General features: G+C 51.3%; 2 protein-coding genes across 8 annotated transcripts; both read right to left on the bottom strand.

The window, feature by feature from the left end:
* Positions 1 to 49,672: 49,672 nt before the first annotated feature.
* LOC103645875 (Protein EPIDERMAL PATTERNING FACTOR 2) lies at positions 49,673 to 51,489 on the bottom strand. 3 transcript variants are annotated; one of them, XM_008670582.2, is made up of 3 exons: positions 50,588 to 51,489; positions 50,377 to 50,462; positions 49,673 to 50,267 (listed from the first exon to the last, which is right to left on the bottom strand). In XM_008670582.2, the coding sequence occupies exons 1-3, from the start codon at positions 50,676 to 50,678 to the stop codon at positions 50,037 to 50,039; spliced, it is 408 nt and encodes a 135-aa protein (XP_008668804.1). In that variant the 5' UTR covers positions 50,679 to 51,489; the 3' UTR covers positions 49,673 to 50,036. The 3 variants fall into 3 exon arrangements, with proteins under 3 accessions (XP_008668804.1, XP_008668805.1, XP_020404841.1); XM_008670583.2 differs by having other exon boundaries at positions 49,673 to 50,261; XM_020549252.1 differs by having other exon boundaries at positions 49,673 to 50,462.
* Positions 51,490 to 63,848: 12,359 nt separating this feature from the next.
* Positions 63,849 to 69,557, bottom strand: LOC100502433 (uncharacterized). Of its 5 annotated transcripts, none has more exons than XM_008670352.3 (10): positions 69,401 to 69,557; positions 68,598 to 68,721; positions 66,148 to 66,349; positions 65,964 to 66,047; positions 65,674 to 65,733; positions 65,472 to 65,552; positions 65,335 to 65,398; positions 64,944 to 65,218; positions 64,578 to 64,814; positions 63,849 to 64,436 (listed from the first exon to the last, which is right to left on the bottom strand). In XM_008670352.3, the coding sequence occupies exons 2-10, from the start codon at positions 68,651 to 68,653 to the stop codon at positions 64,278 to 64,280; spliced, it is 1,218 nt and encodes a 405-aa protein (XP_008668574.1). In that variant the 5' UTR covers positions 68,654 to 68,721; positions 69,401 to 69,557; the 3' UTR covers positions 63,849 to 64,277. The 5 variants fall into 5 exon arrangements, with proteins under 5 accessions (XP_008668574.1, XP_035820884.1, XP_035820885.1 ...); XM_035964991.1 differs by having other exon boundaries at positions 68,598 to 68,823; positions 69,401 to 69,556; XM_035964992.1 differs by having other exon boundaries at positions 65,973 to 66,047; positions 68,598 to 68,823; positions 69,401 to 69,555.
* Between the last annotated feature and the right edge of the window lie 1,138 nt (positions 69,558 to 70,695).

The following is a 70,695-nucleotide window of genomic DNA, read 5'->3' as shown; positions in this document are numbered from 1 at the left end:
TGATCAAAGATTCAAAAACTCCCCCTTTTTCCATAATCAAACATTCTCCCCACAAGAGACCAATTTTTGACAATAAGAGACAATAAGAGTATTTTGACAAAACAAGAGCTCTAACTCTACTATTTTCAGAATTCTCAAGTGGTAGCTGATCCATTTGCTTTAGCCTTATTTTCTCTCCCTTTGGCATCAAACACCAAAACGGCATCATTTTGGGCCTTTTAACCTCATTGCCTCACCAAAATTGACAATTAAGAGCAAAAGGCAATAAGAGCATGGAGATGAACTTGGAGTAAGTTACCCTTTCATCGGAGTGCAGTGGAAGTCTTTCATGGTCCAAGTCCACCTTTCCCTTTCAATACACCTTTGAGACTAAAACAAGTGAACTCAAGCACACAGTTAGTCTCAAAGTGTCAAGTTGTAGCATGCCTCCCCCTAAATAAGTGCATCACTTGCAAATGGACTTGTGAGGTCCGGAGATAATGTGTACAACTTGAGCACCATAAATAAGCAACAATATGCATAAAAGAACATGATCAAAGGCATAAACACATGTATGCTATAGATCAATCCAAGTTACGCGAATCTAAGACATTTAGCTCACTACGCAACCTGCAAAAGGTTGACTCATCTAGAGGCTTGGTAAAGATATCGGCTAGCTGGTTCTCGGTGCTAACATAAAACACTTCGATATCTCCCTTTTGCTGGTGGTCTCTCAAAAAGTGATGCCGGATGTCTATGTGCTTAGTGCGACTGTGTTCAACAGGATTATCCGCCATGCGGATTGCACTCTCGTTATCACATAGGAGTGGGACTTTGCTCAGATTGTAGCCAAAGTCCCTGAGGGTTTGCCTCATCCAAAGTAGTTGCGCGCAACACTGTCCTGCGGCAACATACTCGGCCTCAGCGGTGGATATGGCAACAGAAGTTTGTTTCTTAGAACTCCAAGACAACAGGGACCTTCCTAAGAATTGGCACGTCCCTGATGTACTCTTCCTATCAACCTTGCACCCAGCATAATCGGAGTCTGTGTATCCAATTAAGTCAAAGCTTGACCCCTTTGGATACCAGATCCCGAAGCAAGGCGTAGCAACTAAATATCTAAGAATTCTCTTAACAGCCACAAGGTGACACTCCCTTGGATCGGATTGAAATCTAGCACACATGCATACGCTTAGCATAATATCCGGTCTACTAGCACATAAGTAAAGCAAGGAACCTATCATAGACCGGTATGCCTTTTGATCAATAGACTTACCTCCTTTGTTGAGGTCGACATGTCTGTCGGTTCCCATTGGAGTCTTTGCGGGCTTGGCGTCCTTCATCCCAAACCGCTTGATCAAGTCTTGCATGTACTTCGTTTGGGAGATGAAGGTGTCGTCCTTGAGTTGCTTCACTTGGAACCCAAGGAAGTAGTTCAACTCGCCCATCATCGACATCTCAAATTTCTGAGTCATCATCCTGCTAAACTCTTCACAAGACTTTTGGTTAGTAGAACCAAATATTATGTCATCGACATAAATTTGGCATACAAATAAGTCACCATCATATGTCTTAGTGAAAAGAGTTGGATCAACTTTCCCAACTTTGAAAGCATTAGCAATTAGAAAGTCTCTAAGGCATTCATACCATGCTCTTGGGGCTTGCTTAAGTCCATAGAGAGCCTTAGAGAGCTTACACACGTGGTCGGGGTACCATTCGTCCTCAAAGCCAGGGGGTTGCTCAACGTACACCTCCTCCTTGATCGGCCCGTTGAGGAAAGCGCTCTTCACATCCATTTGGAACAGCCTGAAAGAATGGTGAGCGACATAGGCTAACAAAATGCGAATGGACTCTAGCCTAGCCACAGGAGAAAAAGTCTCCTCAAAGTCCAAACCTGCGACTTGGGCATAACCTTTTGCCACAAGTCGTGCCTTGTTCCTTGTCACCACCCCGTGCTCGTCTTGTTTGTTGCGGAACACCCACTTGGTTCCCACAACGTTTTGCTTGGGATGAGGCACCAGTGTCCAAACTTCATTTCGCTTGAAGTTGTTGAGCTCCTCCTGCATGGCCAACACCCAGTCCGGATCTAGCAAGGCCTCTTCTACCCTGAAAGGCTCAATAGAAGAGACAAAAGAGTAATGCTCACAAAAATTAACTAATCTAGAGCGAGCAGTTACTCCCTTGCTTATATCACCCAATATTTGGTCGACGGGATGATTCCTTCGAATCGTCGCTCGAACTTGGGTTGGAGGGGCTTGAGGTGCTTCTTCCTCCATAACATGATCATCTTGTGCTCCCCCTTGATCACACGCCTCTTCTTGATGAACCTGTTCATCGTCTTGAGTTGGGGGTGCACCATTGTTGAGGAAGAAGGTTGATCTTGCTCTTGGTGTTCCTGTGGTCGCACATCTCCAATCGCCATGGTGCGAATTGCGTTCGTTGGAACATCATATTCATCTACATCATTAGGATCAACTTGCTCTCTTGGAGAGCCATTAGTCTCATCAAATACAACATCGCTAGAGACTTCAACCAAACCCGATGATTTGTTGAAGACTCTATACGCCTTTGTATTTGAGTCATAACCTAACAAAAACCCTTCTACAACTTTGGGAGCAAATTTGGAACTCCTAACTTTCTTCACTAGAATGTAGAATTTACTCCCAAATACACGAAAGTATGAAACGTTGGGTTTGTTACCGGTTAGAAGCTCATACGAAGTCTTCTTGAGGAGGCGACGAAGGTAGACCGGTTTATGGCGTGGCAAGCCGTGTTCACGGCTTCCGACCAAAACCGCTCGGGCGTCTTGAACTCTCCAAGCATCATCATCGCCATGTCTATGAGTGTCCTGTTCTTCCTCTCTACCACACCGTTTTGTTGTGGTGTGTAGGGAGCGGAGAACTCGTGCTTGATTCCTTCCTCCTCAAGGTACTCATCCACTTGAAGGTTCTTGAACTTGGACCCGTTGTCGCTCCTTACCTTCTTTACCTTGAGCTCAAATTCATTTTGAGCTCTCCTTAGGAAGCGCTTGAGGGTCCCTTGGGTTTCAGATTTATCCTGCAAAAAGAATACCCAAGTGAAGCGGGAAAAATCATCAACAATTACTAAACCATACTTACTTTCCCCGATGCTAAGGTAGGCGACGGGTCCGAAGAGGTCCATATGCAGCAGCTCCAGGGGTCTTGATGTGGTCATCACATTCGTGTTGTGATGAGCACTTCCCACTTGTTTACCTGCTTGACAAGCTGCACAAGGTCTATCTTTTTTGAAAGTTACATTTGTTAGACCTAACACATGTTCTCCCTTTAGAAGTTTGTGAAGGTTCTTCATCCCCACATGTGCTAGACGGTGATGCCACAGCCAGCCCATGCTAGTCTTAGCAATTAAGCATGCATCTAGACCGGCCTCCTCTTTTTGTAAAATCAACTAAATAGAGTTTGCCGTCTAGTACACCCTTAAAAGCTAATGAACCATCACTCCTTCTAAAGACAGACACATCTACATTTGTGAATAAGCAATTGTATCCCATATTACATAATTGACTAACCGATAGAAGATTATAACCTAGCGACTCTACTAAAAATACATTGGAGATAGAGTGCTCATTTGAGATGGCTATCTTGCCTAAGCCTTTAACCTTGCCTTGATTCCCGTCACCGAATATGATTGAATCTTGGGAATCTTTGTTCTTGACGTAGGAGGTGAACATCTTCTTCTCCCCCATCATGTGGTTTGTGCATCCGCTGTCGATAATCCAGCTTGATCCCCCGGATGCATAAACCTGTAAGGCAAATTAGGCTTGGGTTTTAGGTACCCAACTCTTGTTGGGTCCTACAAGGTTAGTTACAATAGTCTTAGGGACCCAAATGCAAGTCTTGTCTCCTTTGCATTTGGCCCCCACCTTTTTAGCAATTACTTTTTCATTTCTACATGAAAGAACAAACTTAGTATTGCAAGCATGAAAGACAGTGGTAAGTCTATTATACATTTTCCTAGGCATATGATTAACAACAATTCTCCTAGGCATATGATGAGTGACATTCTTCCTAGGCATATCTCTACCATGCACAAATGAAGAACTTGAAGCAATCATGGCATTTGAGTCATACGCATTACAACTCCTATCATGATGAACATTTCTAGAAAATTTCCTATCATGGTACATGAAAGCATGGTTCTTTTGACTATTACTAGTCATAGGAGCCTTCCCTTTTTCCTTGTTGAAAATGGGAGCCTTATGTCTTGTTAAGTTATTAGCTTCCCTTCGAAAGCCAAGCCCATCCTTAATAGAGGGGTGTCTACCAATAGTGTAGGCATCCCTTGCAAATTTTAGTTTGCCAAATTCATTCTTGCTAGTCTTAAGTTGGGCATTAAGACTAGCCACTTCATCATTTATTTTGGAAATGGAAATTAAGTGTTCACTACAAGCATCAACATTAAAATCCTTACACCTATTGCAAATCACAACATGTTCTACACAAGAGCTTGATTTATTAGATATTTCTAACTTAGTATTTAAATCATTATTAATACTCTTTAAGCTCGAAATAGATTCATGGCATGTAGATAATTCACATGAAAGCATTTCATTTCTTTTAACTTCTAAAGCAAGAGAATTTTGTGCACTAACAAATTTATCATGCTCTTCATATAAAAGATCCTCTTGCTTCTCTAACAATCTATTTTTCTCATTCAAAGCATCAATCAATTCATTGATCTTATCAATTTTAGTCCTATCTAAGCCTTTGAATAAGCTAGCGTAGTCTACTTCATCATCACTAGACTCATTATCACTTGAAGAAGCATACGTAATAGTACTTCTAGTACTTACCTTCTTTTCCTTTGCCATGAGGCAGGTGTGATGCTCGTTGGGGAAAAGAGCCGACTTGTTGAAGGCTGAGGCGACGAGTCCTTCGTTGTCGGAGTCGGACGAGGAGCAATCCGAATCCCACTCCTTTCCAAGGTGTGCCTCGCCCTTCGCCTTTTTATAGGTCTTCTTCTTTTCCCACTTTCCGCTCTTTCCTTGTTCCTGGTCACTATCATTATCGGGACAGTTAGCAATAAAGTGACCAATCTTACCACACTTGAAGCAGGAGCGCTTTCCCTTTGTCTTGCTCTTGTTGGGATGCTCCTTGCGACCTTTGAGCGTCGTCTTGAAGCGCTTGATGATAAGGGCCATTTCATCCTCATTTAGCCTGGCTGCCTCGACTTGCGCCACCTTGCTAGGTAGCGCCTCCCTGCTACTTGTTGCTTTGAGAGCAACGGTTTGAGGCTCGTGGATTGGGCCATTCAATGCCTCATCAACGTATCTTGCCTCCTTGATCATCATTCGCCCGCTTACAAACTTTCCGAGTATTTCCTCGGGCGTCATCTTGGTGTACCTAGGATTCTCACGAATAGAGTTAACAAGATGAGGATCAAGGATAGTGAAGGACCTTAGCATAAGCCGGACGACGTCGTGGTCCGTCCATCTCGTGCTTCCGTAGCTCCTTATTTTGTTGACCAGGGTTTTGAGCCTGTTGTACGTTTGGGTTGGCTCCTCCCCCTGATCATTGCGAACCTTCTTAGTTCGCCTTCCACCAACTCCATCTTGGTGAGCATAGTGACGTCGTTCCCCTCATGCGAGATCTTGAGGGTGTCCCAAATCTGCTTGGTGTTATCCAAGCCGCTCACCTTATGATATTCATCCCTGCACAATGATGCTAAAAGAACAGTAGTAGCTTGTGCATTTTTATGGATTTGTTCATTGATAAACATGGAGTTATCCGAACTATCAAATTGAATTCCATTTTCTACTATCTCCCATATACTTGGATGAAGAGAGAACAAGTGGCTACACATTTTGTGACTCCAAAATCTGTAGTCCTCTCCATCAAAGTGTGGAGGTTTACCAAGTGGAATGGAAAGCAAATGAGTATTGGAATTTTGCGGAATACGAGAATAATCAAAAGAAAAGTTTGAGTTAACCGTTTTCTTTTTCTCCTCGTATTCGTCGTCCTTTTGAGAAGAGGAAGATTCGTCGCTGTCGTAGTAGACAATCTTCTTGATGCGCCTCTTCTTCTTTCCATCCTTCTTCTTTTGACTTGAGCCGGAGTCATTGGCTTTGGCGTCCCTCGGCTCGTTGAAGATGGACTTCTCATTGTCGTTGATCACCATCACCTTTCCCTTAGGATCCATCCCTTCGGGCGATTAGTCCCTTTCTTGAAGAGAACGACTTTGATACCAATTGAGAGCACCTAGAGGGGGGGGGTGAATAGGTGATCCTGTAAAAACTTGAAACTTAAAGCCACAAAACTTGATTAAGAGTTAGTAGTCTAAATAGCAAGCTCTTGTGAACACAAGTATCACAGAAAAGCAATCACAAAAGACACGCGAGTTATCCCGTGGTTCGACAAGTACAACACTTGTCTACCTCCACGTTGTGGCGTCCCGATGGACGAGGGTTGCACTCAACCCCTTTCAACCGGTCCAAAGACCCACTTGAATACCACAGTGTTTCTCTTGGTTTCACTATATCCCGTTCGCGAGGAATCTCCACAACTTGGAGCCTCTCGCCCTTACAATTTGATGATCACAAAGAAGCACAGAAGTAAGGGTGAGAAAGCAACACACACAAGACGCAAAGCAAGACCACAAACACGCACACTAGCCAACAACTTGAGCTCTAAGTTCACACACGGAGTTCTCAACTCAAAAGGAGCTCAACTTGCTATCACAACGAATCAAATGCGCTAGAATGAAGTCTTGGTGCTTAAAGATGATCAAAGAATGCTTGGTGTACTCCTCCATGCGCCTAGGGGTCCCTTTTATAGCCCCAAGGCAGCTAGGAGCCGTTGAGAGCAATCCAGGAAGGCAATCCTTGCCTTCTGTCGGGTGGCGCACCGGACAGTCCGGTGTGCCACCGGACATGCACTGTTCACTGTCCGGTGCAGATTGCTTTCCTAATTTGGCGCAGCCGACCGTTGAAGATTTGGAGCCGTTGGCGCACCAGACACTGTCCGGTGCGCACCGGACAGTCCGGTGCTCCCATCAGACCGTTGGCCCGGCCACGCGTCACGCGCGGATTGCGCGGCTGACCGTTGGCTCACCGGACAGTCTGGTGATTTTTAGCCGTACGCCGCCGTTGAGTTCCCGAGAGCGGCCAGTTCACCGAGACTGGTCCTGCACCACCGAACATTGTCCGGTGCACCCAGACCGAAGCTGTCTTTGGCTGAACACAACCAACTATTTTCCAAATTGTTTTCTCCTGTTTCTAGCACTTAGACACAATACATTAGTCTTCAAAACAATGTGCTAGTCTAGGAACATACCTTGCACCTTGATTTGCACTTCTTTAGTCTTTGACACAATTTAACAATTAAACCATTTGTGTTGGCACTTAATCACCAAAATACATAGAAATGGCCCAAGGGCACATTTCCCTTTCATCACCTCACTAACGGGTGGCCCCTGGCATCCGAAGGTCCTTCCCTCATGCACTCTCTCTAATAGATGGGCCCTAGGGGCCCGAGGATCTTTTCCCCGATAGTACTCTTTCTTGAACAACCTTTGGTCTTCTAGTAAGTGAGGTCAGTCATCCTCTATAAATTTTAGTTTCATATTATTGTACAATTTATTAATCCTTTTGTAATAGGTAAACATATCATATATGTTCCATGTTCATAGTTATGCACTTGTTTGTAGATAAACAAATGAGAGTAATCATATGCATTTTGATAGTTCTGGAATCATAATCGCTTGTTTATTTGAGCTCTACTAGGCTACCACACTTCCCATCAATGCATATTCAATTTCATTTCCAGTTACGTTGCAAACTCTTTTAACTCTGGATATGGCATTAATCAAGTATGTCATTTGTCTTGTACTTCATCATTCGCAGAACCAGTCGTCACATCCCTTCGTCCTCATTTGAAGCTATGTATCCATTATAGGCAAACGATGCCACTAATTATGGTTCTCAGTATGGAACTGGTGCAGTGCATCCTATGACTTGCAAAGGGCATCATAAGTACTGCCAATTTGTCAGACCTTTCACCAAAGTGTACACATGCTTTGGCAATGACTGTATGAATGTTGTGGTGAATCAGATGTTGAATAGATAGGGCACAAATAGATGAGTTGCAAACCTTGGGCATTTTAGGTGGAAAACTCGAGACATCGAGATGACATGACACTCTACCTAGGTCCCATGACATTCAGATGGTAAATCTGTATGCATTTTATATTTAATTAGCATATGATGCATCTATTTTAGAAAACATTATGTAGTTTTCTACCTTTTAATACCTCTTTTCTCACCTCGAGTCCTCTACATTGATCGCAACCTCCTTGATGACCACTGGGATGGGCTATAGCACGTGCACCACGATCTTGGGTGTAGGCAAGGCCACGACGTCTACGACAACTACGAGTATGTTGTTCGACAAAACGCCCACCTCATCAACAACTTTATAATCATCATTAGAAATCGTAGCAACGTACGACCACCTAACTAATGCATGTTTTAATGATATCTTTGGAGTTTACATTTAATATGTCTAGTAGGATTATAGAGAATCGATAGTGGCGCTTGAACTCAAACATGGTGGAGATGCTCTCATGCGTGAAGGATTAGGAGCTACCTATAAAGGGGTGGGTGTAGTATCTAGGACACCGGCTAGAGAGGGGAGTGAATAGACGATTTTGACTAAAATCAAAGACACTAGAGAAATATAATCAATACAACAAGAGATATAAATTTGCTAACTACAACAAGTAAGCAACTTATATGAGATAACAATGCAATGCTAGAAACAAATACTAATTCACTAATCACAAGCAATTTCAAGGAAAACAAGTACTAGGGGAATAGCGAGACACCGAATTTTTTCCCGTGGTATCGGTGATTTGCCGATCACCTCTAATCCACATTGAGGTGGACTCCAACTTCACACTTGCTCCTCTATCAAGTCATGACTTGATCTTTGAGCCAATGGATAAGGAATCGCTCAATACCTCGGTTCCACTAGTGTCGCCTTTGATGCTCCGACGAGGTAGTCGTGAACCCCTCACAATCACCACAGCGGCTCCTTCACCAGCTTCATGGAGAGCTCGACGGGGACCCCACCACCGTCTAGGAGGCCGCAACCTCCAAGAGTAACAAGTCGAAGATGCTTGCCCAGTGTGTCACCTAGTGCCTCAAGATCACCAAATGGTGCAAATGCACTAGAACCCCTCAATCACTCACAAGGATGCAATCTCAAGCAATGTGTGTGAGTGAGTGAGTAGGAAGATCACAAATGTGCTAGGAATGGCGAAGAGAGCTCACACACACGAGCACCACTTCTATGTATAGCCCTCCACACAAAGCTAGTCGTTATGAGCAAGTAGCACATCTTCTGCGCACACGCAGACGGTATGTGCCCTCTGGTCAGACGGTTCGTCGTACCAATAATTGAAAGGAAAATGGGCCCTTGGGCCATTTCTAGTATGTTTTGGTGATTAGATGCCCAACACATAAGAGTTATGACTTCATTGAGCTAAGGCTTAAAGAGATGCAAATGCAAAAACAAGGTATGATTCTAGCCTTGGTAAGTTGATTTTGGTACTAACATTATTCTACTAAGTGCTAGGAATTTTCTCAAAGTGAGAGAAACTGAATTAGAGAATGTTTAGCTAAGTTCAGCCAAACCTGTACCGGCCTATGGTGCACCGGACAGTGTCCGGTGCTCAGTCTGGCGTGCTCTACGAACTGGCCGCTCTCAGGGAAAACTCAAGGCGCTGCGGCTATATTTCACCGGACTTTCCGGTGTGCACCGGACTGTCCGGTCTACCAGCCATGCGCCCAGGCAACGATCGATCGCGCGATCAGCGGGTGACACGTGGCTCACCCAACGGTCAAGAGGCGACATCGGGCTGTCCGGTGTGCCACCGGAATGTCTGGTGTGCCACGTTGCTGGCAACGGTCGGCTTTGCCAAAAAAGAAGGAAATCACGCACTGTTCACTGTCCGGTGATGCACCGGACTGTCCGGTGCGTACACAAACAGAAGGTAGCCATGACCTTTCAAATGGAGCTCAAACGGCTCCTTGCTACCTTGGGGCTATAAAAGGGACCCCTAGTCGCATGGAGCACTACACTAAGCGTCCATTGAACATCCTACGACGCCTAAACTCTGCAAGCACGCATTCGATTCATTGCGTTTGAGATTTGAGCACTTCTGTGAGCTTTGACTCCTCTGCGTTGTTTTGTGTGCTCGGTTTTTTACTTGTGTGCATGTTGTTGTTGCGACTCTAGTTCTTGTGTGTGTTTCTATTCCCTTCCTTACTCTTGTGGTTCTTGTGATCAATCTTGTAAGGGTGAGAGACTCCAACTTGTGGAGATTCCTCACAAAGCGAACACTTGAGACAAGGCCGAACAGTCGGTGGTACAAATGCCAAAAACCACACGGTCCTCACCCCATTCCATTTTGGCACCTGCGGACGGTCCGCTCCCTCTGACCAAACAGTCTGCACAAGCATACAGGGACTTGTGCAAATCGGGAGCATCTTTGGTTAGGACTGCGGATGGTCCGGCACCAAGGCCCGAACGACCCACAATCAATTACTAATTACTTCGGACGACACCGAAGACACTACATTTGGACCTCTCTAAGTAGGTTACGGATGATCCAGCCACATGGTCCGGACGGTCCGCGACATAGTCAATTTGCCCACTTTTCAAACACACTTTTGAAAAGATTTTAAACCTCAAAATGAGAAGTGATGTTAGTCCTCATGCAAATGCAACATCTAGATGCTCTATGAGGTACTAAGTTTTACAAAGATAATTATCATCGACCCCCTTTTAATAGTGCGACTATCTAGCCTACTAATCCGGTCAATTTCATCTCTAAACTCCCGATGACCTGCAAAAACAAGACCTATGTTATACTTTTGCCTTCATCGGATCCACAACCAATGTTTTAAGTCTCCAAGACTTTCGATAAAGATCTTTTCCCTGTGGTTCAACCTGCATTCATATTTCTCCCAGAATTGTCAGTCCACATATGGTTGTTACTAATTACCAAAACATCACTTAGGGGCCTAGATGATTCACACCAGCCCAGACTTTAGAGAATGGGTATTCAAAATTTTACTAGAGATTAATTTTATGGCCTATAGGCTATCCCAATGGCGTTTATGCCTATATAATTGATTATAGTATCACATAGAAGTCGTCTCATAGCATATAAGATATATAGCATATAATTGAACATACATATTAAAAACTAGTAAACTAAATCATAACCCACGCAACCAAGAAAAGGTCATAAGATAATATTGTTCAACTATCTACATATCAAAGTATTAATTGTGTGACATAATCAATTAGCTAGTAGCAATATCTTTAATACATAAAGAACATTATATATCATAAGAAAGCTTACATATTAGAAGACAACATTTTGATCCTTCAAGGTGTGAAATTGAGTGACAATGTCCTCATTCTTGACTTGCCAGAAAAATTGCCTTTCAATAAAAGTAACCAAGCATTCATTTAAAAATTGTCCTATCTTTCTTCTTAGTTTGTTTTTACGAAGTTCATTGAAGGAAAGATTCTTTCAACATCAGCAGTTGCTATAAGGAGAACTAACACCAATTTGATAAGTTTGTAAACAATGTCATATCAAAGAATCTTATCTGTTTTGACAAGCATCATGTACAACTTTGCTTCTTATTTTTTTTGAAGTTTTCATATCTTCTCACATCTTCAGATTTTTTAAGTTTTTTATCTGTTCTCACAGCTAGCACAACTCTTTCTCTCTTCATTTGTTGATCTGCAAATAAATCAATATACACTCAATTTAATATCCCATCTAGGTCCGCACTAGCGCAGTACCACAACAGCGCCAGAGAAAGAACTCGCATGGCCATAGGGCATGGTCACACAAGGCCACAGTAGCCAGCAAGTGTCGACCTGCATGTAGGCACGCACACGCATAGACCATTGTGGCTCAGTCTCCGCTCAGGCATTCACAACACTTTGCCACTCCGCCTCCGCGCACCGGCGCTCTGGCTCAGCTGCTCTGACACTCCATCCTAGCTCCTCGCTCCCATAGTCCCCACTCCCCCGGCCGGCGCCGCAACCCACCACCACGTGACCACGATTTGCGAAGGGAAGGTGTAGCCACGAGGCACATGCCACGGAACTGACGGAAGGCAGCCGCGTTCGCTCGTGAATCGTCCAATGGGCCTGATGGGCGGGGCATCAGGGAAATGAAGAAGCGTGTGTGCCGCTACGCCCTGAAAAGCGAAGTTATTTTTTTTGTTTTTTAACAATATTTTAGTGTATATACATAGCATATTAGTGTGTGTATATATATATATATATCTATATCTATACTACTATATTAAGTACACAGTGTGGGCACCCGGCGCGGCCATGCCCCCGCCTCGCCTCCTCCTTCGAATTGTCACTGCCATATGGCCCCAACACTCTACCCGCATCGGGGCGTGAAACTCGGCCATGCCCCCGCCTCACACCCCCCTTAGAGTTGTCATTGTCGTATGGGGCCCGCCAGGCCATGCCCCTGCCTCGCGTCCCATCCGAGCTCCACCGACCCACCCACGGATGAAGAGACTCGGCCATGCCCCTGCCTCGCCTCCCACTCCATGCTCCACCGACCTAGCCGCGACTACGGAGACCCTCGATCGCGTGCCCCTGCCTGCTCCGTCTTTGTCTCCGTATGCCACTCATCGCGCCCTTGCCCAGCCGCGTGGTCCCCGCCCTGCTGCACCATCCTCCTCGGCCTCGGTGCCACAAACGTCATATGTGTGTCGCTTCCCTCATCCCCGATCACCATCCTCGCGGCGTCCGCGACGCCGCCAGATCCGGACACGAGCGAGCGAGCGTGGGTCCGAGGAAGTGTAATGCCCAAAATTGGTATAAGAGAAGATAATAGAATAAATAAATAAATATACTTCTATGCTAGAATTTTGAGGATTTCTTGATCTTCTTTCCTTTGTGCATATTCAACTAAAGGAATTAAAGTAGTCAAATGGCAAATAAATAAATACTTGAATGTGCATTTCATGACGTGGTTCTTGTATTTTTGCACTTTGCATTCAAATTCACGGGACAAGTAATTTTGAAAAATTTAAATTGAAAATGGAAACAGAAAAGAAAAGAGAAGAAAGGGAAAATGATACATACTATAAAAGAAAATATTTAAATACATCTCATCATGTTAGTGCTTTTATTTGTGCATTTAACCTATGTGAGAAACTCATACACAAATTTGAATTCAAATATTAGATTTTGAAAACAAGAAATAAATCCGAATAAATAAATAAATAACTAAAGAGAAAGGTATAAGCAGTACTTGGGCCGAAACCTGTAAGCTCCGGCCCAGCTTCAGACCTCGCACGCTGGCAGGTGGGGCCGCTGGGCAGCCTCTCTGCCTCAGCCACCTGGGCTGATTTATTTTTCCCCTCCTCTTCGGTCGCGCGGGCCTAAACATGTGCTCAGCACACTTTCTCTTCCTGCCGTGCGGCCTAGGAACACCCCACTCGCTGCCATGTGGGCCCCGCTTGGCAGAAGCTTCTCCCCTGGTTCTTCACAATAGACTGGGACGCGCAATGGCAGCCGGGTTGTTTAGATCTCAGGGCGATGTGTGTGGTCGCGGGGCGGACGAATCTCAAAAGAATGTCGTTCACACCGTGGCTTCTTCCCCACGAATATAAGTATCTGGTCCGGCCGCTATGAGTCCTTGCCCTCTCTGTACTCTCTTCGTCTCTCTCGCCGTTTATCCGCCTCCCATCCTTGCTACCTCCTCCGTGCTCTGCTCACCAATTCCTCCAGGATTCGGATTTTGGATTGGGAGTCTGGCGCCAGAACCAATGCGGCTACGCGCTGGAGCCATGGTCGGATCGTTTGGGTCACACGCCAACGCCATGGCGGCTAGCGGAAGGCTCTAGAAGCTGGCGTTGCTTCCACCGTAAAGCCCGTTCCCGGTGGCAGCGTCGTACGCCGAACTCGACCCAATCACGCGGCCGCGGGTGATGCCCCACCGGCACGATCATCAGCGCATGTCGTCCGTGATCTCCCTCGTCAATGAACTGTCGTCGCGAGCCTGAGATTCCGGCACGGGCGCACGGCTGGCCCGACCACTGCGGACGTCCGTCATCGCGGTCGATCCCCGTCTGAACCTCCTGCTTGGCCTCCGTGACTGGTTCGGGTGAAGGTGGGCGCTGCGGATGACGTTCGGTGGAAGCTTTAGGCGCAGATCTCGTTGGGCCCACGACGTCGTGGTAGCACCAATTACTCGTCGGGAGCTATGTGGCAGGGAGATCCGCTGCGAGAGTTCCACGGGCCGTGGTCAGCTCTCATCGTCGTTTGGCACTTCCGGTAAGTCGCCTTCTAGAAGTTCGCAACTGTGCCTACATCGTGTACCACTGGTTAGGCTCAGGTATAGGGCATCGTGTACCACTGGTTAGAACTCCGCTGCCGCAACGCGGTGTTGCCGTCGTTCCTGTTGGTCGTCGCAACAGGGAAGATGGGCTGGTGTCGTTGATCTACGGGGTAACGATCGGATTAGAACATAGGACCGTGGTCGTTTGATCAGAGATCTAAGGGTGCTGGTTAGATAAGGGTATGGGCCGATGTGGACCGTTGATCGCAGATCGTGTGGCTCGTATAGCTTACTGGTCCTTTAACCACGATAAACTAATCTGAACCGTCCACGTTTGATCTGGCGGCTCAAATCGCGCAATACCCCTTCGTCGCGTCAGATTTGCAAAGAAAACCCTCTGTATTCACAGTATTAACCCGCAGTCCGCACATGGTATATCCTGAGTCTTGGAAACAATTGCGACTTAGTCCCTGAACTCTCTGGGAATTGGCGCGCAGTCCAGAGGACAGTGAAAACTAGGAAATTAATTGTGGAAATTGATTTTTAATACAAAAATAATTACAGAAACTTGTAAAATTTTATATAAAATTCATTTTAACTCTATTTTACCCAATTCCAGTTCCTGTAATTTTGTAATAATATTGTTCACAATGTTCTCTGGTTTGACATGAAAACTGTAATAAAATTAAACTCTTAATTAATCTTGTATCGAATACATAAAACCTTTGGAAATTTATAACGTCCCCATTTTAACTCCGAATTGACCCGTTCTAGTTGCATTAGCTTTGTAATAAAATTATCTACACGTTGGTAACCTTAGTTTATCGTGAGACATGTTGTAATTTGTTTATCCTATGTTAATTGGATTAATCTATGTATATTGGATTAACTTCTTTAATATTAATATAGTATTATGATCTTATGGTTATAATTTGACTAGATGATCTTATAATGACTTAAATTAAAGTTGAGATAATTATTTATAGAATAACCTCTCATAAGAGTTATACTAACCAATTGATAATATAGTTTAATATTTTAATCATATAGATCTTCTATAAAATCATAACTCCTTAATCGTAACTCCGATCTTAGTAATTCTCGAACCCACGATCTCGTAGCAACGCGTAGATCATTATTATGCAGTTTGTTCTTATGTTTGGTGTGATGTTAATTTTGTATATACCATGTTTGTTTGTATTGCTACGACTAGCAGTGAGGTCACGAGAATCTGAGGATCATCCTGGTACCTGGAATTTCAAGTCCCAGGCAAGTTGTGCCCTTGACCATATTTCACCCAATAATGTTCTTTATTATCATTTATCAATGCATAGGTTTAATTTTGATGGGACCCAATAGGTCACCCTAGGCTGGTTATCATTTTTACCTTATTTATCCTTGAATCATTTGGGTAGTTATGTTATTGCTTTACATGGTTTTGGGTTAATATTTTATTACATCCATGTTCCAATTATTCTGTTATGTCATTTATGTTCATATCAAGATAATTAATTTAAATTGGAACATGAAGCTTAACTTGAGAAACACGTGCCACCACAAGGGTCGAATGGAACGCCCTTGGCTGACAAATTAGGAAAGCTAATGGAAGACTACCTTACCCGAAAGGGGCAAGGGCAGTAGGGGAGTAGGCATGCATGGAGGTTCTCGGGTTGATTTTGCTACGATGGCGGTGAAAGCATTTAGGCCCCTGGTTGGTTTTAGTGATTAATGACAACGTAATGTTATATGTGACTAACGTGTGTTTTGCAGGGACAAATGGTAAGTTAGGTCGCATTACAGGTAGAAGTACTACAACGGTGAAAACAATCCCGGAGATAAGAACTCGAAGCGACGGCTAAAACGACGAAACAAAAGGTGAAGGACTACGGAGTCCGAGTGTCAAGGAGATGTGGACACTCGTGATTTAGTTAGGTCTTTTATTCTCTTTTAGTCGTACTATAAAGAGGGGTTGTCGATAAGTAGTTTGACCAAGAGAGTTCTAGTGTAGTGTTGGTGCACAATCACACTCACATACAGTGCTAGGTGTCACTCTAGAACTTACTCACAAGTTAGACCGAAAACCGATTTGAAAATCAGCTGAAAAACAAGAGATAGGGTTTCTGGCCTTGGGGCACCGGACTGTCCGGTGTGCACCGGACTGTCTGGTGCTCCCTCTGCCAGGTGGACCAGGCTGGCCCAGGGGAAGGCTTCCCCCGAGTAGAAAACCTTGAGAGCGCCTATTTCAGAAGTGAATTATAGTGGCGCACCGGACAGTGCACCGGACACTGCACCGGACTGTCCGGTGTGCACCGGACAGTGACTGTACACTGTCCGGTGTGCCATCAGTCCAACAGCTACCTATCAGAACTAGCCGTTGGAAACGACCGTTGGCGCACCGGTGGCGCACCGTTGGCGCACCGGTGGCGCACCGGACTGTCCGGTGCGCCCGTGCGCAATAAAGTGTTGGTAACGGCTAGTTGGTGGGTGAGGGCTATTTATACCCCCTCCACCCACCATATTCAATATCTTGTAGCCCATATTAATTCCAGCACATTGCTAGAGCATTGCAAGCACCAAAAACCTAGTGAGGAGATTAGAGAATCTTAATCCCGCATTTGTTCCTCATTAGCGCTAGCGAGAGCCACCTAGAGCACACACCACTTGCATTAGGCTTCTGTTGGTCAAGCGAAAGTCTACAGCTTGTTACTCTTGGTGATCGGCATCACCTAGACGGCTTGGTGGCGTTGGGAGCTCGATGATCACCGTGAAGATCTTGTTGGTGACCTGACTCAAGTTTGTAAGCGGTCTCGAGGGATCCACCGCGCCGGAGTGACAAAGGATCATCTCGTAGTGAGCACTTGGTTCTTGCGAGGACCAAGGGGGAGTGATACCCTTGCGCGAGTGCTCCAACGAGGACTAGTGGAGAGTGCCGACTCTTCGATACCTCGAGAAAAATTGGAGGAGTCTTCTAAACCTTGCTTTACATTCCACACTTAATTCAAGCACTTTACATTGTGTATTTTGTTTAGCAAATATTTGAAGTATTATCTTAGCACTATTGTATTTCTAGTATTATTATCTTAGTGCTAGTTGTTGGGGTGAAGTTGGGCTCTTGTTTAAGTTCTTGCTTAGGTTTTAATTAGTGTTGATTTTTAGAAAAGCCCAATTCACCCCCTCTTGGGCATCGTGATCCTTTCAGGCGGTCAGACGAGGGATTCTTGCAATTGCTCTTCCCAGAAACTGTAGCGGGTTTTCGGAAGCTAGTGAAACTTTGTAAAGGCCTCATAGTGTTACCCTGCCTCGCTTCCTTGGTAGAGGTGTATGTGATTCATGACCCCTTGGCAGATGGGTAACATGACTTGTGGGTACACAGTACAACCTCTACAGAGTGTAAATCTGATATACTAGCCGAGCTCACGGTCATGAGCAGCTCAGGACTCTCGCATGATTAAATTATGGAACTAAATTCAATTTGTCATCTGCATTGCATGGGATTTATTATTAATTTTGTTCTATTATTCTTATTATGGTTTAGTATCTACTTACATTTAGTAATTGCTAATAAAATTTGACCAACTTAATAAAAGCAATGCTCAGCTTTAACCCTATTGTTGATCAGCCTTACACATCACATGAACCCCCACCTTTGGTGAGTTCATGCACATTATTCCCCACAGCTTGTTGAGTGATGAACATGTGTGAGCTCACCCTTGCTGTCTCACACCCCCACAGGAGAAGAACATGTGGTTCAAGAGGAGCCACACAACGAGGAGTTTGACTTGATCTAGGTGGCGTCTCCCAGTCGACTTTATGGCGCCAAGGATGGAATTTAGATCGTTTTATATTTATCTTTTTATTTTGTAAGACTTCCGCTAGGTAATAAGTACTCTGATTATATTGTGACATTTATCTATATACACTCTGTTATTATATGTGTTGTCTTCTTTGGCGCATATATGATGTGACAGAACCTCCCAAGTCATTAGGCCCACCTACAGTTGTCCTTGTCCAACGGACCTTGGACAACCCTATAGATGCACATAATCACTCTACAAGTTCGGTATCTGTATCCTTTTCCTCACCCAAGAGCGTTTCACCCGTCACGCAGATATTACAACACAACGGAGGAACGAATAAGCGGAAGCGAATTACAATAACTTAATTTACATTCCTCAAAATATAGAAAGAGTGTTATAGTTATTACAAAACCAGGGTATATGAGTGCATAAGTATTATTATTACAAACTTGGGAGGCAAAAACCTCTCCCACATAAAAGTATAATGTTTTTCAAGTGGGAAGCCAACATCCTCCCGCAGCTTCACTGTTGAGGTTCTTCTTTGGGCACCACCTTAGAGCAAAAACAACAAAAGTCTGTTGTTTCCTCACCTACAACGACATGGGTTCGAAAACCCTGAGTACGGAGTGTACTTTCGCAAGTCTTACCCATCAAAAGAAAAGACTCTCAAGGATATGCTGGCTTAAGGGAGTCAAGGTAAGGCTTAACCAAGAATCAAGACTCTATTTGCAAAAATGCTTACTAATAGTGGATCCTTAAAAATCCAGTTTATTAGCAAGTTAAGTCATTACCTGTCACTAGAGTTCTTTCTACCCTAGTTCAAGCACTTGGCCTATACTAGCCATCCTTTAATCAACCCCTTTCCGTTCACTGGAATGCTACGTGTAGGGCAGTGACCAAGTCTTCATGTCCGAGAAGTAATGGCGATTCGAATCGATTAATACCCAGCTGGGGATCTCCAATCACACGACATATGTAGCACTTAACCCTTGCATATGTCAACTCGCCACTGGGGTTCTTAAGACCAGACTGGGTTCACGCCAACCGAGAGCACAGATAAACCACCGTCCAGCCTCTTGCCACGGAGGGTACACACTACTCTTGCCATCTCTCCACTCCCATTGCGTGTTGGCCTTTCTGGTATTAGTCTTCCCGAGGCAAAGCTTACCCATGATGAGGCATGTGACCAGTTAAAAGGTACTCGATCAACAAACCTACATCGACACGGTCCTTAATCAACTCAGACGGAGACACTACACCGAGACTCTCTTCTCGTGCAAGTGAAAGGGAAATGTGCCCTCGGGCCATTTCTATAATGTTTTGGTGATTAAGTGTCCAACACATAATAAGTGAGTTGCTATGTGCCAAACAAGCGAGAAGTGCAAATCAAAGAAAAAGGTATGTTTCTAGACTTAGTACATTGTTTTGAGTACTAACATATTTTGTCTAAGTGCTAGAAACAGGGAGAAAAGAATTGGAAAAAGACTTGGCTCTGAGCAGCCAACTCCAGCTCGGCTTGGCACACCGGACTGTCCGGTGCGCCAGGCTGGTCCGCGTGAAAAGGCCGCTCTCGGGACTCGACGGCGGCGTACGGCTATAATTCACTGGACCGTCCGGTGGTGCACCGGACTGTCTGGTGAGTCATCCGCAGCGAACTCGTCGCCCTCGAGAAAAGCAAAGGGGCGACGTGGCTATAATTCACCGGACTGTCCGGTGAGCCAACGGTCGCCAGCACCAACGGTCGGCCGCGCAATCTTCGCGCGACACGTGGTCGCGCCAACGGTCGGCAGGGGGCACCGGACTGTCCGGTGCGCTAACGGACCCGAAGCTGCAATGGTCGACTGTTCTCCGTATGGAAAGAAATCGTGCACCGAACATGAACAATAGCTATCCGGTGGTGCACCGGACTATCCGGTGCACCACACGACAGAAGGCAAGGATGGCCTTCCAAGTTTGTCTTCAACGGCTTCTAGCTGCCTTGGGACTATAAAAGGGACCCCTAGGCGCATGGAGGAGTTACCCAAGCATTCACTAAGCATCCTAAGACTCTAAGACTCCAACTTCACACATTCGATTCTTTGTGATAGTGATTTGAGCTCCATTTGAGTTGTGAACTCCGTGCGTTGTGTTTCGAGCTCAAGTCGTGACTTGTGTGCATGGTTGTGCTACGTATTTGAGTCTTGTGTGTGTTGCTCTTCCCAACCTTACTCTTGTGCGTTCTTTGTGATCAATATTGTAAGGGCGAGAGGCTCCAACTTGTGGAAATTCCTCGCAAACGGGAAGAAGACTATAAGTAAGAAAGCTGTGGTATTCAAGTTGATCATTGGATCACTTGAAAGGGGTTGAGTGCAACCCTCGTCCATTGGGACGCCACAACGTGGAAGTAGGGAAGTGTTACTTGGCCGAACCACAGGATAAAAATCACGTGTCTCTTGTGATTGCTTTCTCTGTGATTGTTTTGTCCACAAGAACTCGTCTCTCAACCACTTAGCCGTACTATAACACTTTAAATTAAGTTTTTGTGGCTATTAGTGTTTGATTTTACAGGATCACCTATTCACCCCCCTCTAGGTGCTCTCAGCAAGTCACCCGCCCGTTCTCAGCTTTATCATTTCAAACCCAAAGTTTGGTACCTGGCAGAGGTACATCTTTTCCGATGTTGAACCCATCACGACCATGATGGATCCACCATCAAGTTTTATTTTTGAAAACATCCCAATCCACTTGAAGCATCATCTTTTGTTTTAAAACAAAACGTTTGATTATCTAAAGCAGTACTAAGCATCAGAAAACCTTTTCAATAAAACAGGTAATCAAGGAATGGTAAACAGTCCCAAGGAAGGAAATGCAGCAATTGGTTTAGCACACAACTCCTATCACCTAATGCATCATATAAGGTGATAAAGATTTAAAAACAACGAGGAGGTGGCAAATGCACCGGGGCTTGCCTTGTTTTGTAGGAGAGTCGGGCTCTGTTCCACATATGTCAAAGTAAAAACAGTTCCCGACAGGTGGATTTTCTGTTGATGGAGTAGTCTCCTCTTCTTCAATAGTCACTTTTTCTTCGTTTTCTATATATAACCATATATAACCATGAATGCTCATGTAATGCTTATGAAAATGCAATAATAGAAAAGATACACCAAGTTGTATCTTGAATACAACTTTTCTTCACTGTGCATGAGGGAAATTATGGTTTTCTAGGTCAATACCTTAGTAGGGTTAGACAATTTTACCCTAAGGAGCTCCATCTCTTCATCACCGACTGTCTCTTGAGCCTCATGATCCCCACCAAGGAGGTCCTCCGCGTAGTCACCGGTGACGAGGGTGTTGCAGCGACTGTGGCAGTTCAAGGCGGCGTGACCTACTTCGGCTCATCCTCTCAAGTCATCTAGCGGTCTAGCTGCTGTGCGTCCCTGTCTTGGCAAGGCAATCCCCCTCACCCCTGGCAAGGTAATTCCCCCTTCGACCCTCAATTCTTTTTGGATCTAAAAGGCACAGCAGGTCCTTGGTATTCCATAGGTGACCCGTGAGTTCCATATTGCACTACAATGGTGACTCAATAGTCAATAGGTGACTCGTGAGTTCCAGATTACAGATGGCCATATCATGTCGTGATTCAATTGTTCTTTGTTGTATTACTTTAGTGAGTATAGTTTAGTTGTGCATCAGCCAACAACTAGAGTATGAGTTTATCTTGATTCTTGATGTCGGTAACGACATATTTGTGATTTTGTATCAATTCTTGGTTTTGGATGCTGAAGTTATTTATTTGGTAAAATAGATTATATGAACTAATAGCCATTGTTTGTAACTCAAAATTTCTTTAGCACATATGCTCTAAAATAATTTGAACTGTTGATATTTGTCCAGCTGATAATTGCAGTCCAATATTTATTTCATATTGTCGGGGACCATAATTAGGGGTACCCCCAAGACTCCTAATCTCAGCTGGTAACCCCCATCAGCACAAAGCTGCAAAGGCCTGATGGGTGCGATTAAGTCAAGGCTCAGTCCACTCAAGGGACACGATCTCGCCTCGCCCGAGCCCAGCCTCGGGCAAGGGCAGCCGACCCTGGAGGATTCACGTCTCGCCCGAGGGCCCCCTCAAGCAACGGACACACCTTTGGCTCGCCCGAGGCCCAGTCTTCGCAGAGAAGCAACCTTGGCCAGATCGCCACGCCAATCGACCATATCGCAGGAGCATTTAATGCAAGGATGGCCTGACATCTTATCCTGACGCGCGCTCTTCAGTCGACAGAGCCGAAGTGACCGCAGTCACTTCGCCGCTCCACTGATCGACCTGACAAGAAAACAGCGCCGCCTGCGTCACTCCGACTGCTGTGCCACTCGACAGAGTGAGGCTGACAACAGCCAAGTCCAGCCTTGGCCGCCATAGGAAGCTCTGCCTCGCCCGACCCCAGGGCTCGGCCCCAGCCTCGGCCTCGGAAGACGACGAACTCAGCCTCGCCCGACCCCAGGGCTCGGACTCAGCCTCGGCTCTGGAAGACGACGAACTCTGCCTCGCCCGAGCCCAGGGCTCGGACTCAGCCTTGGCCTCAGACGACGGTCTCCGCCTCGCCCGACCCAGGGCTCGGACTCGACCTCGACCTCGGAAGACAGACTCGACCTCGACCTCGGAGGAGCCTCCGCCTCGCCCGACCTAGGGCTCGGACCGACCACATTGCAGGAGGGGCCATCATTACCCTACCCCTAGCTCGCTCAGGCTACGGGGGACAAGACCGGCGTCACATCTGGCTCGCCCCGGTAAACAAATAATGATGGCGCCCCGCGTGCTCCATGACGACGGCGACTCTCAACCCCTTACGGAAGCAAGGAGACGTCAGCAAGGACTCAATAGCCCCGACAGCTGTCCTTCCGCAAGGCTCCAGCGCTCCTCCGATGGCCACGACATCACATGAACAGGGTGCCAAAACCTCTCTGACTGCCACGACGGCATGTACTTAGGGCTCTAGCTCCTCTCTGCTAGACACGTTAGCACGCTGCTACATCTCCCATTGTACACCTGGGCCCTCTCCTTACGCCTATAAAAGAAAGGTCCAGGGCTCTCGTACGGGAGGGTTGGCCGCGCGGGGGAACGGGACGACGCGCAAAGTCTCTCGTTCTCTCCCATGCGGACACTTGTAACCCCCTACTGCAAGCGCACCCGACCTGGGCGCAGGACAACACGAAGGCCGCAGGTTTCCCCTTTTGCCTGTCTCCTTTCCTTTTCCCCCTTCGTGCTCCGTCTCGCGCCGACCCATCTGGGCTGGGACACGCGGCGACAATTTACTCGTCGGTCCAGGGACCCCACGGGGTCGAAACGCCGACAGTTGGCGCGCCAGGTAGGGGCCTACTGTGTGTTGACGAACAGCTTCCCATCAAGCTCCAGATGGGTAGTCTCCAGCAACCTCTCCAACCCGGGACGATTCTCCGTTTTGGGAGTCTTGAGTTCATGTCCCTCGACGGCAGCTACGACATGATACTCCTTCCTCCGCCGCGCGGCAGCGACAATGGCAGCCGACAGCCCGCCCGCCGGCGGCGGAATCAATGACATCTTCCCCACATGGAGGAAGAACAACATTCGGGTTTGTCCCGTCGCCTCCCCCGCTAACGGAGGAGGAGGCGGGGCAGCCATGGCCGAGCAGGAGGCGGCACCTCGTCGGCTGTCGAGCGAGTCGACTGCGCCGGCGCCCCAACGGGGGACGCGTCGGGCGACGACCTCGCGTCTGAGACGAAGACGAGCGTCGTTTCCCCGCAACACGCCAACTCCGAGCAGACGAACGACGCCAACACGCTCGCGAAGGACTTGCTAGACGTCGCCCTCGTACCTGAGACGACGGTGCAGTCCGCCCCTAACGCGACTTCGTCACCGCCTGTCGACCAAGAGGTACCGACCGATTCCCATCTCGTGCCTTTCATATCCAGCTGCAACCCACCGAGCGACCCCGCTTTGGTAGACGCTTTTATGAAGGCATGTTCAAACCCTCCGGGGTATCATATGCGGTCACCCTGGGACCGGCTGACGGCCGTCTCGACCTACGGACCCTCGGGTTCCGAGGAAGATGACGAGCCCGACTTTTGTTGGGATTTCTCCGGGCTCGGCAACCCCAGTGCCATGCGAGACTTCATGACCGCATGCGACTACTGCCTTTCCGATTGTTCCGACGGTAGCCGCAGCTTCGGCGACGAGGACTGCGGCCCAAGTCGTGAATGTTTCCACGTCGATCTAGGGGGTCCCGGCGAAGGCAACCATCTTGGTATACAGGAAAACGGTGATCCCCCTAGGCCTGCGCCTCGCGTTAACATCCTTCGGGAGCTAGCTGTGGTCCCAGTCCCTGCAGGGGGTCAGGACGCACAGCTCGAGCAAATCCACGAGATGCAGGCCAGGCTCGACGAGGGAGCAGGAACACTTGAGCCGCTCCGGCGGAACATCGGGCAGGAATGGGCAGACCAAGCTCCGGCCAGAGAAGCGCGTCATCTACCCCAGGGCATCCAGCACCGGATTGCCGATGACGTCAGGGCAAGGCCGCCACCGGCTTCCAGTGGGGTTGGCCAAAACCTGGCTGCGGCAACAATACTACTGATAGTCGCCTAGAGGGGGGGGGGTGAATAGGGCGAAACTGAAATTTACAAATATAAACACAACTACAAGCCGGGTTAGCGTTAGAAATAAAATTGAGTCCGCGAGAGAGGGCACAAAACAAATCGCAAGCGAATAAGCAAGTGAGACACGCGGATTTGTTTTACCGAGGTTCGGTTCTCGCAAACCTACTCCCCGTTGAGGAGGCCACAAAGGCCGGGTCTCTTTCAACCCTTCCCTCTCTCAAACGGTCCCTCGGACCGAGTGAGCTTTTCTTCTTCTCAATCAAACGGGAACAAAACTTCCCCGCAAGGGCCACCACACAATTGGTGCCTCTTGCCTTGGTTACAATTGAGTTTTGATCACAAGAACAAGTGAGGAAGAAAGAAAGCGATCCAAGCGCAAGAGCTCAAAAGAACACGGCAAATCTCTCTCGCTAGTCACTAAAGGCTTGAGTGGAATTGGAGAGGATTTGATCTCTTTGGAGTGTCTAGAATTGAATGCTAGAGCTCTTGTAGTAGTTGGGAAGTGGAAAACTTGGATGCAATGAATGGTGGGGTGGTTGGGGTATTTATAGCCCCAACCACCAAAAGTGGCCGTTGGGAGGCTGTCTGCTCGATGGCGCACCGGACAGTCCGGTGCACACCGGACAGTCCGGTGCCCCCTGCCACGTCATCACTGTCGTTGGATTCTGACCGTTGGAGCTTCTGACTTGTGGGCCCGCCTGGTGTCCGGTGCACACCGGACATGCACTGTTCCTTGTCCGGTGTGCCAGTATGGGCGCGCCTGACTTCTGCGCGCGCAGAGCGCGCATTAAATGCGCGGCAGAGAGCCGTTGGCGCGGAGATAGCCGTTGCTCCGGAGTCGCACCGGACAGTCCGGTGCACACCGGACAGTCCGGTGAATTTTAGCGGACTAGCCGTTGGAGTTTCCCGAAGCTGGCGAGTTCCTGAGGCTGCTTCTCCTTGGCGCACCGGACACTGTCCGGTGTACACCGGACAGTCCGGTGAATTATAGCGCAAGTGCCTCCGGAAATTCCCGAAGGTGGCGAGTTCAAGTTGGAGTCCTCTGGTGCACCGGACACTGTCTGGTGGTGCATCGGACAGTCCGGTGCTCCCAGACCAGAGGGCCTTCGGTTCCCACTTTGCTCCTTTGTTGAATCCAAAACTTGGTCTTTTATTGGCTGAGTGTGAACCTTTTACACCTGTGTAATCTATACACTTGGGCAAACTTAGTTAGTCCAAATGTTTGTGTTGGGCAATTCAACCACCAAAATTAATTAGGGACTAGGTGTAAGCCTAATTCCCTTTCAATCTCCCCCTTTTTGGTGATTGATGCCAACACAAACCAAAGCAAATATAGAAGTCCATAATTGAACTAGTTTGCATAATGTAAGTGTAAAGGTTGCTTGAAATTGAGCCAATATAAATACTTACAAGATATGCATGGATTGTTTCTTTCTTATATAACATTTTGGACCACGTTTGCACCACGAGTTTTGTTTTTGCAAACTATTTTGTAAAACCTTTTCAAAGTTCTTTTGCAAATCGTCAAAGGTAAATGAATAAGATTTTTGCAAAGCATTTTCAAGATTTGAAATTTTCTCCCCCTGTCTCAAATGCTTTTCTTTTGACTAAACAAAACTCCCCCTAAAAGAGATCCTCCTCTTAGTGTTCAAGAGGGTTTTGATATTTACTTTTGAAATACTAATTTCTCCCTTTTTGAACAAAATAGGATACCAATTGAAAATATTCAACACTAAGTTTTTGAAATTGGTGGTGGTGCGGTCCTTTTGCTTTGGGCTCATTTCTCCCCCTTTTTGGCATGAATCGCCAAAAACGGAATCATTAGAGCCCTCGAAGTGTGACCTTCCCCTTTGGTCATAAATAAATGAGTTAGGATTATACCAAAGATGAAGTATGGTCCTTTTGCCTTGGGCTCATTTCTCCCAAGGATGAAATCCGGTCCTTTTGTTTGATGCTCATTTCTCCCCAAAGAATAGAGAGTTGCTTGGAGTGATGGCGAAGTATGAGTTACGTAGTGGAAGCCTTTGTCTTCGCCGAAGACTCCAATTCCCTTTCGATATACCTATGACTTGGTTTGAAATAGACTTGAAAGCACATTAGTCATAGCATATAGAAGAGACATGATCAAAGGTATATAAAAGAGCAATGTGTGCAATTTTAACAAAAGAAGTTCCTAGAATCAAGAATATTGAGCTCATGCCTAAGTTTGTTAAAAGATTGTTCATCAAGCGGCTTGGTAAAGATATCGGCTAATTGATCTTTAGTATTAATGTAAGAAATCTCGATATCTCCCTTTTGTTGGTGATCCCTAAGAAAATGATACCGAATGGCTATGTGCTTAGTGCGGCTATGCTCGACGGGATTGTCGGCCATTTTGATTGCACTCTCATTATCACATAGCAAAGGGACTTTGGTTAGTTTGTACCCGTAGTCCCGCAGGGTTTGCCTCATCCAAAGCAATTGCGCGCAACAGTGGCCTACGGCAATATACTCGGCTTCGACGGTGGAAAGAGCGACCGAATTTTGCTTCTTTGAAGCCCAAGACACCAAGGATCTTCCCAAGAACTGGCAAGTCCCCGATGTGCTCTTTCTATTAATTTTACACCTCGCCCAATCGGCATCGGAATAACCAATTAAATCAAAAGTGGATCCCCTAGGATACCAAAGCCCAAACTTAGGAGTATGAGCCAAATATCTCAAGATTCGTTTTACGGCCGTAAGGTGAGCTTCCTTAGGGTCGGCTTGGAATCTTGCACACATGCATACGAAAAGCATAATATCCGGTCGAGATGCACATAAATAGAGTAATGATCCTATCATCGACCGGTATACCTTTTGATCCACGGACTTACCTCCCGTGTCGAGGTCGAGATGCCCATTAGTTCCCATGGGTGTCTTGATGGGTTTGGCATCCTTCATCCCAAACTTGGTTAGAATGTCTTGAGTGTACTTCGTTTGGCTGATGAAGGTGCCCTCTTGGAGTTGCTTCACTTGGAATCCTAAGAAATACTTCAACTCCCCCATCATAGACATCTCGAATTTCTGTGTCATGATCCTACTAAATTCCTCACAAGTAGATTCGTTAGTAGATCCAAATATGATATCATCAACATAAATTTGGCATACAAACAAATCATTTTCAAGAGTTTTAGTGAATAGAGTAGGATCGGCTTTTCCGACTTTGAAGCCATTAGCAATAAGGAAATCTCTAAGGCATTCATACCATGCTCTTGGGGCTTGCTTGAGCCCATAAAGCGCCTTAGAGAGCTTATAGACATGGTTAGGATACTCACTGTCTTCAAAGCCGGGAGGTTGCTCAACATAGACCTCTTCCTTGATTGGTCCATTGAGGAAGGCACTTTTCACGTCCATTTGATAAAGCTTAAAGCCATGGTAAGTAGCATAGGCTAATAATATGCGAATTGACTCAAGCCTAGCTACGGGTGCATAGGTTTCACCGAAATCCAAACCTTCGACTTGGGAGTATCCCTTGGCCACAAGTCGAGCTTTGTTCCTTGTCACCACACCATGCTCATTTTGCTTGTTGCGGAAGACCCATTTGGTCCCTACAACATTTTGGTTAGGACGTGGAACTAAATGCCATACCTCATTCCTAGTGAAGTTGTTGAGCTCCTCTTGCATTGCCACCACCCAATCCGAATCTTGAAGTGCTTCCTCCACCCTGTGTGGCTCAATAGAGGAAACAAACGAGTAATGTTCACAAAAATGTGCAACACGAGATCGAGTAGTTACCCCCTTATGAATGTCACCGAGGATGGTGTCGACGGGGTGATCTCGTTGGATTGCTTGGTGGACTCTTGGGTGTGGCGGCCTTTGCTCTTCATCCTCCTTGTCTTCCTCATTTGCATCTCCCCCTTGATCAATGCCGTCATCTTGAGGTGGCTCATTTGATTGATCTTCTTCTTCATCAACTTGAGCTTCATCCTCATTTTGAGTTGGTGGAGATGCTTGCATGGAGGAGGATGGTTGATCTTGTGCATTTGGAGGCACTTCGGATTCCTTAGGACACACATCCCCAATGGACATGTTCCTTAGCGCGATGCACGGAGCCTCTTCATCACCTATCTCATCAAGATCAACTTGCTCTACTTGAGAGCCGTTAGTTTCATCAAACACAACGTCACATGAGACTTCAACTAGTCCAGTGGACTTGTTAAAGACCCTATATGCCCTTGTGTTTGAGTCATAACCAAGTAAAAAACCTTCTACAGTTTTAGGAGCAAATTTAGATTTTCTACCTCTTTTAACAAGAATAAAGCATTTGCTACCAAAAACTCTAAAATATGAAATGCTGGGCTTTTTACCGGTTAGGAGTTCATACGATGTCTTCTTGAGGATTCGGTGAAGATATAACCGGTTGATGGAGTAGCAAGCGGTGTTGACCGCCTCGGCCCAAAACCGATCCAAAGTCTTGTACTCATCAAGCATGGTCCTTGCCATGTCCAATAGAGTTCTATTCTTCCTCTCCACTACACCATTTTGTTGTGGTGTGTAGGGAGAAGAGAACTCATGCTTGATGCCCTCCTCCTCAAGGAAGCCTTCAATTTGGGAGTTCTTGAACTCCTTCCCGTTGTCGCTTCTTATTTTCTTGATTCTTAAGCCGAACTCATTTTGAGCTCGTCTCAAGAATCCTTTTAAGGTCTCTTGGGTTTGAGATTTTTCCTGTAAAAAGAATACCCAAGTGAAGCGAGAGTAATCATCCACGATAACTAGACAGTACTTACTCCTGCCAATGCTTATGTAAGCGATCGGGCCGAATAGGTCCATGTGTAGGAGCTCCAGTGGCCTGTCGGTCGTCATTATGTTCTTATGTGGATGATGAGTGCCAACTTGCTTTCCTGCCTGGCATGCGCTACAAATCCTGTCTTTCTCAAAATGAACATTTGTTAGTCCTAAAATGTGTTCTCCCTTTAGAAGCTTATGAAGATTCTTCATCCCAACATGAGCTAGTCGGCGGTGCCAGAGCCATCCCATGTTAGTCTTAGCAATTAAGCAAGTGTCGAGTTCAGCTCTATCAAAATCTACCAAGTACAGCTGACCCTCTAACACTCCCTTAAATGCTATTGAATCATCACTTCTTCTAAAGACAGTGACACCTATATCAGTGAATAAACAGTTGTAGCCCATTTGACATAATTGAGATACGGAAAGCAAATTGTAATCTAAAGAATCAACAAGAAAAACATTGGAAATGGAATGGTCAAGAGATATAGCAATTTTACCCAAACCTTTGACCAAACCTTGATTTCCATCCCCGAATGTGATAGCTCGTTGGGGATCTTGGTTTTTCTCATATGAGGAGAACATCCTTTTCTCCCCTGTCATGTGGTTTGTGCACCCGCTGTCTAGTATCCAACTTGAGCCCCCAGATGCATAAACCTACAAAACAAGTTTAGTTCTTGACTTTAGGTACCCAAATGGTTTTGGGTCCTTTGGCATTAGACACAAGAACTTTGGGTACCCAAACACAAGTCTTGGAGCCCTTGTGCTTGCCCCCAATACATTTGGCAACTATTTTGCCGGATTTGTTAGTCAAAACATAAGATGCATCAAGAGTTTTAAATGAAATATCATGATCATTTGATGCACTAGGAGTTTTCTTTTTAGGCAACTTAGCATGGGTTGGCTGCCTAGAGCTAGATGTCTCACCCTTATACATAAATGCATGATTAGGGCCAGAGTGAGACCTCCTAGAATGAATTCTCCTAATTTTGCTCTCGGGATAACCGGCAGGGTATAAAATGTAACCCTCGTTATCCTGAGGCATGGGAGCCTTGCCCTTAACAAAGTTGGACAATTTTTTAGGAGGGGCACTAATTTTGACATTGTCTCCCCTTTGGAAGCCAATGCCATCCTTGATGCCCGGGCGTCTCCCATTATAAAGCATGCTACGAGCAAATTTGAATTTCTCATTTTCTAAGTTGTGCTCGGCAATTTTAGCATCTAGTTTGGCTATATGATCATTTTGTTGTTTAATTAAAGACATGTGATCATGGATAGCATTAATATCAACATATCTACATCTAGTACAAATAGACACATGCTCAACAATAGATGTAGAGGGTTTGCAAGAGTTAAGTTCAACAATCTTAGCATGAAGAATATCATTTTTATCTCTAAGATCGGAAATTGTAACTTTGCAAACATCAAAATCTTTAGCCTTAGCAAATAAATTTTCATTTTCTATTCTAAGGCTAGCAAGGGAAGCATTCAACTCATCAATCCTAGCAAGTAAATCAACATTATCATCTCTAGGATTTGAAGTTGAAACATTGCAAACATGTGAATCAACCTTAGTATTTAAACTAGCATTTTCATTCCTAAGGTTGTCAATCATCTCACGGCAAGCGCTTAGCTCACTAGATAGCTTTTCACATTTCTCAATTTCTAGAGCATAAGCCTTTTTAACCTTAACATGTTTCTTGTTTTCTTTAATTAGACAATCCTCTTGGGAATCCAAAAGGTCATCCTTTTCATGAATAGCACTAACCAATTCATTTAATTTTTCCTTTTGAGCTATGTTAAGGTTGGCAAAAAGGGAACGCAAATTATCCTCCTCATCACTAGCATTATCATCACTAGAAGATTCATATTTAGTGGAGGAGTTAGATTTAACCTTCTTCCGTTTGCCGTCCTTTGCCATGAGGCACTTGTGGCCGACGTTGGGGAAGAGAAGCCCTTTGGTGACGGCGATGTTGGCGGCGTCCTCGTCGTCGGAGGAGTCGCTTGAGCTTTCGTCGGAATCCCACTCCCGACAAACATGGGCATCGCCGCCCTTCTTCTTGTAGTACCTCTTCTTCTCCTTTCTTCTCCCCTTCTTGTCGTCGCCTCGGTCACTGTCACTTGATATAGGACATTTAGCAATAAAATGACCGGGCTTACCACATTTGTAGCAAACCTTCTTGGAGCGGGACTTGTAATCTTTCCTCCTTTGTTTGAGGATTTGGCGGAAGCTCTTGATGACGAGCGCCATTTCCTCTTTGTCGAGCTTGGAGGCGTCTATTGGTTGACGACTTGGTGTAGACTCCTCCTTGTCTTCCGTCGCCTTGAATGCGACGGGTTGAGCTTCGGATGTAGATGGATCATCAAGCTCGTTGATCTTCCTCGAGCCTTCGATCATGCACTCAAAGCTTACAAAATGCCCGATTACTTCCTCGGGGGTCATTTTAGTGTATCTTGGATTACCACGAATTAATTGAACTTGAGTAGGGTTAAGGAAAATAAGAGATCTTAGAATAACCTTAACCATTTCGTGGTCGTCCCACTTTACGCTCCCGAGGTTGCGCACTTGGTTCACCAAGGTTTTGAGCCGGTTGTACATGTGTTGTGGCTCCTCCCCTTTGCGAAGCCGGAACCGACCGAGCTCCCCCTCGATCGTTTCCCGCTTGGTGATCTTTGTAAGCTCATCTCCCTCGTGCGCGGTTTTGAGCACATCCCAAATCTCCTTGGCGCTCTTCAACCCTTGAACCTTGTTATACTCCTCTCTACTTAAAGAGGCGAGAAGTATTGTCGTTGCTTGAGAGTTGAAGTGCTCGATTTGGGCCACCTCATCCTCATCATAATCCTTATCCCCTATGGATGGTACCTGTGCACCAAATTCAACAACATCCCATATACTTTTGTGGAGTGAGGTTAGATGAAATCGCATTAAATCACTCCACCTAGCATAATCTTCACCATCAAAAGTTGGTGGTTTGCCTAGTGGGATGGAAAGTAAAGGTGTATGTTTAGAAATGCGAGGGTAGTGTAGGGGGATCTTACTAAACTTCTTACGCTCTTGGCGTTTAGAAGTTACGGAGGGCGCGTCGGAGTCGGAGGTCGATGTTGATGAAGTGTCGGTCTCGTAGTAGACCACTTTCCTCATCCTCTTTTGCTTGTCCCTACTCCGATGCGGCTTGTGGGAAGAAGATTTTTCCTTCTTCTCTTTGTGGTGAGAAGAAGTTTTCTTCTCCTTCCCTTTGTTGGAGTAGATCTTCTTCTTCTCCCTCCTCTTGGTGCGGGACTCTTCCGATGAAGTGCTCCCTTGGCTTGTAGTGGGCTTTTCGCCGGTCTCCATCTCCTTCTTGGCGTGATCCCCCGACATCACTTCGAGCGGTTAGGCTCTAATGAAGCACCGGGCTCTGATACCAATTGATAGTCGCCTAGAGGGGGGGGGGTGAATAGGGCGAAACTGAAATTTACAAATATAAACACAACTACAAGCCGGGTTAGCGTTAGAAATAAAATTGAGTCCGCGAGAGAGGGCACAAAACAAATCGCAAGCGAATAAGCAAGTGAGACACGCGGATTTGTTTTACCGAGGTTCGGTTCTCGCAAACCTACTCCCCGTTGAGGAGGCCACAAAGGCCGGGTCTCTTTCAACCCTTCCCTCTCTCAAACGGTCCCTCGGACCGAGTGAGCTTTTCTTCTTCTCAATCAAACGGGAACAAAACTTCCCCGCAAGGGCCACCACACAATTGGTACCTCTTGCCTTGGTTACAATTGAGTTTTGATCACAAGAACAAGTGAGGAAGAAAGAAAGCGATCCAAGCGCAAGAGCTCAAAAGAACACGGCAAATCTCTCTCGCTAGTCACTAAAGGCTTGAGTGGAATTGGAGAGGATTTGATCTCTTTGGAGTGTCTAGAATTGAATGCTAGAGCTCTTGTAGTAGTTGGGAAGTGGAAAACTTGGATGCAATGAATGGTGGGGTGGTTGGGGTATTTATAGCCCCAACCACCAAAAGTGGCCGTTGGGAGGCTCTCTGCTCGATGGAGCACCGGACAGTCCGGTGCACACCGGACAGTCCGGTGCCCCCTGCCACGTCATCACTGCCGTTGGATTCTGACCGTTGGAGCTTCTGACTTGTGGGCCCGCCTGGTGTCCGGTGCACACCGGACATGCACTGTTCCTTGTCCGGTGTGCCAGTATGGGCGCGCCTGACTTCTGCGCGCGCAGAGCGCGCATTAAATGCGCGGCAGAGAGCCGTTGGCGCGGAGATAGCCGTTGCTCCGGAGTCGCACCGGACAGTCCGGTGCACACCGGACAGTCCGGTGAATTTTAGCGGACTAGCCGTTGGAGTTTCCCGAAGCTGGCGAGTTCCTGAGGCTGCTTCTCCTTGGCGCACCGGACACTGTTCGGTGTACACCGGACAGTCCGGTGAATTATAGCGCAAGTGCCTCCGGAAATTCCCGAAGGTGGCGAGTTCAAGTTGGAGTCCTCTGGTGCACCGGACACTGTCCGGTGGTGCACCGGACACTGTCCGGTGGTGCACCGGACACTGTCCGGTGTACACCGGACAGTCCGGTGCTCCCAGACCAGAGGGCCTTCGGTTCCGACTTTGCTCCTTTGTTGAATCCAAAACTTGGTCTTTTTATTGGCTGAGTGTGAACCTTTTACACCTGTGTAATCTATACACTTGGGCAAACTTAGTTAGTCCAAATGTTTGTGTTGGGCAATTCAACCACCAAAATTAATTAGGGACTAGGTGTAAGCCTAATTCCCTTTCAACAACTCCGCGCGATGCCGGAACCATCGACCACCGAAGGGCGGCGTATCCAGGGAGAGCTCAAGAATCTCCTGGAGGATGCCGCGGTCCGACGGGCCGAAAGCTCTGCCTCCCGAAGGCAGGGGTACCCCTCGGAGCATCGCGCCGCGACTTCCCGATTCATGCGGGAAGCCTCGGTCCACACCGGGCGCACGTGCAACATAGCGCCTATGGCCCCGGGTCGCCTCGGCAACGAGCACCACCACCGCAACCGTCGAGCCCACCTCGACGAGAGGGTGCGCCGAGGCTACCACCCCAGGCGTGGGGGACGCTACGACAGCGGGGAGGATCGGAGCCCCTCGCCCGAACCACCCGGTCCGCAGGCTTTCAGCCGGGCCATACGACGGGCGCCGTTCCCGACCCGGTTCCGAACCCCGACTACTATCACAAAGTACTCGGGGGAGACGAGGCTGAAACTGTGGCTCGTGGACTACCGGCTGGCCTGCCAGCTGGGTGGAACGGACGATGACAACCTCATCATCCGTAACCTCCCCCTATTCCTCTCCGACACCGCTCGAGCCTGGCTGGAGCATCTGCCTCCGGGGCAGATCTCCAACTGGGACGACCTGGTCCAAGCCTTCGCCGGCAACTTCCAGGGCACATACATGCGCCCTGGGAACTCCTGGGATCTCCGAAGCTGCCGCCAGCAGCCGGGAGAGTCTCTCCGGGACTACATCCGGCGATTCTCGAAGCAGCGCACCGAGCTGCCCAATGTCACCGATTCGGATGTCATCGGCGCGTTCCTCGCCGGCACCACCTGCCGCGACCTGGTGAGCAAGCTGGGTCGCAAGACCCCCACCAGGGCAAGCGAGCTGATGGACATCGCCACCAAGTTCGCCTCTGGCCAGGAGGCGGTTGAGGCCATCTTCCGGAAGGACAAGCAGCCCCAGGGCCGCCAGCCGGAAGATGTCCCCGAGGCGTCCACTCAGCGCGGCACCAAGAAGAAGGGCAAGAAGAAGTCGCAAACGAAACGCGACGCCGCCGACGCGGACCTTGTCGCCGCCGCTAAGTACAAGAACCCTCGGAAACCTCCCGGAGGTGCCAACCTCTTCGACAAGATGCTCAAGGAGTCGTGCCCCTATCATCAGGGGCCCGTCAAGCACACCCTTGAGGAGTGCGTCATGCTTCGGCGCCACTTTCACAAGGCCGGGTCACCTGCGGAAGGAGGCAGGGCCCACAACAACGACAAGAAGGAGGAGCACAAGGCAGAGGAGTTCCCCGAGGTCCACGACTGCTTCATGATCTACGGTGGGCCAGTGGCGAACGCCTCGGCTCGGCACCGCAAGCAAGAGCGTCGGGAGGTCTGCTCGGTAAAGGTGGCGGCGCCAGTCTACCTAGACTGGTCCGACAAGCCCATCACCTTCGACCAAGGCGACCACCCCGACCGCATGCCGAGCCCGAGGAAATATCCGCTCGTTGTTGACCCCGTCATCGGCAACGTCAGGCTCACCAAGGTCCTCATGGACGGAGGCAGCAACCTCAACATCATCTACGCCGAGACCCTCAGGCTCCTGCGGATCGATCTGTCCTCGGTCAGGGCAGGCGCGGCGCCCTTTCACGGGATCATCCCCAGAAAACGCGTCCAACCCCTCGGACAACTCGATCTGCCCGTCTGCTTCGGGACTCCCTCCAACTTCCGAAGGGAAATCCTCACGTTCGAGGTGGTTGGGTTCCGAGGAACCTACCACGCAGTGCTGGGGAGGTCATGCTACGCCAAGTTCATGGTCGTCCCCAACTACACCTACCTCAAGCTCAAGATGTCGGGCCCCAACGGGGTCATCATCGTCGGCCCCACGTACCGACACGCGTACGAATGCGACGTGGAGTGCGTGGAGTACACCGAGGCCCTCGCCGAATCCGAGGCCCTCATCGCTGACCTGGAGAGCCTCTCCAAGGAGGCGCCAGACGTGAAGCGCCATGCCGGCAACTTCGAGCCAGCAGAGACGGTTAAGTCCGTCCCTCTCGACCCCAGCAACGACGCCTCCAAGCAGATCCGGATCGGCTCCGAGCTCGACCCCAAATAGGAAGCCATGCTCGTCGACTTTCTCCGCGCAAACGCCGAAGTCTTTGCGTGGAGTCCCTCGGACATGCCTGGCATACCGAGGGATGTCGCCGAGCACTCGCTGGATATCCGAGCTGGAGCCCGACCCGTGAAGCAGCCTCTGCGCCGATTCGACGAAGAAAAGCGCAGAGCCATAGGCGAGGAGATCCACAAGCTGATGGTTGCACGGTTCATCAAAGAGGTATTCCATCCCGAATGGCTTACCAACCCTGTGCTTGTGAGAAAGAAAGGATGGAAATGGCGGATGTGTGTAGACTACACTGGTCCGAAGGTTCCCTACCCTCTGCCTCGCATCGATCAAATCGTGGATTCCACTGCTGGGTGTGAAACCCTGTCTTTCCTCGATGCCTACTCCGGGTATCACCAAATCAGGATGAAAGAGTTCGACCAGCTCGCGACTTCTTTCATCACACCTTTTGGCATGTACTGCTACGTTACTATGCCATTTGGTTTGAGGAATGCGGGTGCGACGTATCAAAGGTGCATGAACCACGTGTTCGGCGAACACATTGGTCGAACGGTCGAGGCTTACGTCGATGACATCATAGTCAAGACGAGGAAAGCCTCCGACCTCCTCCCCGACCTTGAAACGACATTCCGGTGTCTCAAGGCGAAGGGCGTGAAACTCAATCCCGAGAAGTGTGTCTTCGGAGTCCCTCGAGGCATGCTCTTGGGGTTCATCGTCTCCGAGCGGGGCATCGAGGCCAACCCGGAGAAAATCGCGGCCATCACCGACATGGGGCCCATCAAGGACTTGAAAGGCATACAGAGGGTCATGGGATGGCTTGCGGCTCTGAGCCGTTTCATCTCGTGCCTCGGCGAAAGAGGCCTGCATTTGTACCGCCTCTTAAGAAAGGCCGAGTGCTTCGCTTGGACCCCCGAGGCCGAGGAAGCCCTCGGGAACCTGAAGGCGCTCCTCACGAACGCGCCCATCTTGGTGCCCCCCGCTGCTGGAGAAGCCCTGTTGATCTACGTCGCCGCTACCACCCAGGTGGTCAGCGCTGCGATCGTGGTTGAGAGACGAGAAGAAGGGCATGCATTGCCCGTCCAGAGGCCGGTCTACTTCATCAGTGAGGTACTGTCCGAGACCAAGATCCGCTACCCACAAATTCAGAAGCTGTTGTACGCAGTGATTCTGACACGGCGGAAGTTGCGACACTAATTCGAGTCTCATCCGATGACTGTGGTGTCATCCTTCCCCCTGGGGGAGATCATCCAGTGCCGAGAGGCCTCGGGTAGGATTGCAAAGTGGGCGGTGGAAATCATGGGCGAGACAATCTCGTTCGCCCCTCGGAAGGCCATCAAATCCCAAGTCTTGGCGGACTTTGTGGCTGAATGGGTCGACACCCAGCTTCCGGCAGCTCCGATCCAACCGGAACTCTGGACCATGTTTTTCGACGGGTCGCTGATGAAAACAGGGGCGGGCGCGGGCTTGCTATTCATCTCGCCCCTCGGGAAGCACCTCCGCTACTTGCTGCTCCTCCATTTCTCGGCGTCCAACAACGTGGCTGAGTACGAGGCTCTGGTCAACGGGTTGCGCATCGCCATCGAGCTAGGGGTCCGATGCCTCGACGCTCGCGGTGACTCGCAGCTTGTCATCGACCAAGTCATGAAGAACTCCCACTACCGCGACCCGAAGATGGAAGCCTACTGCGATGAGGTTTGGCGCCTGGAGGACAAGTTCTACGGGCTCGAGCTCAACCACATCGCCCGACGATACAACGAGACTGCGGACGAGCTGGCTAAGATAGCCTCAGGGCGAACAACGGTTCCCCCGGACGTCTTCTCCCGAGACCTACATCAACCCTCAGTCAAGACCGACGACACGCCCGAGCCCGAGAAGGCCTCGGCCCTGCCCGAGGCACCCTCGGCCCCCGAGGGTGAGGCACTGCGCGTCGAGGAAGAGCGGAATGGGGTCCCGCCTAATCGAGACTGGCAGACCCCGTACCTGCAATATCTCCACCGAGGAGAGCTGCCCCTCGACCGAGCCGAAGCTCGGCGACTGGCGCGGCGCGCCAAGTCGTTCGTCTTGCTGGGGGACGGAAAGGAGCTCTACCACCGCAGCCCCTCAGGCATCCTCCAGCGATGCATATCCATCGCCGAAGGTCAGGAGTTATTACAAGAAATACACTCGGGGGCTTGCGGTCACCACGCAGTGCCTCGAACCCTTGTTGGAAACGCTTTTCGACAAGGTTTCTACTGGCCGACCGCGGTGGCCGACGCCACTAGAATTGTCCGCACCTGCCGAGGGTGTCAATTATACGCAAGGCATACCCACCTGCCCGCTCAGGCTCTACAGATAATACCCATCACCTGGTCGTTTGTTGTGTGGGGTCTGGACCTCGTCGGCCCCTTGCAGAAGGCACCCGGGGGCTACACGCACCTGCTGGTCGCCATCGACAAATTCTCCAAGTGGATCGAGGTCCGACCCCTAAATAGCATCAGGTCCGAACAGGCGGTGGCATTCTTCACCAACATCATCCATCGCTTTGGGGTCCCGAACTCCATCATCACCGACAACGACACCCAGTTCACCGGCAGAAAGTTCCTGGACTTCTGCGAGGATCACAACATTCGGGTGGACTGGGCCGCCGTAGCTCACCCCATGACGAATGGGCAGGTAGAACATGCCAACGACATGATTCTGCAAGGACTCAAGCCGAGGATCTACAACGACCTCAACAAGTTTGGCAGGCGATGGATGAAGGAACTCCCCTCGGTGGTCTGGAGTCTGAGGACAACGCCGAGCCGAGCCACGGGCTTCACACCGTTCTTTCTAGTCTATGAGGTCGAGGCCATCTTGCCCACAGACTTAGAATACGGTTCCCCAAGGGCGAGGGCGTACGACGACCAAAGCAATCAGACCAACCAAGAAGACTCTCTGGACCAGCTGGAAGAGGCTCGAGACACGGCCTTACTACACTCGGCGCGGTATCAGCAGTCCCTGCGACGCTACCACGCCCGAGGGGTTCGATCCCGAGACCTCCAGGTGGGCGACTTGGTGCTTCGGCTGCGACAAGACAGCCGAGGGCGGCACAAGATCATGCCTCCCTGGAAGGGCCATTCGTCATCGCCAAGGTCCTGAAGCCCGGGACATACAAGCTGGCCAACAGTCAAGGCGAGGTCTACAGCAACGCTTGGAACATCCAACAGCTACGTCGCTTCTACCCTTAAGATGCTTTCAAGTTGTTCGTACACCTCGTTCACATACAAAGTCTAACCATCAAGGAAGGGTCAGCCTTGCCTCGGCAAAGCCCGACCCTCCCTCGGGGGCTAGAAGGGGGGAACCCCCTCTGCGTCAAAATTTTCCTCGAAAAAAGTCTTCCATCAAAAAGACTTTCGCGTCTCCCGGCTATATCAGTAACATGACCCCAGGAAACGAATAAGGGTGCATGTAAGTGGCAAGGCCGACCGAGCCGAGGGATTCCTACGCTTCTGGGATACGGATACCTCACTCGTCGCCTACCACGAAAAATAACTCTTACTTGGGTAAGCAATCCTGCTACTGACGAACGAGTCCGGATATGCAAAACAGGAGGAAAAGAGACACAACCTTATATTACGATGATAAAGTGTTCAGGCCTCGGCGGCCGCAAAAGACACACATGCATTCAAAATAATCTGCTCCCGCAGAATCAGGCGTCGCCCGGAGAAGGAGCCGCGCCCTCGGCTTCGTCTCCACCCTCGGGGAGATCCGCCCCGGCCTCGGACGACGGCGCAAGCGGGAGGATCTCTGCCTTGAAGGTGGTCGCCAGCACCGCGCTTGGGCCCGCGGCGGCCGCGTCAAGCCTCTGGACTTCGGCTAGGGCAGCTTCATCTTCGTCAGGAAGGCAATACCCCTCGCTGACCCGCTCCAGATCCACGTCATTGTGGGAAGCGAGCACGGCGAAGGCCCGCTTGACGCCGTGATGCAGCGCCTCGCGGAGTCTGCCACGCGCATGGTCACCCAAGGCCTGCAGGCGACTTTGAGGGGAGCTTCCCGAGTGGACGTCGTCGAAGCCAAAGACCCGGCAGAAGGCCGAGATGGCCTCGGACATGGCCGCGTGGTCGGCCTCCCTCTGCTCGGCCGCCTGAGCAAGCGCCATGGCGGACTTATCGAGGGCAGACTCGAGCTCTGCGAACAGCCAAAGCGGAAGACTTCAAACACGAGTTGAGGAACGAAGCCGAATCAAAATCTTAAAATAGCCAAGACATACCTTCAGCTCTGGCGCGTTGCTCCGAGGACGCGGCTTGGGCCACGGCTAGGTCTGCCGCAAAGGCCCCGACCCGAGCAGACGCCTCGGCTAACTGGACTCCAAGAGCCTCAGCCCGGCTTTCAGCCTCGGCGACCCGCCCCAAGATTGGTCCCGCTCACCGATGACCTGACCAAGCTCCAACTGCTGCCGCTGTGCCTTTGTGCGTGCCGCTGCTGCCTCTGCTCCCAGATCAACACAGAGCAACCGAAGGTCCGCCACCTCGGTGCTCCGTTGGGAGAGGCGCTCGGTAGCTCTGGCAAGCGTGGTCCTCAGGGACCGCAGCGAACCCAAGACATCGGCCTCACGGCAGATGAACAACGACTTGGCGGCGCTCAGATCCGTTAGATCCTGAGGGAAGGAAGCGGGGCGTCACGAAGAACGCCTTAATCACGTGAAAGGCATGCTTGAAATCATTACCTGGAGGATCTTGGGAACGTCCCTGCAAAGGACCTCCAAGGTCGACCGAAGCGACCCCACCGTTGCCTCGGCACACTCGCGAAGCCCGTCCCAAGACTGCTCCTCTCGCTCATCGTCAAGAACGAAGAGGGGATCCGAGGCCCCACGGGTCCGGAACCGGAGCAACTGACGCCGCCCGTCGGGACCGCGTCGCGCGGGGACAAGGTTGCCGCTCCCCGGGACGGGTCGCGGTTCTGCGCCCCTCTCCTCCGAGGCGCCAAGTAGCGACGCCTCGGCCATCGCAGCATCGGCGGCGGCGGGTGACTCCACGGCCAGAACGGCAACAACCTCGACAGCAGCCGGTGCCAGCGCCGGCGACATGTCTGGTGGGCCCGAGGCCACAGCTGCGCCAGTAGCCTCCCCCAGCGCGACGGCCGCCTCGACAGAGGAGTAAGCCTCGGGAGCTCGCCCCACGGCAACTGGTGCCGCCTGAGCCCCCCGCTGTGGGGCGTCTTGCGAGGGGGTCAGCTAGCCGGCGAGGCCCGGCGCGACACTAGCTGTAGAAGCCGACGCCATCTTGAGGACCTTCTGGGGAGCCAGACCGATCGAACCGTGCCTCCGCTTGCTAAGGAGAAAGGGAAAATCAGGATCAGGACATACGAAGGAGGAGCCAGGACGAATATATCCTAAGATACTTACCCACTCCGGGCCATGATCAATCGTGTCTGTGGGGAGGTCTCTCGAACCTTGATCCCCGAAGGTACCACCGAGGTCTGCCCCGCTGCCGGCTTCGGTACCGTCCTCGCCTTGGGCGCCCGAGGCACCCGAGGGACGGACTGTCCAGGCGCAGCCACGACGACCCGAGAATCGCCCTCCTGCGCAGTCGGCACGGGCAACGATTCTCGGGGAACATGCAGCTCGGCCTGACTCCTCGGGGTCACCTCAACTACCTCGGCCGAGGGGTCAAGTACCCCCTCGGTCTGCCCCCGCTCTTCGGACTGGGACCCTGACGTCCCGGCCCCAGATACCGACGGCACTAGCCCGCTCGGGGGCTGGCTTGACGACCCCTGGCCCAGCCTCAGATCCGGGCTGAGGCCGAGGCGGGCAGCCATGTCGTCGCCTTCATCATCGTCTTCATCGTCGTCGTCGTCGTCAGGTGTCTCCGGCGACGGCTCCCTCGGGAGCCCATCCCTCTCCTTCCGACGACGGAGCCTTTCCAAGGCGTCCTGAGCCCGCGTCCGCTCGCGGGCCCGAGCCTTCTTCGCGTCCTTCTTCTCCTTCCTCTTCTCCGCGGCGACCCTCCGCGCAGCTCGGTCCACCGCGTCCTCCGGGACCGGTGGCAAGGAAGGCTTGTGAGCCCCTACCTCCTGGAAACAAATGAAAAGTATCGGCTGTGAGAATCAAGGGCAATCCGACACAAGAAGAAAGAAGGAGCGGACACTCACCAGGGACACACACCCGCGTTCGGGACGCATCAAGAGCTGGGAAAGGGCGCCAGCGTCTGGCTTCCCTATCGTGCCGGCTACCCGCCTGTGGAGGTCGTCGACGGGAAGGGGATCCGAGGACATCCGCAAACCCTCCAAGTCGACCCCCGGCATCATCTCCCAAAGCGACAGTCGCCGCTCCATCAAGGGGAGCACCCTCCGGCGATGAATGGCGGCAACCACTCTCGCGGCGGTGAGCCCTCCTTCTCGCAGCTCCTCCAGGGCCTTCAGAAGGGGCTGGAGATTCTTCTGTCTGTCGCGCGGGGTCCCGTAGCGCCAGTTATCGGTGGCGGCGGTCACCACTCGCTGAGAAAACGACGGGAGCCTCCTGTCGTCATTTCGGAGATAAAACCACCGGCGCTGCCACCCTTTGTTTGAAGACGTGAGGATGGTAGGGATGTACTGCAGCGCCCGTGCCTGCCTCAGCTGGAGGATGCAGCCACCGGCCCGCACCGCCATGCGAACCCTTCTTTCCCCCGTCGGCGAGGCAAAAAGCTCCGCGGAGAAGAGATGGGTCCACAGGTCCCAGTGAGGGACAATCCCCAAGTATCCTTCACAAACCGCCGCAAAGATGGCGGCTTGCGAGATGGAGTTGGGACTGAGGTTGTGCAGCTCCACCCCGTAGTCGTGCAGAATCGCCCGCATAAATCGGCTTGTCGGCACTCCGAATCCCCGCTCGTGAAAGGAGACGAAGCTCACCACATACCCCGGCGACGGGGATGGGGCGGCTCTGCTCGGAGGGGCCATCCACTCCGGCTGCGAGTCACCGGAGAGAGGGCGATGCAAACCCTCAACAACAAGGGCCTCCAGGTCATCCGTCGTGACGGTGGAGAAAGGCCACGGGTCGCGCGGCGAAACAATGGTCACCCGGTCGGCCATCACCAAGCAGAAGAGGTGGCGGCAGAAAGGACTGGGTGCGCGGTTTCCTTTCTCTAGCTATTCCCTCGGGTTGCAAAAACCTAAGTGGGAGGTGAGCAGCAGAGTAAAGAATCGCCACCGGTCCCTCTCTCGAATATATAAAGGCCCGGGCGAGACCCGTTCAACACTTCGCCCGAACCCACCGCGAGATTCAAAACTCAAAGCGAGACGCCCGTTCCTCGAACGGCTCGCGCACGCGCAACGGCCACCCCGCGAGCCACTTGTCCCGTCGCATTAACTCTGCGGCAGGACAGGCGGCACCGTTGGCAGGCGAAGCAGGCGACGCTTCACCTCCGCCCTGATGACCACGTCAAAAAAGGTGTGCCACGTCATTCGATTTCGTATCCTTTTCCACTTCCTCTTTCTCTCTCTTGCTATAGGGACCGGGAAAGGGGATACTCCGAAAGGGATCCTTCTCCGCGAAGGAAGTGGGCCCCGAGCCCCCCTACTGATCAGAGGTTCGAAGGCTGGCCCCTCGGAAGGGTTCAACAGCCGCCTCAGAGCACTCGGGTTCCACGCCCACTACTGGTCAGAGGTTCGAAGGCTGGCCCCTTGGAAGGGTTCAACGGCCGCCTCAGGCCACTCGGGCTCCGCGCCCACTACTGATCAGGGGTTCGTAGGCTGGCCCCCGAAGGGTTCGACAGCCGCCTCAGACGCAGAGCGAGGGATGACCCTGGGTACGTTCGATACATAACCAAGGCTCGGGCTACGCTCCCGAGGTACCCTAGGACATTTCCGAGACCGACGGGAACGATTTTGTAACGGAATCCCACCAGAGGGAGGCATTGAGCCCTCGGACCCCGTCAAAAGGGGACCGGGTCCGGCAAATCACCCGCAGGTACTTTTGGAGCGCGCCTCCGGGCCACTAGCCGGCCCCTAACGAATGGGGCACGGGCGTCCACTCGGATTACCCGTTAGCAACTCACTGGAGACACCATGTTCGGCGCCCTCCGAGGGCAACATGGCGCTTTCCCCCCTCCTTACGGAAAGGCGACGCAGGGGCGTATGTAAAAAGCCGAGTCTGTCCTCGACCGTCCTCTCGCTCTGTGCGGAGGCTCGGGGGCTGCTCTCGCAAACCCGGCTCCGGCCGAACCGTTAACAGCGTCAACATACCAACCCGAGAACTTGGGACTCGACCGTGCACCCGGGCTACGGCCAGTTCGCATGAGGGAACAACCAGACCGGCCGAAGCATCACGAAACGCACTAAGACCTCGAAGGAGTCAAACCACTCCTCCGAGGCCTCGGGGGCTACACCCGGCGGGTGCGCTCGCGCGCACCCACCGGAACGAAACGCAACCGAGAAAGGCCGGTCCTCTTGCAAAAAAGTGCGACAAAAGCCTCCAAGCGACTATCAACACTCCCTTCGAGGCTCAGGGGCTACTGTCGGGGACCATAATTAGGGGTACCCCCAAGACTCCTAATCTCAGCTGGTAACCCCCATCAGCACAATGCTGCAAAGGCCTGATGGGTGCGATTAAGTCAAGGCTCAGTCCACTCAAGGGACACGATCTCGCCTCGCCCGAGCCCAGCCTCGGGCAAGGGCAGCCGACCCCGGAGGATTCACGTCTCGCCCGAGGGCCCCCTCAAGCAACGGACACACCTTCGGCTCGCCCGAGGCCCAGTCTTCGCAGAGAAGCAACCTTGGCCAGATCGCCACGCCAACCGACCATATCGCAGGAGCATTTAATGCAAGGATGGCCTGACACCTTATCCTGACGCGCGCTCTTCAGTCGACAGAGCCGAAGTGACCGCAGTCACTTCGCCGCTCCACTGACCGACCTAACAAGAAAACAGCGCCGCCTGCGTCACTCCGACTCCTGTGCCACTCGACAGAGCGAGGCTGACAGCAGCCAAGTCCAGCCTTGGGCGCCATAGGAAGCTCCGCCTCGCCCGACCCCAGGGCTCGGCCCCAGCCTCGGCCTCGGAAGACGATGAACTCAGCCTCGCCCGACCCCAGGGCTCGGACTCAGCCTCGGCTCTGGAAGACGACGAACTCCGCCTCGCCCGAGCCCAGGGCTCGAACTCAGCCTTGGCCTCGGACGACGGTCTCCGCCTCGCCCGACCCAGGGCTCGGACTCGACCTCGACCCCGGAAGACAGACTCGACCTCGACCTCGGAGGAGCCTCCGCCTCGCCCGACCCAGGGCTCGGACCGACCACGTCGCAGGAGGGGCCATCATTACCCTACCCCTAGCTCGCTCAGGCTACGGGGACAAGACCGACGTCCCATCTGGCTCGCCCCGGTAAACAAATAATGATGGCGCCCCGCGTGCTCCATGACGACGGCGGCTCTCAACCCCTTACGGAAGCAAGGAGACGTCAGCAAGGACTCAACAGCCCTAACAGTTGTCCTTCCGCAAGGCTCCAGCGCTCCTCCGACGGCCACGACATCACATGAACAGGGTGCCAAAACCTCTCCGGCTGCCACGACGGCATGTACTTAGGGCTCTAGCTCCTCTCTGCTAGACACGTTAGCACGCTGCTACATCTCCAATTGTACACCTGGGTCCTCTCCTTACGCCTATAAAAGAAAGGTCCAGGGCTCTCGTACGGGAGGGTTGGCCGCGCGGGGGAACAGGACGACGCGCAAAGTCTCTCGCTCTCTCCCACGTGGACGCTTGTAACCCCCTACTGCAAGCGCACCCGACCTGGGCGCAGGATAACACGAAGGCCGCGGGTTTCCCCTTTTGCCTGTCTCCTTTCCTTTCCCCCCCCCCCTTCGTGCTCCGTCTCGCGCCGACCCATCTGGGCTGGGACACGCGGCGACAATTTACTCGTCGGTCCAGGGACCCCCCGGGGTCGAAACGCCGACACATATTACAAAGATGATGCTCTCAAATAATTTGAATTGTCTATTGTTTTTGCACGTTTTGTGGTAAAATGCAGTCTGGTTGTCAAGTGGTATGGAGTTTGTTGTTTTTGTTGCTTGTAGTTTTTGTTGCTTGTAGTTTTTGCTGTCAAGTGGAAAAAATTGCAGGATGTTCTTTTGTTTCCTTTTTGTTGTTTTTGCATCTTTTGTCAAGTGGAGTTGACACTTGATAATGGGCTTTTCATCTATGGTTGCCTGCACCCATCATCGAAGGGTCACAACAATGTCAGTCTCTAGGCGCGTGGCAGAGGAGATGGATGAGAAGTGGGTTACAACATTCAATTTGAGGATTGCAGTAGACACAAACGGTTCTCAAATAATCCTTTTTTATTTCTTTATCTTTCATTTACGAATATCATTAGTGGTAGTAGCCTTTTGGTAGATTGATATGGAGTTTATGTTTCTTTTCTTTTTAGGTGTTCTGATCTAATCATGTTCTGTTGAACACTATTGCTTCCTATCAGAATACAAACAGATGGTATGCTTCTAAGAGAAGCAATGGTAGACCCACTTTTAGAAAAGTACAAGGTGATTGTTCTTGATGAGACTCATGAGAGGACTTACAATTGTTCTGACACAGAAAGCAGATTGAGAGGTAATGATCTTTGTTCAAATGCACTATTTTTTGGATGAACCATAGTTAGTGCTGATAAGAATTCAGACAAAATGAAGCTTCTTATGGCCCTTAGGTACTTGCAGCTCAATGCTCATGCCGCATGCTCCTTTGCACGCTTTTCGTCATATACCACCCCGCACTGCCCCTTGGCGCAAACCGAGGAGAGATCGGGCGAACATGACATGATTTGTACTCAAGTCTCCTGATCTTTAGTTCTGTGTTTCTAGGGCCATATGGACACAAAAGGTAGCATGATCAGTTATGTTGGTGTGTAGATTAGAAGGATGGGATGACAAGCGTGGACTCTTATAAGTTTTGCTCCATTATCAACAAGGTGGAGAATGGAGAGCCTCCACCAGCTTGGTAAGTGCAATTTGCTTTTGGTGGGTCGTGGAAACGCCATTTTCATGATTTGGGTGGTGATCTCTCCGCTATGCTGGCAACCACCATGTTGGCGAATTTAACCATTGTTTTTAAGCGAGTTGCATCGTTTTAGTGAAGTCTTCCTCCAACAGGATGCGACTTACTATGTAATCTAATTTCTGTCAGTGAATTTCTTGAGTGCTCTATCATCTATCAACAAGTTACTGATATGGTCATACTATCACTGCATTTTCTATGAAACATGCAACTGAACTTTGCAAAATGATGTGTAATAACTAGGTAATTCATGGACTTAGTATTACTGCTGCTTCTCTCTTTTTGGAATACATTTCAGTAGGATAATACAAGGAGCATTGCAGTAATTTAACAAGGGTTACATCCATTTTAGGAAATTCGTTCTTGCAATTTTAACATATTAGATAACATACATGAAGTTCTTTCATGGCCAAATGTTCAATCCTGACTCGAAACAAAGCATTTAGTGCCATGTTGTATTTTTACTCACTTTTGATATTATACAGTACTTACTAACCACTGATGATGCTAACAGAAATGTGGTTAAAAACTAAGTGTGTGCTATCTATCTGCAGCAACTTAGAGGCCCATGGAGCAAATAGTTGATGAGAACGTTGTTGGACCTTAATACTTGTTTGGTACCATTAGTAAGGTCTCAATCGTTTCTGGGAATCACCCCTTTCTGATTTTGTTGTTGGGCTGCTCAAGAAATTTGGAAACAAATGAGGTCCCAATGATGAGAATGTTTTGTTGGACTGGGGGCGTCTTGGGCTTGCAAACTCATATCTTTTTATGTCTGCATCTAGATGTGCCAACATTTTTTTTCTTAAGTTAGCTTTGGTTGTTTTAATTTCAATGATTTGAAAATAAATTGGTTTTTTGACAGAGTTGTCCCCCTGAAGTTTTGGACATATTTCAACAATTATCTCATTTAAATAAGATCTATTTATATAATATATTGAAACCATAACAACGCACGGGCACAGAACTCGTATGTATATATATATGGCAAAATTAATGCATGTTTAAATGAATACCCTTGATTCAATGTGCCGCCCTCGTACCTAAGCAACAACATTATGTTGAGGACAAGGACCTTGAAGATACTTTTAATGATTTGTATCTTGATAATGAGCTTGTAATAATGGTTTATAATACCTTTTAAATGTTGTATGAATTTATGAACATCAGAGCTAGGTTGTACTCTTTTTCCTGTCTAGGGTTTTCACAAGTTGTGAGTCTTTACCTAGACATTTTTAATGAAGCAGTCGCTCCATAAATAGCTCAATTTAAACTATTTCCTAGCTACTTTTGATTTTGTGATGTTGTCTATGATAAGTTATGACTTGTGAATTAATTTTTTGGGATATGCTAGAAGTTAGAACTTGTAGTGTTTCTATATAGATTTTATGAATAAAATTTATATAAAATCATTATGTACATGTTATGAGATGTTAACCCTGAACAAATTTTATATAAATTTTGTATGTAACATGTTTTTATTTTAAAGTTTGAATGAATTCTAGGGTTGACGGTGTTATTTATACAAAGGTGAAGGTCGAGCAACTATGGGCACGCCATGTTTGTCGTGCGTAGCATACTAGCATGATACATCTAAAGGGGTGTTTGAGTTACGTGACTAAAGTTTAGTCCATCTCACACGGGATATTTGAATATCAATTACAAATATTAAATATATTCTAATTATAAAACTAATTACACATATGAATACGAAACACTAAGACAAATATGGACCAATCATGGACTAATTAGATTTAATAAGTTCATCTTATTTTTTTAGTCGTCGTATATGTAGTTAAATTTGTAAGTATACCATATTTAGTATTTCTAACTAAGACCTAAACATTCAATGTCATTGGGGCTAAAATTTAGTACATGAATCCAAACACCCCCTAAGAGCTGCTAGTGTCGTGTTTGAGCTTAATCCTTGACATGTGGGGCTGCTAGTGTCGAGCTTGAGATCGATTCTTGGCATGACACAATGACTGTTGTATGGCAACTCGAATATATGTGCATTATCGCTACAGAAATGCACATGCTTTTAGGAGCTAGAAGACAAAACAATTTGCAAAGAATTGAAATAGGGGTACAGAAAAGCATGATGTATAGATTGGAGGAAAACAGTAGCAGGTGAACCCTCGTCTCTGAATTCTTTCAGTAAGGATCAGATTATTGCTGCAACCCCACGACCCTCAGGATATTCTCCCTGCAATCTCTTTGTCCAACTGTTACTCTTGAGAATATGCTTTTTTAAAACAACTAAACATTCGTCATGAACACAGGGCCGACGACGCGCAGGTCATTATGGCGTTCGTGAAGACGACGGCGGCGGCAGCAGGTGACGGCGGGAGGGGTCTTTTGTAAATTGCGCTTGGACAATTATTGGATCCTAGATCGGCGGCCAATAATTCATTTGTGCACGGGTGTAGCCCTGTGCACAGGAATACACGATACATGTACAGCCAAAAAAAATGACTCGTCATCAGGATATCTCTTCCACACAACACACACATATTAGTACCAGCTAGCTAACGACTCATCTCTACAAAAAAACTGTTCCGAACCACCGTGATTAGCTCAGACGGGAGAAGTCTCGACCAACTAACTCTCCATGCATAGATGAAGTAAGGTTCAAGTAGTGCTACCTAGCTACTCGTACGTAGCAGGTGAGGTCATCATGGCGATCGTCATCTCCATCCCGGCGGCGGCGACTAATGAATCGATCGGCACCATCGTCAGCTGGAGGGCACCGGGTAGCACTTGCCCCTGCACATGCAGCGGTACACCATGGGGCACGGCAGCGGCTCGGCCGCGGAGCACTTGAAGCTGACCATGACGCGGCTGCACGGCGAGCACGCCCCGCACGCGTGCGAGCAGTCCGGGAGGCTCGACCCCGTCGCGCGCACCACCTCCTCCCGCAGAAGCACGCCGTCGTCGTCCTTGCTTCTCCTCCCCTGCAGCTGCAGCTAAACGTACGTGATGATCAGTGCTAGCGCATGCATGATATCTGCGTTGATGATTCAGATCCGTGGAGTCGTCTGGTCGACATGACAGTATATATATATACGGATATACCTGCTGTGCAGCTGACGGCGCAGCTACGACCATCTCCGCCGCCGCCGTTGATCCATGCGCCAGTCCGTTATTATTGGCCCCAGCAGCTGTTGAGACGAAGAAGAACTCGATGGATCGATAAACGCGTCCATCTCTGGAAGAAAAGTACGTACGTGGATCCGTTTCATCAAGCGGGTATATGTAGATGTGCACGCACTGCACTGCTTATTACCAGGATCAGCTGGTCTGACGCCACCACTCGCGGCGGCGAGCAGCAGCACCACCGTCAGAGCGAGAAGGACGCCGCCAGCGTGCCTCCCCATCACAGGCACAGCCCAGAGAGATCGTAGTACGACTACGACCTCGGCGTGTGCTTGGTCGTCGCAGCGTGACTCTGACTCTGAGAGAGGCGGCTATCGGGGCGTGAGGCTATATGGGAAGTTTGCTCCATTGATGAGAGGCGCAGCGGCTGTCACATGATCCTCGGCTACTCACATGGATTCAATGACCTGGCCCCTGCCGCTGCTGGAGCCTCGCACAGGCCGTCGTGCAGGCACGCAGCGCCAACCGGGGGCCATTCAAGGCCGGGCCCTGCTGGAAGACAGACAGCAGACGCGCGCCGCCAGTGAGGACGAATATTCACGGGGGCCAGGGCCGATCGCCGACGGAGGACACGGACACGGCAAAAGCAAGCGCCTGCCGGCTGCCGCCCCTGCCCTGCTGCTCACGGAGTCAGGGACGGAGAGTTCAGCCGTTCCCGCATGAGCAGAGAGCTCTGCCTACCTGTCGCGCGCTGCTCTGCTGCTCACTCACGCGCGACGGGAACTGAACTGTGCGCGAACTCTCTGAACTCGTCCGCGTGCTTCCCGCAAACGTACGCATGGTCCCGGCCTGATGCTGGGAAGTGAAGAATGGACAGATTGAAAGTGCCTTGCATTGCATTGATGCTCGGCTCCGTGCGATGGCACTGCTTTTCTGATTGCATTGCATTGCATTGTTGGATGTGACACCGACATCTATCCCCCATTAGCTTGGTGCCGATGGTGCTGAGATTCAGAATGTTCAGAGCACCTCAATGATTTTTTTGCTTGTATGCACTGTTTTTTTATATATCTCGTGCCGGTGGTACTCGATTCATATTGGTTGGGCTACATTTTGATAATAACAATATAATTCATATTTTTTTGAAAGATGCGGCAAGAGAATTGCCACGTCCAAGCTTTATTAAGAGGAAAAAGAGAATACACTTACAGACACTTAACTAGTCAAACAGCTCCAGAAAAAGTCACCCAAGAACTCAAGAATGAGAAAAAAAGATAAAGAACGCTACGCAGAGACACTAGCAACCAAAGTCAAAAGAATTAGCAATTCGTTGCTGCCCAAAAACATCCTTGATTAACCCTGCAATCACACACTCTGACTTCTCTAGGCTTTGGAAGGTTCTGCGGTTTCGCTCTTTCCAAATCTCCCACCAGAAAAGGATGATCAAACCATCAAACTCTCTCCTTGAGCATTTATCGACTTTGGCTCTGCACTTGTTCCACCAAGTGTATATTGACAAAGATTGTGCCATCCCTGGCAGCAACGCGAGGTCAAGCCAATGAGAAAGTTGCGCCCACACCGCCCTAGTGAAGATACAGTTTTGGAACAAGTGGGTTACAACTTCTGGTTCTTGTTTGCAAAGTCTGCAGATCGGATCATTACTCCAACCTCTTTTCTGGAGATTTTCAGCTGTTAAGATCTTATTATGCAGCAAAGTCCACGCGAAGAAACGACATTTTGGCTCTATTTTCGCCTTCCAAATTGGTAATAGATTTGTTGGAACTTGCTCTCTGCTGCAAGTGGGCCAACGGGGGTGAACAATGGCGACAACAGGGTTACGTGCACGGGGGCAATAGCTCTGTTGATCTAGCCTCTCACGGGCACTGTGCGGGGGTATTTATAGGTGTCTGAGTGCCCAGCGTCTTGTGTTAAGGACGCATGTGCCCTCAGACGCCTAGTTTATCCCCGGAATATTCCCATAAAGCAGGGTTACAAGCTGTAATTACAAGTTTGCCTTTACAAGTCAGGCCCGTAATACAGAGGCGGCCACGCGGGGCCCGTTACAATGGGCCGGATCACACGTGGGCCTTGGGGCTGAACGAGGCCGCGCCGTGTGAGGTCGTCGCCGCAGGCCTTCGTCAAAGCGCCGAGTCCTGCGAAGGGTGTCCCTGCCCGCTTTGCCTCCGGCGGACCAGCGGCTGCAGCGAAGGCCTCGAGCGAAGGGTGGCGTCTTTGCCTTCGCTCCAACATTTGCCCTCCGAGGGACCAGTTCGACAAAGTCACCTGGTGCCGAAGACGTCGCTAGATGGCGGAGACGCTGCCCTCGCTCGAAGTGGTTCCGCGGGGGTTTTTGATGTGACCGTTGATGGACGGCGTACTGTTGGATTGCGGGTTTCCCGAAGCGTCGCGGCCTGTCGGGTTGTGGGTTTCCCGAGGAGCCGCGCCCTGCCTATAAAAGGGGGCGGGGGCGGCGCTGTTTGAATTCTGCTTTCCGCGCTCCGTAAAACCCTAGCCGCCCGCCGTCTTGCTGCTCCTTTTCCTCCGCTGCTCCCTTTGCTCGCCGTCGTTCTGGCTCGAGTGAAGCAAACCGCCCGCCGCCGCCGACGGTACGTAGCCATGCCATCCTCTTCTTCTTCCGCCACCGCCACGCCGCCGGCCGCCGCCTCGTCTGAGGAGACGTTGAGTAACGCGATGGTGGAAGAGTTGCGCGCCGGCGACTCTGTTGAATTCGGTGTGTCACGGATGACGTCAGGCCGTATTGAAGATATGCAGCGGTTGGGCTACTTTGGCGGCGGAGTCGCTCGTGCTCCGGGGACGGAGGAAGTCCCCGAGCCGGAGGGCGAGTTGGTTGTTTTCGAGGCGTTCTTCGCCGCCGGACTCCGCCTGCCTGCGCACCGGTTTGTCAGCGAAGTCCTGCGCAGATTCAGTGTTCAAATACATCAGCTTACGCCGAACGCCATAGTGGCGCTGGCGAAGTATGTCTGGGCGACGACTTCGTACGGCGGGCAGCCGTCGGTTGAAGTTTTCGCGAAGAATTATTGCTTGCATTGGCAGAAAAGGGTGGTTGAGGGCGGAGTTGCGCAGTTCGGGTCGTGCACTTTCACGCCGAAGACCGGCAAGACCACGATGCCAGTAGTGGAGTTGGTCCCGTGCGCCCGCAATAAGTGGGGCAGTTGGAATGAGTTTTGGTTTTATGTTGCTGAGGCTACTGTCGAAGGCCATCAAGGGCTCCCCGTGTCCGAAATGTGTTCTCACTATTACTCTGCGTATCCGCCTTTCGAAGTGGCAGAAGAGGATACAGACGAAGGGGCCCTTCGGTACGCCGCCGGTCAGAGCAGCGGGCGTGATTTGGTTGAAGAGTTTGCGGCGTACGGGGTCTGGCCCTTGGCGCACGGCTGGGCGCTGGGCGAAGTATGCCCTCGCCAGATGCCCTTTCACGGAGGAAGGGAGGTGCGAAGTCCTGCCTTCGCACTGAGTTTGCGGAACCGTGACCCGGCCGCCTTCGTGCGTGATGCAGAAGACTTGGCGGTGCGACTCGTGGGGCGCTACGTGCCGAAGACGGAAGGCCAGCGCAGTTTTGATATCCGTGGGTCAAACGATCGCTTGAACAGGGTCTTTGAATTAAATCAACTGCCGTACGACGGCTACCCTGGTCAGGACGAAGCAGACCGCCGCGGGAAGAAACCGGCGGTGGAGGCCGGAGGCGACCCTGCGCTGGCGGCCGCCACCTCTTCGAAAAAGAGAAAATTAGGTACTGCGATGGGAGGGCTTGGGGTGTCTGATAGTTTCGCTAGAGAGTTAATGAGGACGTGTGCGGCCCCGGGGGAGAGGATGTCTTCGCCCGAGCTCCGGGAGTCTTCGGCTCGGATGCTGAGGGTTACCGGGGGTTGCTGGCCTAAAAACATTCCTATCCCCTGGGATGAAGAGGACTGTTTTACATCTCGTATGGCTCGTCGGTGGAAAGTTTTTCCTTATGGGCGAAATATCGGTCATGTTGTGTGGGCAGTGATGGACAAGGATCGCCAAGCGGCGGCGCGGAAACGCCAGGCGACCGTGAGGGTTCATGAAGCCCGGCCGAAAAGGCAGCGGGGAGCATCGAAGGCTGAGGCCTCCGGCGGAGGCAAGCCGCCATTGCCGGCGAAGGCGGGTGCCTCCGCGCCTGGCAAGGCGCCGGAGGCGACGGTGGGCGCCGGAGGCCCCAAGCTGTCGAAGGTGGTGCCGTCCGCCAGCGGAGTGGCGGAGGCTGCGAAGGCGGCCCGAACGCTACCGCCGCCCGGCAAACGCGTTGCCGACTTCGGCACTGAGATTGATGTGGAGGATTATCTTGGGGGTGAGTCTATATGTATACACATTTTTTTTTCTTTTTTTTTAATCTGTTGATGCGTTGCAGGGTTGGACGAGGGCCCGCTCGCTCTAGTTGTGCCTGGCGCGGCGGTCGCGACGGCTGCGCCAGCGCCGAAGGCGGGGGTAGAGACCCTTGGCGCTGGAGGCGAGGTGACTGCCCTCGCGTTGGTCAGAGACGAGGCGGACGCGGCGACCCGCCGGCTGAAAGGAGCAATGGAGGCGCTGAGTCAGGTCTGCCGAGTTTTTTTTTTTTTAACACGGGCCTTATGTGTGTTCTGCAGGTGGCTGACTTCACCAGCCGTACTGCGTCGGGGGCCCTTACGGCGACGTTGTCTGCCGAGGTCGAGAGACTTCGGACGCAACACGCGGACGCTGTCCGTGAGAAGTCGGCCTCCGACAGCAAGTGCCGCAAGCTGGCGGAGAAGGTGGCCGCCCTTGAGAAGGAGAAGGCAGACCTCCGGCGCCAGCTGATGGAGGAGAGAAGGGAGGCCAACGAAGCCATCGCCAAGGAGCAGTCTGCGCAGGCGGAGGCCAGGCTGGCGCGGGCGGAGGGCAATGTCGCCAGGGAGCTCGCCGGGGAGCTGCAGCGGCGGCTTGCTGCCTTCGAGAGCCGCGCGGAGGGGGCCGAGGCCGCGGCGCGAGCGGAGGCCGAACGGACGCGCACGCAGCTCATGACTTCATATCGCGAGCTGGGTGTGCGGACGAGCGACTTCGAGGTGCCGGAGCGAGAGGCCGGACTTCGCTGTCTGGAGTGGGTGCAGGAGGAACTGTAGGAGCTCCCCACTGTCTTGGCGGGGTTGATGTCGTTCACCTCCCTGGTCACCTGCGAGGCAGCGATGAACGCGCTCTCTCGCGAAGGCTGCCGGCACTTTGAGGCCCTCGACCAGGTGGGTGAAGATTTTGGGCGAGATATCTTTGAGGTCGAAGACCCCGTGGTGAGGGAGTCCGCCGGGGCCCTCTATGACCGGATGTGGGGTTCATACGGTCGAGAGGTGGTCCGGGCGCGGGCCGAGGCTGCAAGGGCTCAGGTAACGTTGTCGTTTACTCGGTGCTTGCTGGATGCGGTTTGTGCGTGTGTTTGCTGAATTTTTGTACGTTTTGTCTTAGGCGGAGCGCGGCGAGCGGGTGGACGATTTTGGGGCGCTGAACAGCGCGCCGCCTGAGCCGGAGACCACCCCTGCGGAGGCCGCCACTGGAGTCGCCCCGGTGACCGCGGAAGATGCACCAGGCGCCCTTGTACCTGCTGCGGCCGGCGAAGGCCTACTCCCAAGGGTGGCCGAAGGCGCGTCTGATGCCCCCGCAGCTGCTGTGCCGGGCGCTGAAGATCCAGCGGAGACAACGGCGGCGGCGGCGGCGGAGGCTCCCGCAGCGGCAGGGCCTTCGCAGGTGGCGTAGGTGGTGTTTAGGGTTGAGGGATTTTTGGATGATGTACTGAATTTTGGTTGCTGCGCAGGTTCAAGATTTTGGGCCTGCGCACGCAACCGCTACTACTGGTTTTTTGGCGGCTTCGACCGCGGAAGGTGGAAATGAATGTGGTGGGTCTGTTTCTGAGTTTTTTGATTTTACTGACTCTGGGAGCTCGGCTGAATGGACCGAGGAGTCGTCGGAGGAGGACTTGGACTATTTTGCGGCCCTGGACGAGGCTGCGGCGGAGGCTGCGCTACATGCTGCGGACGCGCCAGGCGTGCCCGGTCCTAGCACCGGGCACCGACGACGAAGGGCGGTTGCGAAGCGTAGGATTAGTGCGGAGGAAGGGGCTCGGCTTCGCGTTAGTAGGGTTGGTCGGCAGGAGCTGCTGTCTTTGCCGGCCGTCTCGGGTGTGGGGGAAGGGGAGCTGCGAAGCCTTTTTGCTGGTGAGGAGCTTAGGATAATGTTATTTAATTATAGAGAGATGGGGATTATTCCTAAGGTTGAGCCGATGTAGGGCGTGGTGCCCTCGCTTGTGTATGTGCAAGGGTTTGTAAAATGGAGTAGTGTGCCCTCGCGTGCTTGTGCCTGCGAGGGCGCTGTGTACTTTGACTGGTGTGATTGATTGTGCTGTGCCAGTGTGATTATAATTGATCTTGCTGTCGCTTCTGCTTTTGCCATACCGGCTGCACCCTTGGGCGACTTCTGCGCGGTTAGTCTTCGCGATAGACTTCGATTCTTGCGCACTTGTTGTGCTAAGTCCGGCTGCACCCTTAGGCGACTTCTGCGCGGATAGTCTTCGCGATAGACTTTGATTTTTGCGCACTTGTTGTGCTAAGTCCGGCTGCACCCTTAGGCGACTTCTGCGCGGATAGTCTTCGCGATAGACTTTGATTTTTGCGCACTTGTTGTGCTAAGTCCGGCTGCACCCTTAGGCGACTTCTGCGCGGATAGTCTTCGCGATAGACTTTGATTTTTGCGCACTTGTTGTGCTAAGTCCGGCTGCACCCTTAGGCGACTTCTGCGCGGATAGTCTTCGCGATAGACTTTGATTTTTGCGCACTTGTTGTGCTAAGTCCGGCTGCACCCTTAGGCGACTTCTGCGCGGATAGTCTTCGCGATAGACTTTGATTTTTGCGCACTTGTTGTGCTAAGTCCGGCTGCACCCTTAGGCGACTTCTGCGCGGATAGTCTTCGCGATAGACTTTGATTTTTGCGCACTTGTTGTGCTAAGTCCGGCTGCACCCTTAGGCGACTTCTGCGCGGATTGGTCGCACGCGAGGGTGGCTAGCGCTTAGCCTCGCGGTGACTTCGAATTGGTCGAATGCCGAAGACCGTTGTCGCGGTCTTTTTTCGACACATGCTTTTGCGGGGGATTTTTCTCACATATATTACATGGCTCCGCCTCGTTAAAAACCTCACCCCCCGGGAGGAAAAGAGTGCGGGCCGGTACAAGATTGTTTGCGGTGAATTACAAGGGCGAACTCAGCCCTAGGAATTAAACAAAAAATTTACGAAGGTTGTCAATGTTCCAGGAGTGCTCCAGGTCCTCGCCATCTGGCGTTGCGAGCCTGTAAGCGCTGGGGGAAGCTTTTGTCTTGACTATGAAGGGGCCCTCCCACTTGGGCTCCAGCTTGCCCTTGGACTCCGTCCGAGCTGTTCGGATGAGTACGAGGTCCCCCGCGCTGAACTCCTTTGGGATGACTGCGCGGTCGCGCCATGCTTTGGTCTGGGCTTGGTATTTGTTTAAGGCCTGCAGGGCGGAGACCCGGTCTCCGTCAATGAGATCTTTGGAGGTTGGCTCATCCACGTCAGGGGTGGCTGACGGAGCTGTGCGCGGAGACCCGTGTTTTATTTCTTGCGGGGTCATTGCCTCTGATCCGTATAGAAGGCGGAAAGGAGTGAACCCGGTCGCCCTGCACTCGGTTGTGTTCAGCGCCCAGACTGCCTCCGGTAGCAAGTCGGTCCATCTGCCCTTTTTCTCGTCGAGGAGCATCTTCTTGATGGCTGTGAAGATTTTCCCATTGGCACGCTCCACGACTCCGTTGGACTGCGGATGATAGACTGAAGCGAAGGCAAGCTTGGTGCCAATGGAAAAACAGAAATCCTTGAAATCTTGATTGTCAAACTGCTTGCCGTTGTCAACTGTTAGCTCGGACGGTACTCCGAAGCGGCAAACAATGTTCTGCCAAAAGAATTTTTGGGCAGTCTTTGATGTGATTGTGGACACAGCCCTCGCTTCAATCCACTTGGTGAAGTATTCGACGGCTACGAAGGCGAACTTGAGGTTCCCCTGAGCGGTGGGCAAGGGCCCGACGATGTCCAGGCCCCAGCGCTGAAGAGGCCATGTATGGGCGACCAGCTTTGTGTATTGCGAGGGGTTGCCTGACCGAGGAGAGAACTTCTGGCAGGCTTCGCAGGACCTTGCGACTCGATTTGCGGCGCAGATCATTGCAGGCCAGTAAAACCCTTGTCGGATCACCTTAGCAGCCAGGGCCCTTGGCCCCGCGTGCGAGCCGCAAGTTCCACTGTGGACCTCGCGCAAGATTTGGATGCCTTCGGTTTCGGTGACGCATTTAAGCATTGGCTGACTGACCCCCTTCTTGTATAATTGGCCCTCGATTAGCGCGAAGTCCCGGCTCCGATGCTCGAGGCGCTTCGCCTCACTGACGTCGGTTGGGTGATAGTATCCCTGTAGAAACAGGGTTATTGGGGCCCGCCAGTCTTCGGTCATGATTAGGTGGACTATACGGTGGCCCTCGCTATCATTTGTTATTTGGAGCCCTTCGGGGCTCCGGACGGCTGGCGTGCCGATGGTGTGAAAGAATACGTCGGAGGGCAGGGGCTCGCCCCTGGCGGCGGCCTTGGCTAATGCATCGGCCTCCTCATTCTTGGCCCTGTCCACATGCTGTAGGGTGAATCCCTTGAACTGCCTCTCGAGACTTCGGATAGCCGCGAGGTATTGCATGAGCGCGGGGTCTTTTGCTGCATAGTCTTTTTCGACCTGACCGGCGACTATCTTGGAGTCTGTTTTGATGATACAGGTGGTGACTCCGAGGGCCCTTAGCTTGCGGAGGCCGAGGATGACTGCTTCATACTCTGCTATGTTGTTTGTACATTTGTCGGATTCCAGAGCGAAGCTGAGGCGTGCTGCATATCTGTGTTTGACTCCGGCTGGTGAGGTGATGACTGAAGCGACGCCTGCCCCCGCATGACACCATGCACCGTCGCAATGGATAGTCCAGACCTTTTCTGTGGATGGGTCCGGCTGTGTTACTGGCCCAGTCCAGTCGACGACGAAGTCTGCCAGGACTTGCGATTTGATGGCTGTCCTGGGCTCGAAGCTGATGTGGTAGCCGGAGAGCTCGGCTGCCCACTTGGCGATTCTCACTGATGCCTCCGGGTTCCTGAATAGTTCGCCGAGTCCCCTGTCCGAGGTGACTCGGACCTTGAATGCTTCAAAATAATGGCGCAGCTTGCGCGAGGACATAACAACTGCGTAAGCAATCTTCTCCAGCTCTGTCATGTTGCATTTGGATGGTGTCAGGACTTCGGAGACATAATAAACAGGGCACTGTCTGACTGCGCCTTCGACTGTCTGCTCCTGCACTAGTGCCGCGCTGACCGCGTGCGGCGAAGCCGCGACATAGAGCAATAAGGGGAGCGAGGAGTCTGGGCTTGTGAGGATGGCCAGCTCCGCCAGGTACTGTTTTAATGAGGCGAAGGCCGCTGCTTGCTCCGGTCCCCAAGCGAAGTCCTTCGCGCCGCGGAGGGTTTTGAGGAAGGGGAGACTTCGCTCGGCGGACCTGGAGATGAATCTATTGAGGGCGGCCATCCTGCCTGTCAGGCGCTGGACGTCCCTGGCGGACTGCGGAGGCGACATATCGACGATGGCCTGGATCTTGGTTGGGTTGGCCTCGATGCCTCGGCGGGACACCAGGTAGCCCAATATCTTGCCCTGGCGGACACCGAAAACGCACTTTTCCGGGTTTAGGCGGAGTCGTGCATCTCGCATGCTCGCGAATGTTTCCGCCAGGTCGGCGAGGTGGTCCTCCTTATTTTTGCTGGCGACGACGATGTCGTCCACATATGTGAATACATTTCTGCCGACCTGCCCTTCGAGCACCGTTTTGGTGAGTCTGGAGAAGGTGGACCCGGCATTCTTGAGACCCTCCGGCATTCTGACAAAGCAATAAGTGCCGAAGGGTGTTATAAAGCTGGTGCTGGCCTTGTCTTCCTCCTTCATGTATATCTGGTGATAGCCGGAGAAGCAGTCGAGGAGGGACATGACCTCGCATCCGGCCGCGCTATCGACTATTTTGTCGATCCGTGGCAACGGGAAATTGTCCTTTGGGCAGGACTTATTGAGACTGGTGAAGTCTATGCACATGCGCCATTTTCCGCTTTTCTTCTGCACCATCACGACATTGGAGAGCCACGTGGGGTAAGCCACCGGCTCGATGAATTTAGCCTCCAGGAGGCGATGCACCTCCGCCTTGGCGGCTTCTGTCTTTTCATCTGACATCTTGCGAAGCTTCTGCTTTTTGGGTCGCACCGAAGGGTCAATCCCCAGGCTGTGTTCGATTATGGCTCGGCTGACTCCGACCAGATCGAGGGCAGACCAGGCGAAGACATCTTTATTCTTGGCCAGGCAGCAGAGAAGTTTCTCTTCTTCAAGTGACGTGAGGTCTTCGCTGATAGTTACAGTCTGCTTGGGCGTGGCCTGATCGAGGGGGACAGTCTTGGTCCCGTCTTGGCACTGCAACTGTGCCTTGTCGTGCTGCTTGTCGGTTGGGCTAGCCGGCGCAGGGACTTCGCGCTGGGTCGTGAGACAGTGTACATTTCTCTGACCGGGCACGAAGTCCCGCTCTATGTTGCGCGCCGTCTGCTGGTTGCCGTAGATTGTGATGGCGCCCAGCGGGCCTGGTATCTTCATACATAGGTACAACCCGTGGATGGCGGCTTCGAATTTGTTGATGGAGCCTCGGCCCATGATGGCGTTGTATGGATATACCATGTCGACAATGTCGAAGGTTATTTGCTCACTTCGGGCATTGGGTGCTACACCGAAGGAGAGGGGCAACTCTATCTTGCCAACTGGAAAGGTGCCCTTGCCGCCGAAACCATACAACGGGTTGTCCGAAGGCTTCAGCAAGCTGTGGCTTATACCCATGCGGTCGAAGGCGTGGAGGAAGATGATGTCCGCCTGACTGCCGTTGTCGACAAGGACTTTGTGTAAGTCCCAACCTGCCACGCTGCAGTTGATGACCATTGCGTCGATGTGGGGGGCGCTGCGCAGGTCGACGTCTCGCGCGTCGAAGGTTAGCGGTATGTGGGACCACTTCGTCTGCACGACTGGGCCAGTGACGGCGACATGGTTGATGCTGCGGTAGTGGTCCCGCTTCTGCCGCTTGGTGTCGAAGTCGGTGCTTGACCCCCCTGTTATCATGTGAATGACTCCGCGATAAGGTTGATCGGCGAAGTCTTCTTGCTTTGGGGGATGGGGAATGTTTTGGTGTTGCTGGTGTGGTGGTGGGGGTGGAGGAGGTACGATTTGTACTTCCTGATGATGTTGGTAAGCGTGGTGCGGTGGATGCGGAGCGGGGGCGTGGACGTATGGTGGAGGGGGTGGCTGGTAGTTATGCGCGACAATTCTGGGATTGTCGGCCGGCTGCGCCCTCGCCATTCTATCTCTGGTGGCCTTCGTCTCGGGGCAGTCTTTGGTCTGGTGGGCGCAGTCTTCGCCGTGGAAAAGGCAATAGAACCGGCGCGGCGGCTGCTGCGCCCGCCCTCGACCCCTGCCGCGCGTTCCATTTCCGCGGCCTTGGGGGGGATATTCCTGGCGGCGAGGGGGGTCAGCAGCAGGCTGTTGGTTGACGATGTTGTGGACTTGCTGCTGACTGCGGCTGTCTCGACTGGAGTCTGGCTGCGAAGTCCTTGTCCACGTGCGGCTGGACTGCGGAGTCTGACTGTTGGGTTTCCGTTGCGACTCGACCTTGCGCTGGTGGAGCTCTTCGGATTTGGCATATTTTTCGAAGAGCTGATATAGCTCCTGCAAGCTCTTGGGTGGATCCCTGATACAATGGCTGTAGAGGACGCCGGCCCGAAGGCCATTGATGGCGTAGTGGATAGCGATCTGATCGTCGACAGAGAGCAGCTGTGACTTGAGTGTTAAGAACTTGCGGTAATACTCCCGCAGAGTCTCCTTTTCCAGCTGTTTGCAAAGCGAGAGCTCGGCCAAAGCGTCGGTGTCTGGACGGTACCCTTGGAAGTTGAGGAGGAACTTGTCCCTGAGACTTCGCCACGAATCAATGGACAGCGGGGGCAATCTGGTGAACCAGGTGAGTGCTGGGCCCTCTAGGGCGATGATGAAAGACTTTGCCATTGTGGCGTCGTCCCCTCCGGCTGATGCAACGGCGACTTGGTAACTCATGATGTATTGCGCCGGATCGGTGCTGCCGTTGTACTTGGGGTATGCCCCCGCTCGAAAGTTGGCTGGCCAAGGCGTCACTTGCAGGTGTGGCGCCAGGGGACTTCGCTCGTCGAGGTAGTTGATCCCTTGGAATGGCGCGCCGTGCTGGGGGGCGTAGTCATGCTGGGGGAAACGCGGGTTCTCCGGCTGCGCCCGGTGCTGCAGGGGTTGGCCGTGCTGTCGGCCGAGGTAGCCTTCGCGCATGTCCTCCGGCTGAGCGCGTTGTTGGAGGGGTGGTTCTTGCTGCAAACCGAGGTGGCCTTCGCGCTGCATCAGCGCGATCTCGCGCTCGAGGTCTTGGGCTTTCTGCTCCTCGTCGCGTATCATTTGCCGCACTTTGGCTAATGCGGAAACACGTTGGCGCTTGGCCTCCAGTATCTCTTTCTGCCTCTGGAGATTGCGGTTCCTGAGGCGCAGGGCGCGCAGCTGCAGCTGTTCTTCTGTAGAGACGCCGAGGGCCTCACCATCCTCGGTGAGGTCGGCGCCTTCCAGTGGGGCGAAGCCTGGGGGCGGCTGCGACTGTCCTTCGGTTCCGCAGGTGCGGAAGGTGTCGTCTTCGCCGGTGTGGGGAACATTGTCCTCAATGGGCTCTTGGTGGGTGGATTGGGTGAGGGCGAGGGCCTTGCCCTTTCTTGCGGCCAGCAGTGCTGCCTTCGCAGCCTCGTCAGCCTTGGGGTTAGCTCTCTTGGGTGCCATCGCGGGTGGTTTTGTCGTAGCACGAACGGTGGGCGCCAAATGTTGGAACTTGCTCTCTGCTGCAAGTGGGCCAACGGGGGTGAACAATGGCGACAACAGGGTTACGTGCACGGGGGCAATAGCTCTGTTGATCTAGCCTCTCACGGGCACTGTGCGGGGGTATTTATAGGTGTCTGAGTGCCCAGCGTCTTGTGTTAAGGACGCATGTGCCCTCAGACGCCTAGTTTATCCCCGGAATATTCCCATAAAGCAGGGTTACAAGCTGTAATTACAAGTTTGCCTTTACAAGTCAGGCCCGTAATACAGAGGCGGCCACGCGGGGCCCGTTACAATGGGCCGGATCACACGTGGGCCTTGGGGCTGAACGAGGCCGCGCCGTGTGAGGTCGTCGCCGCAGGCCTTCGTCAAAGCGCCGAGTCCTGCGAAGGGTGTCCCTGCCCGCTTTGCCTCCGGCGGACCAGCGGCTGCAGCGAAGGCCTCGAGCGAAGGGTGGCGTCTTTGCCTTCGCTCCAACAAGATTGCACTTGGTATACCCTAATTTAAACTATTGTAATATTGTTTTGCTCTCGGTTCCACCACGTACAAATATGATCCTAGTATGGCCTGCATCATGAATCATACGCCTCTCTAGAAGGCCACGGCCGGGTGGCAAAACAATATATGTACACGTCTTCCGCCCGTCAAATAGAGAAGGCCTCAATCCATTTCCGTTTTATTCTCTAGTCGCTTCGCTTGACAAACGCACACCGCTTGCTGCTGCTGCTGCTGCTGCGGAGACACCGCCATTGACTTAAAAGCCTTGCATCCTTTCGTCGGAACCGAACCCCAGTGACTGTGAGGTCGCTTTTTTCGTCCTCCACTGGACTTTACAGCTTGGGAAAGTATACAGCGAACTGCTACTATTCGTCGTCGTCGTGTTCTTTGGTGGGCCTTTGGCTGGCCACACCCACACCGCGGGCATCTAGCTAATCGCCGCCTCCCGCGGGCGCGCCGCCCACAGCGAGCTCAGCGTGCGGAGGCGCTGGAAGTAGTCGCCGAGCGCCAGCAGGCCCCTGGCCGCCTGCCGCGTCGTCAGGATCTTGTGCATCTGTTGCAGCGTCATCAGCCGGAGATGGTCCGCCTGCACAGCACAGCATAGCCGAGCAGAGACCCGCACGGGTGAGCCACAGGGACACCACACGTCCACACGACACGGCGCGTGCGTTCCAGACCAGGCCCTGCGTTTGCGTTCCATCCATGGAGGAGATGGATGGACGGTTACCTGGGTGACGAAGTTGACGAGCTCTTTCAGCTTCTCCACCGCAGTGGCCATCTGCAGCATGTAGGCGTCGGGGGCCCCGAAGGGGTCAGCCTCGGCGGTCAGGATCTCGGCGAGGTTCTGCTGTAGCTTCTCCATGCCCTGCGACAGCGCGTCCTCCGCCTGCGTTGACGTGTGCTGGAGGCCGCCCACGAGCATGCGCTGCGCCTCCGCCAGCGGCTCCAGCTGCGGGCTCAGAATCTGCGTTCCATCCACCAGCAACATCCGTCATCACCAATCACCATGCAAGACGAAATCACTCGCGTGCGTTCTGCCGCCGGTGGTGGTGGTGCCGTGGTGGGTGGGTAATGTATACAGGTAGCCGGCCACCTTTAGGACCTCCGACGGCCTGAACCCGCCGATCCAGAGGAAGAACCTCTCGGCGGGGGTCTTCCACACGCCCGACATGACGTGGAACACGTCCGCGTTGGCGGCCAGCGCCTTGATCCTGAAGAGGTGCTCGTAGTTGCTGAGCCCCGTCTCCACCAGCAAGCGGAGCTCCAGCTCCGACGTCTGCTGCCCCTGGAGCGCCGACATCAGCTCCGCCGTGTGCCGCTTCTGCTCGTCCACCCAGTGCCTGTATTCGATCTCGAACGCGGCGACGCCTGCACGCATGCACAGCAGTTAGAGTTAGAACGCGACTGCATGGGACAAGACAAACAAAACAACGTAACCAGCGCTTGATTGCCCGTCCTTGAGAACGATCAGCGCAGAGCCTGACCTGGATCGATCGACCCTGTGTATCCGAGAGCTGGGTCTCCCATGCTCCCATTTGCGTACGCGCCCTGCAGATCGCAGATCAGCATGTGCACTGGATCAGCCAATGCAATGCAACGCTGAGTACTTGATGGATGTTACCTGCTGCCGTCGAGCCCGTTGAAGCTCCAGCTCTAGCTGGGCCAGCTTCATCCGGCTTGTCTCTAGCTGCTGGATGTAGGCCTACCGCACAACACAACAGAAGAATTGGCGCCAACGGTTAGAAGACACATAATAATAATCAGGCACTGGTGGTAGCCTGCGTAGCAGCATGGTTTACAGCACCGAAAGACCTTGTGGCCACCTTTTTCCGCAGGCGACTCTTCCGAGCAGCCTCCCTGTTCTGCGCGAGCCTTCTCATGACCTGAGGGGGGAGGGGATCGATGTGAAACCATTTCATTACTCTTGCAAAAAATAAATCAGGGAACGACAGTTCTTCAGACTAAGAGATTATCCTCGGTTGCCACTTGTATCATAATTAATACAAGTACGTACTGCTGTATTTATTTAAGAAAGACTAGACGTGCTATGCATGGCAGTCAGATCGAAGGACAAAAAAGTGAAAATTAAGATGCTTAAGATTATGTACCCTACCGTACGTACCCTCTCTGGCGGCCTGCTCGTTTCCTGATCCGTACTCCTCTCTGGCTCGAGTGCTACCTGTGGAACATCTTGTAGCTGCACGAAGGTCACCAGCATGCATGGCATCATGAACGTTGTTCTTCACTTTCGAGTCAATAGGTAGGCAAAGAACCGACGGATGCACGAGAGCACTCACCCTGCTTGTCTCGAGCTTGGTGTCCGCCTCCATGACGGTGGACGCGCTGCAGGTGGCGTGCCCGCCGCTGTCGACCTTGAACGGCTCGCTGCTCCACATGCCCATCACGGGCGCCGGCCGCCCGTACCCCATCCTGAGGGGCGCCGGCGCGAACTGCGCGGGCGACGCCGCCGGCGTCATGTACTGCGGCGGCGAGGCGGAGCTGGCCACGGGGCAAACAGAGACAAGAACAAGAGCCGGCGGGCCGGGAAGCGCTGTGAGTAACGACAGACGGACCGACAGAGCACCAGCACCGTTGTTGAAGGCTACTATGCAATAGTAGAGTATGGAAAAGAAGGAGGGTGGGGGAAAAAAGGAAGGAAAAGGCAGCAGGCTAGGCTTTCTTTCTTTCCAACTCGGAATGGAATGGGTGCACCGTGCACGCAGGCAGCGGCAGCGCCAAGCAAAAGGCAAAAATATGCGATGCTCTGCTCTCTCCAAGCAAGCTAGTGCGGGCGCCCGCCGGCCGGCGACCACTTTGGGCAAAGCGGAGGCTGACAAATGATGGCATGATGATGGGTGCGTGGCGCGCTCGCTGAGATGACGTGACGGCGCGCACCAGTCTCAAAACCCTATGGTCGTCCACGGACACGACATAACAGCTGCCTTGGACTGGATCGGGAAAGGCAGCGCAGCGGCATGGGAACTGGGGAGCTGTAGCTGGTGCAGGGACGACGTGGTGCGTGGCAGGTTGACCAGCAACATGTACATGATAGTACGCAGGATAAGGTCTCGTGTGCATGCCGATCTACTCGCGATAGGCCGGTAAGGTAGCTAGCCGCACCATGACTGGCCTAGCTCGGCCAGGTACGCACCACCGGCCGACGACGACCGGCGGTGGCGCTATCCGGCCAAGTATGCATCTCTACCCTTAGCTTGATTGGCAGGACAGGACAGGACGACAAGGACAGCCATTACTCAGTAGCAGAGGTTAATAAACAGGTGAGTGTGGCGACAGTGACGGCGATCGGCTCATCAGCCATCGTACATAGCGTGTGTGTGTGGTGGGGCAGGGGCTCCTCTCGTCATGGGCTTTGGCTGGCCAAAAGAATGAAAAGAGGGGTTGGATTGGATTGGATTGGATGCCCCCCCTCAATTATTGGAGGCTTTTACGGCAAAGGCAGGTTAGTTAGTTTGGTCTCTGCTCCCTCCATCCAGCACACAGGAACCAACCCTGCAAATAAAAAGCAGTGGTCGCCGCCCTTCGTCATCTCTGTAGTAGCTGAACCCCACCATCCAAAGTATCCGGAACACCAGTGTGCGTCAGTGCGTGTGCAGTGGTTTCCGCCACGCGTGTAGGTAATATATCAGGGACGCAATTCTAATGCTGTACAACCAACCAATCAACCATGCCGTGCAAAAAAAAAAAAGAACAAATCCCTGCAAGTTGTATGTAGTATGTGCTCAGTGTGATGCTGATGAAAAAGGAAATGTCATAACAGAACCAAAGGGAATGTCTGCATGTGGCTTAGCCAGTGATGAACGCTGGTGGTGCGCAGCGCACACACAAACCACTCGCCACTTGCTTCGTTCAACTCAGCACCAGGCACAGCAGGGGTGGGGTGGCTGCCAGTGCACTATTTGACAAACAAGGCTCTCGGCTACTTTCCGTTAGGAGGTCAACTATCAGAGGACCGGTCTCAGCCAAAGGCCAAGGGAGACCTGATGCAGAGCTCACCGTGGCGTCATGGGCTGCCAAAAGAGACTGTGCTGACGTGTGTGCTGTTCAGGAACGTCGTCAGCCGTGTGTGTGACTTTGCGAGAGAAAAAAAAAATCAGTGTAACCGGCCTGTGGGCTAATAAAGCAAGGAAAGCCTGGGGGTGCCTGCTTTTGGAGAGACCTAAAAACAAAGCATCCCGCTTGGTGCAGAATGCATTTTGCTCCCGACTGATGATTCCGATTCCGAACGACGGTAGCCATCATTTTTCCCCCTCTCTCTCTTGGATTTCGCTTTGTTTGTTTTAGCCAGCATGATCTCAGTCTGGACGCACTACTCTCCCACTTGCACCGCTAAGAAAGAAAAAAGAAAAATCTAGTAGTATTCAGTTTACATCATGATGTCATATGTGGTACCCACAGGGTAAGGAAATCTAACGCAAATGGCACTAACGGAGGCTAGTTTGGGAACCTCATCGTCGTACGGATGGTTTTTCATTTTTCCGATGAAGTTCATTTTCTCTTATGAAAATAGGAATCTCTTAAAAAATAGTTTTTCTAAATTAACCTTAATTAGTAGAACTATTAGTGCTAGTGGCACCAGAGCTATTAGCTCTCTCTCTCTTTTTCTGCTTCAGTTGACTCTGATTGGACACTCGTCAGAACATTGGCGTTTCTTCTATCATTCTATGCAACATATAGACCAAAAAAAAAACATTCAGATGAGGAAACAGGGGGGGGGGGGGGGTCTCACCTTAGCTTGTGGAGGTTGAAATGATCTTCAAGATATCCGGAGTAGAGCTCCATCATAGCATGCTCAAAACGATCTCCCTTAGATCAACACTTGTCACTAGCTAATCACCTCGCTCGCCACATGTCTGTCAAACAGAAAGCAGCAGTTCGATCATGTACCAAAACAAGAAGAATACTAGCTGAATGATCCGTTCGGCGTGAAGGCTCAGCATCTGCTCTTAGGTTGTCTAGTGTCGGATGAACATGCATGGAAGGAATATATGGTCTTATTAGAAGAAGAAGAAAAAAAATATACTGTTAACAAAGATACGCACACACAAAAAAAAAATACAGACGCTTGCTCTGGTTGCTTTATTCGGGTGACGATATAAAGGTTCTCGTAAACTCAGGTTCAGAAGCGCCGTTCCAGACTTACTGGAGGAGCCAGTAATAGTATGATCGGTTATTCGTTTTTGTATCCTCTCTCAGCAACTTGTCAGCCATCCAGAGTAGGAAGGCAACGACAAATTGAGCATGATGATTAAACTAAGGTCCAAAAAAGTCATGCAGTCGTATTTAGATTTTAGAAGCACACACAGCAACTGAGAAGCTAAACATGCAAGTGTTAGGCCCAGGAAACCATGCCTTGTTGCTCTCAAGTTTCAACCTGGCAGGAATTAACCAAGAGAGAGAAACAAGCAATATTTGGCAAGTTCTAGGAAGAACAGGATTTACTTGCTCCTTGCTAGAGATCATCATATCAACAGTTCAACGCACACTGAACAAGCAAAACCAACGAAAAAACTAAAGTAGGAAACTTAATACCTGGTTGAAGTTGTTTCTTCGGATAACGGAGGCCGTCAAATCGCTGAACACAAGGTTTATTAGGTTACGTTTCTCACAGCACAGGATGTGCTCTAGCGTCTAGCCCAGCTTCAAAGGACACTCACTACCAGTTGGCTGGAGGAAGTGACGCAGGGCTATATAAGAAAGCCAGCCGCGTCCCCTTCAAAAGCTAGGAGGAGCCAACAGCCAAGTATAAAGCGCTTTTAAGTATCTAATATTATCACCTGGGCCTCATGCATGCTTCCCGACGCACTAATTATTCTTTGCGTAAACTAGTTGGATATGCGCGAAGTTGCTTGCGCACAGGAACACATGATACGCGTCCACCATCACCTGACACTGGAAAAGGTATTCTCAGCGTGGTTCTTCTGACAGAGAGGAAAGATGGTAACTTTCATGTGCAAAAGAAGCTCGCATTGCAGGCATCACAGTCACACTCGGTTACTCGGAGAGATGGACACATTAGGTGCAGCCGTGCAGGTGCCCAATAATTTCAGTTAGCACGACGGATTGACAGTGTGGTCTGGAAAGGCACAATTCCAAGTAGTTTCCCACGTACATTGTACTGCAACTCCACCTCGCAAAAGGCTGGCTGGATAGATAACATTCACCAGCGTCACTCATTAGGCAGAAAGGTGCACGCCTGTTTATATAGATATACTTATTATATAGATTAGGAAATTTTGGTGCGAAGGGGGACTTGTTTTGGCACAAGAGAACTCATGCAGGCGAATGGTACTTGCATTTGTTACTCACAGATACAGATGGTTCCAAGGAGGACACCACACCAGTAGGTCCACAGCAATTATTTATACACTGATCGAGCTTATCATGACTTGCGAATGGTACTTAAGAAGGACATGAGGAATTAAGTAATGCTTGCTGTTGTGATGACCCTATAATAATGGGTGTCCCGTTAGATTCCATGCATGCATGCATGATGCAAGTAAGGGACATCACTGCTAGATTCACAAGTTGGTCCATGCATGGTGGAACTTCCCATTTCTGGGGCATCATCCCTCCTGATCACCACCAGACCTCCTCAACCTTCCCAAAAAAAGAAGCCTCCTTTACATCTTCCTCCTCTTCTTCTTCTTTTTGTTGTGCTCCAATGCTCTCCGATTCCTCAGTGATTTTCTGCAGCTGCTGTGGTGGTGTCTAACATTTTTTTTCCCGCTAACCCAGCCATGTCGATCGATGCCCGGTAGTCTTGTTGAGAAGGAACACACCGTACGTGTTGATCAGTCGATTATACAGCAGAGATTGGAATGCAA

This window comes from Zea mays, chromosome 2 (genome assembly GCF_902167145.1).
Source record: "Zea mays cultivar B73 chromosome 2, Zm-B73-REFERENCE-NAM-5.0, whole genome shotgun sequence".
Lineage (NCBI taxonomy): Eukaryota > Viridiplantae > Streptophyta > Magnoliopsida > Poales > Poaceae > Zea > Zea mays.
This window is presented reverse-complemented; position numbering and strand designations above follow the sequence as displayed.

Bases quoted from the DNA above. Each gene is read 5' to 3' on its own strand.
- LOC103645875 (XM_020549252.1), bottom strand. From the start codon at position 50,678: ATGGGGAGGCACGCTGGCGGCGTCCTTCTCGCTCTGACGGTGGTGCTG. The intron at 50,463-50,587 runs GTAATAAGCAGT...TCGTCTCAACAG, and splicing joins CGTCAGACCAGCTGATCCTG to CTGCTGGGGCCAATAATAAC.
- LOC100502433 (XM_008670352.3), bottom strand. From the start codon at position 68,653: ATGATGGAGCTCTACTCCGGATATCTTGAAGATCATTTCAACCTCCAC. The intron at 65,553-65,673 runs GTGGCCACAAGG...GTTGTGCGGTAG, and splicing joins AGAGTCGCCTGCGGAAAAAG to GCCTACATCCAGCAGCTAGA. The intron at 65,399-65,471 runs GTAACATCCATC...TGCGATCTGCAG, and splicing joins AACGGGCTCGACGGCAGCAG to GGCGCGTACGCAAATGGGAG.